At 45.9% G+C, this 68,943-nt stretch overlaps 1 protein-coding gene across 1 annotated transcript; it reads left to right on the top strand.

The window, feature by feature from the left end:
* The first annotated feature begins 14,123 nt into the window (after window positions 1-14,123).
* On the top strand, window positions 14,124-51,283 carry PAFAH2 (platelet activating factor acetylhydrolase 2). Its single transcript, XM_068539203.1, has 11 exons — window positions 14,124-14,214; window positions 19,922-20,063; window positions 21,032-21,185; window positions 21,967-22,063; window positions 32,754-32,822; window positions 33,206-33,347; window positions 34,297-34,410; window positions 37,844-37,935; window positions 39,351-39,521; window positions 42,397-42,551; window positions 49,328-51,283. Exons 2-11 carry the CDS (start codon window positions 19,974-19,976, stop codon window positions 49,420-49,422), a joined length of 1,179 nt encoding a protein of 392 aa, XP_068395304.1. The 5' UTR covers window positions 14,124-14,214; window positions 19,922-19,973; the 3' UTR covers window positions 49,423-51,283.
* The last annotated feature ends 17,660 nt before the right edge of the window (window positions 51,284-68,943 follow it).

Raw genomic sequence — 68,943 nt, 5'->3', positions numbered from 1 at the left:
CTTGCCTGGAGCTCTGTGGGAAGGGTCTGTAGGACCGGATCCTTACTCCAGTTCATATGGGGAGTTCTTTCTGAGGGTGAACTGACTCTCCATTAGTCCACACCCCACTGAGGGTTTCCCCCCGCTCAGTTCTTGGGTCTGTGCTCTACGAGGGCAGTCAGGAATGGGTGATGTCACCCACTGAGGAATCGCTGAAATGATGAGAGAGAGAGACTCTGGCGGCCAGGAGCCCCGGTCTGACGAGGGCAGCCACAGGGAGCCAGGCAGGCCTGGAATGGACTCTGCTTCTATCTCTTACTGGCTGGATGATGTTGGGCCTCTGCCCCCTCTTCTCTAGGAAGGCAATAATAATATCTGCCATGAGACAGTAGCTTGGTCAAAGCTAGGCCTACCCTGTGGGTGTCCCTCAACAAGTGGCAGCCTCCTGCCTTCTTGCCTTCCTCTGATCTCAGAGGGCCGCTGATCTGATGAGGGAGCCACCATGGGAATGTTATCCCCTCAGTGGGCAGCCAGTCTGGGGTGGGGCACAGTTCATACACCCAAGAAAGTCTTCAAAATGGCCAACAGAGGGGGAATCTGACCTCTTTGCACTACAGGGTCAGTCACTAGGTGAGGGGCTGACTTTCCTGCATGCATCGGGTTCTCTCCTGCGAAGAGGGGCCGTTGCACATGCTGCTGCTGCCTTCCACCTTCCTCTGCTTACTCCTCCTCATGCTACAGGGATCAGCCCAAGGCTCCCTTCCTGTAGGAAGTTTCCCTAACTATCCTCCGGCTGGGTTAGGGAGCTCCTCTAGGTTCTCATGCCATTTCTTCATCCTCTGTGCTTGTACTCATTCATTCATTCATCCAGCAAATACTTAATGAGTACTAAATATGGGCCAGGTTTTGTGCCAGGCACTGCAGATACAATATTGAAGAACAATAATAGCTGACATTAGCTAACATTCATATCATACTTAGTATGTGCCACGCATGGCTCTGAGTGCCAGTGCATTAGCTTATTTAATCCTCTCTTGTGAGGGCCTTGAGGGAGATACTATTATTATCCCCATTTTCCAGGTGAGGAAATGGAGGCCCAGGGAGCTTAGGTAACTTGATTCAATTCCCCCCACACCTCAGCCTGGATTTGGACCCAGGCCATCCGTTCCTTTAACTTCTGCACCATTCCACCTCCTGATCGAGAGGCACGGCCCCACCCTCCCAGGCTCACTGTCTCAGGGAAAGAGAGACCAGTAAACCAGGCAATTACAGGACGAGGGAAGGGGGACTGTGGGAGTGCCCAGAGGGGCTGCCTAACCCAGGGGGCCATAAAAGGCATCTGAGGCAATGACATCACTGCAGCTGCCTGTGTGCGGACAGACAGGAAATGGCAGAAGTGGAGGCAGGGTCAGCTTTTCCTACGGTTCACCCCACAAGTCACTCTTTCACTCATTCCACAGCTACTTAATGAGCCCCTACTGTGGGCCAGCCGGGTCCTCAGGGAGCGATCCAAGCAGACAAAATCTTGCTCTGGTGGCGCTTACTTTCCTGAGAGAGAAAATCAGCAATAAACAAGACAGACAAGTAAAGTATCTCACGTGATATTTGGCAGTGATGATCTGGAGAAGGGGAGGGCCTGCAATGTTAAATGCAATGTTAACTGTTAGAGGCAGGCCTCCCTGAAAAGCTGACCTTTGAGGTCAGGGAGTCAGCGGAGGATGTTTCTAGGGGAAGGTCATTCCGCCAGGGCACAGGTTCTGGGTGGGGAGTCTGCCTGCCGTGTGCAAAGCCTGATCTAACCTTGTTTCCACAGCACCGCTCGGACTCCAGCTGAGAGGCTGACACAGCAGCAGAGACGGAAGCAGGGAGCCCCATTGGACCAGGTGAGTCATGCAGGTGAGCCCTGATGGTGGTTTGGACCATGGGTGAAAGGGGTGAGAAGTAGTTATTTTCTGGATATATTTTGAGCCAGGGAAAAACAACAGATTTGCTGATGGATTGGATGTGAGGTTTGGCGTGAGCCACAGGCAAGATGGAGCTGCCATCAACTGAGATGAACTGAGTGGGGAGCCGATTTGGGGAGGAAGGTCAGGACTTCGGTTCTGAGGCTAGGAGCTGTGTTCCATTCATCTTTTTCTTTTAAAATTAATTAATTAATTAATTAATTAATTTTTGGCTGCATTGGGTCTGGGTTGCTGCACACGGGCTTTCTCTAGTTGCGGCGAGCAGGGGCTACTCTTTGCTGTGGTGCGCGGCTTCTCACTGCGGTGGCTTCTTGTTGCGGAGCACAGGCTCTAGGCGCGCAGGCTTCAGTAGCTGTGATACGCAGGCTTCAGTAGATGTGGCTCGCAGGCTCTAGAGCGCAGGCTCAATTGTTGTGGCGCACAGGCTTAGTTGCTCTGTGTCATGTGGGATCTTCGCGGACCAGGGCTCGAACCCGTGTCCCCTGCATTGGCAGGCGGATTCTTAACCACTGCGCCACCAGGGGAGCCCCCATTCATACTTTTCATTCCAGCATTCATATAATAAATGGCCAACAAATTCTTGTTGAATGAGTGAATAAATGGATGATGGACAAAGTTGGGAGGGTAGGAGGCCAAGGCCAGCTGGTGAGGGGCTTGCGGGGACCCTGATCCTGTTCCAGCTCTCCCACCGCCAGCCCTGAACACCCTGGCTGGCTCGTGCGCACACCCACACTTGCGTCTCTACACAAGGCCTCTCCTACTTTCATATCTGCAGGGGGCCAGCCGAGGCCTGGGCTTGTCCAAAAGCGAGCCACACAGTTGCCCTGGGCCTTGGATGGAGAAAGAGAAGGCAGGGCATCCTGGAAGGCAGGACTGCACTGGGCGCATCCTAAAAATACATCTCTGGGCGCTGCCAAGGGCTCCAGAGCCTCCATCAGGCTCTTTAGGGCTCATCAAAGCCTCCAGGATTTCCCGTCCCATACTTGGGCTCTGATCAATAGGACAGGAGCCAACACTTTGAGGAGAGGGGAGCGGGAAGGGCAGGAAGGAGAGGACAGCAGTGAATAGGAGGAGGAGGAAGAGGAGGAGGAAGAGAAGGCCTGGCGCCTGGTTCAGAGGCTTCTGGGATGAGGCAGAAGTCTTGCTTCCTGCAGGGCAAGGTTGAAGAACGCCTTTATGTGGATTTGAGGATAAGGAGGTGCTCTGGACGGCATCCCGGAGCTCTGAGCACTACAGTGTTTGTTTCATTGCCATGGTGGCGTCACGCTGCCTGGGGGCTGCCTGAGCGTGGGGTTTCTTCCTGCCTGATGTGCCAGGTGTCATGCAGGCCAAGGTGCCCAGGTAGAAAATGGGCGCTAGCATCACTGTTTGATCTGAAGTGTTCCTTCTTTGCACCCTGAGTCTGCCTCCCTCCTGGCCTTCCTCCTCTGGGTTGGGCCTGAAATCTCCAGAAGGACTATATCTAGTCTCCCAGGAGGAAGGGGCCTGGAGCCCTGTAGAGTGCTGTGGTTAAGGGCACTTAGCAAGCTTGTGTTCCTGTGCAAGCGACTTTACCTCTCTGTGCTTCTGCTTCTTCATCTGTAAATGGTGGTAATAGCTCCTTCCTCAAAGGCTCGCTGGGAAGAGGGTTACGTGAGATCGTGAATGCTTGGCATTCAAAACACCATGCCTGGGGGCTTCCCTGGTGGCGCAGTGGTTGAGAATCCGCCTGCCAATGCAGTGGACACGGGTTCGAGCCCTGGTCCGGGAAGATACCACATGCCGCGGAGCAACTAAGCCCCTGTGTCACAGCTACTGAGCCGGCGCGCCTAGAGCCCGGGAGCCACAACTACTGAAGCCCGCGTGCCTAGAGCCCGTGCTCTGCAACAAGAGAAGCCACCGCAATGAGAAGCCTGTGCACCTCAACGAAGAGTAGCCCCTGCTCGCTGCAACTAGAGAGAGCCCGTGCACAGCAACAAAGACCCAGTGCAGCCAAAAATAAATAAAATAAATTAAAAAACAAACAAACAAACAAAAAACACCATGCCTGGCCCTCAGGCATCTAACAAATGATGTCCTCTCTCCCACCTCAGGCCCCAGGGCAGTGAGATGACTTGCACAAGGGGCATCAAGCTGTCCATCTGGGTAGATTGGGACCAGGACTTGGGTTTTCCTTCCTGTGCCTGTGTTCTTCCTGCTGCATCCCCATCTCTGTTCTGGAAGAAAGAAGACACTCGGAGCTCCAGGAGGCAATCACCGTGGAAACCCATCTGCTGCGTCTTATCTGCTGCTGTTTTTTCCTCCCTCTCTGAGCCATCTGGGTGTCTCACTACGGAATTAGCAAGAGCGGGGGCTGGAGGCTGCGGGAGACTCTGGGGTTTCAGCTCTCACTTGCTGGAACCCAGATAACCCCAAACTGTGGTGAATCCCCACAGGGCCCTGCAATATCGGTCCAGCTCCAGCTAAAGTGAGTCTGCACCTCTAGGCACCACCAGAATGCAGAGCGGAGAGATGCAGGATGCAGTTGTCTGCCCACAGCGACAACTCACACCTGGACCCCACCTGGGGGAAGGCCAGAGGAGCAGCCCAGGGGACCCGGGGAGGGGAGTTGGGGAAAGCAGGTCTGGCCTCTGCTTCTCCCCCAGGCACAGCTTGTGACCTTGGATGAGTCACATCCTTTTTTCTGGGCCTTCAATTTCTCACTCTCAGCCTAACATGGTAGCAGGACTAGGCTTTCCAGAGCAAAAAGGTCTGGAATTCTTACTCAGAAGTAATCCTGATATAGGTTGCAGGTCAATCCTTCCCTTTCCCATCCTGTCAAGACTTGACTTTGTTAAGGAAAAGTATATGAACTTGGAAATGAGGCAATGCGGAGACTGCTTGACCTTCATCTGTCCATTGGGGCATCTTCTAGCAAGCCCCCGAGGGTCATGTGACTCCCTATGTATTAGGATCCAGGTATTTTATAAGCCTGAGAACTAAGATGCTAACTTGTAGAAAACAGATAAGATACAAAGGGTTTTTGTCCAATAGTGATACAAATGATTTCTGACCAGTAGAGATCACCCGGAAGATTATAGTCATGCACTATAGGGCACTTGCCAGTTGGGAATCTGACTAGCAGTCTTATTTCAGCCTTCTCTGTGCTTTGCTGACTATTATCAATGAGTCCTCTGAACCAGCTTTGTCATCCTGAGAGTTTCCTCATGAATGAGTGAAATACAACTTTGACAGGTGCTCACTACGCATTTGTAGAATAATTTTTTTTTTTTTTTTAATATTTAGAAGACTAAGAGTTGACAGCTCACTGAGCCTCATTTTCCTCTTCTGTAAAATGAGGAATTCGAGGGAGGGGGCTTACAGATTTGCTGACCACGTGCCAGACACTGCTGAGCTCTTTATTTATTTATTTTTGGCTGCATTGGGTCTTTGTTGCTGCGCGGGGGCTTTCTCTAGCTGCGGCGAGCGGGGGCTACTCTTCATTGCGGTGCACAGGCTACTCATTGCGGTAGCTTCTCTTGTTGCAGAGCGTGGGCTCTAGGTGCGCGGGCTTCAGTAGTTGTGGTGCGCGGGCTCAGTCATTGTGGTGCATGGGCTTAGTTGCTCTGTGGCATGTGGGATCTTCCCGGACTAGGGATCGAACCCGTGTCCCCTGCGTTGGCAGGTGGATTCTTAACCACTGTGCCACCAGGGAAGTCCCTGTTGAGCTCTTTATATCCATGATTTCATTTAAGCCTCACAGCAAAACTGCCAGGGCAGCTGTTCACCCCGTTTCACAGGTGAGGTTAATGAGGTTCAGAGAGGTGGAGTGATTGCTCCAAGCCTTCACAGCCAGTGAATAACAGAACCTGGATTTGAACCAGTGCATCACAGGTTGGAGAGGCATGTAATTCCTGCTTCACAGCTTTATTGTGGGGCTCCTTGAATGAGACAACACATGGGAAAGTGCTTGGCAAACTCTACAGGTGTGCACACATGTGAATAATTATAGTCAGCCCTAGGCTGTCTTCTAACCAGCCACACCTAGACGTGGCCCAGGGTCTGGGCTCCCCTCCCCTGGGAGGCAGGCCTCTGCTTCCTCAGGGTGGGTTTCTGTTATCCGGAGAAAGCCAGAGGAGACTGAGGTGAGCAGGCATCTCTGGTCCAGCCCCTCACAAACAGGACACCTGCTGGAAACCACAGGCTGAGCTCTCAGCTCTGGCTGTTCCTTTGGGGCCTGTATTCCTGGGGCAAGGGTCCAGGGTAGGGGCTAGGGGACAGCAGATTTGGACAGGCCAAGTAAAATCGATTTCTAACCCTAGTTCTGAAGTCATTCTGTGCCATCCTCCTGAATATTTCACCTGAATTAGACCCTCTCTGAAGGCTCCAGAAGCCATGCCCAGTCTCCCCTAGTTTCTGGAGCCTCCCAGAGCTGCCCATACCTGGACACATCCACCTCAGCCCTGGGTGCCAAGTGGTTAATCATTGGGGCCAGCTTGGCAAATGTTTACCTAGCAGGCAGGCTGCTTGGAACCCCAGGTAATTGACAGCCTGCTTTCCAAAGCCAAGGCAGGAAGATTTATTCGTCCTCTCCTTCCTCCCCAGGGATGATGCTTGGCAGAGTAAACAGCTTTTAGTTGGCTCTTTGAGGAGATGCTCAGCAGAGGGGTGGGAGCTGGGGGCAGGGGTCAGGCCCAGAGGTGGGCCCCGAGGAGGAGTTGAAGGGGTCTCAGTCCCATTTTTCTGGAGTCTGGGCCCCACCTCGGGAGCCTGGCTTAGACTGACATTCCATAATACGTGATAATTATTGCTGTAATTGATGGAGCCCCTGACATACATCGCCTCATTTAATTCTTACAAGCACCAGAAGAGTGAGGGACTCTTATCTCTGCTTCCAGACTAGGGAAGGGGGATGCAGAGGTGAAATCACTTGTCTAGGGCCACCCAGCTAGTGAGTGATAGAGCTGGGACCAAACTGCAGTGTGTTTGACATCAGATCTGCTGGGCTTTCTACTTTCCCTCAAGGAAGAAAAGGCTATCCATTTGTTGAGGACCTACTATGTGCCAGGCACTATGTTGGACACTTTATTTCAATCCCTAATCCAGAAGTATTTCCTAGAATCCCTTTACTATGCCATTAACATCAAAAGAGTGAGATAGTACAGTTCATAACTGGGGAAGGAAACACAGGCGTGAACCCCAGAAATAAAAGCAGGATGGGCTTCGATTGCCTCTTGTAACCCAAAGGCATCCTCATTGGATGTCTGTCAGGTCCTGCAGCCCTGCCTCCATACAGACCCTGATGTCAGCGGGCTCCCACCTCCCCTGCACCCTCCAAAGTCCAGGCCACCATCATTTTGCACCTGGGTCATTGCATTGGCCTCTGGTCTCTGCTTTCCTCTTGCCTCACTAAAACACTGTCTCCTCACAGCAGCCAGAGGATTTGTTAAAATGTAAACCCCGTCTCCCCTTGGCTGTAACTCTGTATTAGCCATGTCTTTTTAGTTTCTGTGTTTTGATGTTTGGCACCAGGGCCTTGCTGACCCTGGAGGGACTGCCCCTCCCAGGGTAACCAATTCCTATAGATAGTAAACAACTCACCCTTGAGCTTGCCTTTCAAATGCAAACTACCCAATCCAGAGCCTATACCCCATCACCTCCTCTACTGGGTTCTCACACTCAGGGCCACTACTCCCCTGACCTATGCATCCCAGGGTCAGGTACCAGGCAACTGGAGACAGCCTCATGCCCAGAGCCCACTGAAATTATTCATCCAGCCAATTCTAAGACTGCTTGTGGCCTCACCCACTCCTCCCATGGAAACCACAATCAAGACCCTTGCCTGTGTTTTCCCCTCCCTCCCTCCGCCTCCTGACCAACCCTGGTGCTTCCCCATGTGCCCCCCCGCGCCCCGCCCCAGTGGCATGGTGTGCCTCCTCCTCTTGGGTTCTGTGAGTATAATGGACTGTCTTTCCAATGGCAGTTGTCTCCTGGTCTGTTGGCCTCACTGTACCTAAATAATAATAAAACCTATATTTTGAAACAAACTCTCCCAGTGGCTTCCATCACACAAGAACAAAATCCAGGCTTCTTTCCACAGCTTAGAAGGGCCTCCATGATCTGGGCCCTGCCTGCCCTCAAGACATTGTCTCCTGCCCCACTCCCCGGCCACTGTGCTCCAGACTCAGCAAAGCCATTTCCACCTTAGGACCTTTCACCTGGCTGTCCCCTCTGCCTGGTACGTTCTCCTCTCAGAGCTCATCATGGGTGGCTCCTTATCGACATGCAGGGCTCAGTTTACATGTCACCTCCTCGGGGAGGCCTTCTCTGAGCACTCACCATCAAGGAATAGTGATAGCTAGCACTTCTTGGGTGTTTTCCATGTGCCAGGCACCATTTTATGTCCTTTTCATGTATTCACTCTTTGAATCCTCACAACCACTCTATAAGGTAGGTATTATTATTATTTCCATTTTGCAAGTGAGGAAGCTGAGGCTCAGAGAGTTCAGGGACATGACCAAAGTCTCACAGCTAACAGGCAGGAGAGCTGGGATTCAAATCCAGCAGCCCATTTCCAGAGCCTACACTCTGAACCACTGCACCTTATCTCCTGATGCAGAGTAAGTTTACAATAACTATGATTATTACTATTGTTTTGAACAGAGGCCAGGTTTTACCCACCTGTGTTCTTTAATCAAATTTGAATTCCTTTAGGCGAGCCAATCACTGTCCAGTTTGCCACAGTCCCTCCCGCTCCCTACTGTCTTACACCAATTTACCTGACTTGGACCCTGAAGGCATTCATGTTTGCAGCCTCTGCTCTGGGTGCCTCTTATTCGCTCATTCTTTGAACCAACACCCACTGTGGCAGGTGCTGTGCTAGGCCCACAGAGATGAATAAGATGGCATCCATGCCCTCAAGGAGCCATGGTCCTGTTCAGAGGAGACAGGCACACAGGTCACTTCACTGCACTGTTATGTGTGCTGTTACGGGGATGCCAGTGAGTGTTAGGGAAGCACAGGGGGATTCAGCCAGGAAGGATTTCCCAGAGAAAGTGACATCTCTGCTGGGTTTGAAAGATTGGACAGAGAGCAGACCAGAAAGACGCAGCACAAGCAAAACGGGAAAAGCACAAACAAATGCATGGAGATGGCTGAGTACATGCCTGTCTAGGGACGAGCTTGTCACTTTGGATGAGAAGGAGGAGTGAATCTGCCAGGCTGAAGGAAGTTGATCCAGACCTTGAAGGTCTTCTGCGCTTCTGGAAGGACTGCAGCTTTCATTGTGGAGCCTGACAGCAGTCCGAGGAGGATTTTAAGCAGGGACTGACATGGCATTGTTGATAAGGGTTCCACCCCACCCCACCCCCATTTTCCCCAGCCTGCCTTGAGAACTTGGTACCCACCTAGCCAGCTCGTGTTCTGCAGGCTGGTGGGCCTTTACCAGGCATTTGATGGGCTTGTTGATAACAAGACTGAGGGCCTGGAAGAGAAGATTGAGAGTGGGAATTCAGGCCTCCCTTGGCCTCTTGGTGTCCCTGAACTGGCCTAGCCTCCGAGAATCATTTTTGATGAGAGATTCTGAGAAGCAGGCCATTGCCAAGGCCAAGTAAACTCCCAAAGCCATGGAAGGAGCCAGAAAGTAGAAAGAGTAATGCCTTTACCAGTTTTCCCCTCCCAGGGGCGGGTGGGCAGGATGTCCAGCCTCTTTGTTTGTAGGAAGCCCCCTCAACCTGGCCTCCTTCCTCTGGGCTCCATAGTCTCTGCTCCTCCCAGCTGAGGCTCTGGTGACTACCTCGGGGTCGGGGGGGCATCCCTCAGCTGTGCATTTAGGCCCCTCTCCGAGAGGGGAAATGCTGGAACAACTCTAGAGACCCCGATTCCTATCCTTTCTCTCCAGCCAAGGGTTAAGGCAGTAGAATAGGTAGATCTGCATTTTGGTCCTAGATTTTAAATGTTTATTTATTTATTTTTCGGCCGTGCTGTGTGGCTTGCGGGATCCTAGCTCCCCAGCCAGGGATCGAACCTGTGCCCCCTGCAGTGGAAGCGTGGAGTCCTAACCACTGGACTGCCAGGAAATTCCCTTTGTCCTGGCTTTGCCAGTTTTTAACTATAAAACTTGGCTAAGTCTCCTGGCCTCTGTGAATCTGTTTCCTGACCTGCAAATCAGGAATGGTACTACTGATGTCTCAGAATCTCTGCGTCAACTGAACAAGATAGGGTTTGCCAAGCACTTGGCACAAACATGATTCTTACCAGTGCTGGACACTAGCAGCTGGAGTTCATCAGGTGGAGGGTGGCAGGGATGGAGTGTCTTGGACATTGGATGGACCACAATGGATTCAACACACGTTTCGGCAGAGGAGACAGCACTTGCAAAGGCATAGAGGGTGACAGGGTGTGGCACGATTCGAGAATGTTATGTCCCCAAGCACTTTTCTGTGCTTGGAGCAAGGGGGTGGCTTGAGTTCCCCCAAAAGCAGACCCTGAGACTTGGGTGCTCGTAGTCTATTTGGGAGGTGATTTCAAGAAGCAGAAGTCAGAGCATGGAGAAAGTGACGCAGGGAGGGGAGAAACAATATGGGGAGTATTAATGTGCAGCTTGCTGCTGTGAGCAGCTGGGTTCAGCTCCCCATGGAAACTCAAGAGACAGTGTGAAATGCACCTCAGAATCATCCTATCTAAGGAGGGAGAGTCATCAACTTCCATGATGGCCGAAGGTTGCCCTTGGGGTGGGTAGCACGTGCCTCTCCCTTCCTGGTTCATAGATGCCTAAGACAGCCCTCAGGCAAGGAAGCAGGCACAAGTGGGACTTTGAGTGCAGGGGCTCTCAGCTGCTGGAAACCACCACACCGGGGGCTCAGAGAACGGTTGAGGGGCTATGAGGCTGGTATCCACATTGTCTGCTACTACCTCTTTGAGCCTCTGTTTTCTTGTCTGAAAAACAGAAAGAATATGACATACTTCCCAGGAGGACTAAATGAGGTAAAGGATTTGAAAGTTCCTAATGACATGTCTGATACACAGTAGATAATCAAGAAATGGTAGGTATGGTTGGGCTCAGCTCAGACGCCAACTCCTCAGAGAATGCTTCCCTGACCATCCTACTGAGAGCAGCTCACTCCTTTTATTCTCCATCAAAGCGTCTTATTTCCTTTAGAGCACTTAATGGTATGCAATTATCTTGGTTATATGCTTGCTTATTATCTGTCTCCCCTCAATAGAATGAAAGCACCATGTGAGTAGGGAATTAATCTCTCTATTCACTGCTTGATTTCTAGTGCTTATTATTGTTATTATAGTAACAATAATAGAGTAGGACAGTTACTGTTCTTGATCTTTATTAAGCATATACACTCTACCTGCTAAATGTTAAAAGAGGATTCACCCAGACTCCAACTGGGTCCCAATGAGATGACAGGAAACAAAAAACAGTGGCTCCCTCTGGGGGGTGAGTGATTGAAAACAGAGAAGAGACATGAGACAAACTTTTGGGAGCACTGGAAATGTTCTACACTTCAAACTAGGTGATGGCTATATCAAATGTTTTTTTTTTTAAAAAAGGTTGAGCTGGACAGTTAGTATTAGTGCACTTCACACACTTTGTTGTATGCATATTATAGTTTGATTTTTAAAAGTGTCGTCCACTAACTTCAGCATGTAGTGGGGAGAAGAGGAAATCCAAAGCTGGTCACTCATATGCCAACTTAAAGTAACTTAGCAACAAGGTAAAGGCTGGAGTGGGATGGTAGCCAACCAGAAGAGATCCTTGAACTGTTGGAGGATGGGATCTATAATGAAAGCCTGGAAAATCAACCACTTGCTGAAAACTTAAAGCGTTTGGGTTGTTTATCCCCAAAAAGACTAGATTGGAATGAAATGCAATTGAACTCAAGTATTTTATTTTGCAACAGGAGTCTGGGCCCAAGGTAGATCTTCCTAACAGTGACAAAGGAGGTAAAGGAGGCTGTGACATCCCTGTCCCTGGGAAGTTTAAAACTTAGCTGGCCAGCAAACGTCCCCAGTATGGCCTAGTCTGGGAGTAGGAGACAGAGAAACAAACTCCAGCTGTCCCTCTCAGGACCAGGGACTCTAGTTAGTCCTGGGTATTCTGGGCCAGCTGCAGAGCACTGATTAATTAGCCAGAGAGAACCATCTCTGATCTGCACTAAGCTTTTATTGTTCTGCCATCACCACCACCAACCACAGCTTTAAGTAAATCCGGGGCTTGATTACCACACGCGGTGCTGCCATCACTCTCTCCTGACGACTTTATCTTGGTTCCTGGAAGGATGGTGGTGGTGACAGTGTGTCAAGAGGAGAGGAGACTCTAAAGAAGCCTGAAGCATGGAATCTGGACACTGGTGATTTGAGGGTATGTGAGTTGGTGGGTGGAGCGATCAGCTGTAGGACTCAGCATCTGACCTCAAAGAACTCACAATTTATTGCAGAGTTAAGACCTCTCACTTAGGAGATGGGACAGAGTGGTGTGACATAAGCCCCCAAACGAAAGGTGCACACAAACATCCCAGCAACTGAGAGGGGGCAGAGGTCCTTTGGGACTGGAGGGAAAGCAGGGAAGCTTCATGGAGAGGGAGGATCTAGAGGAATTTTAAAGGAAGAGCAGGATTAGATAGGCCATCAGGCAGGGAAGAGTGGAGAGAAGAGCATGAATAAAAGTGTGGAGGTAGCAATGAGAACCTGCTACATCTTGAGACTGGCGAGGAGGTGACCATAGCTGGGGGCGGGGCAGGGCCGAAGAAAGGCGATTCCTGTCAGAGGACACCAGGAGCAACACTTCAGAGTACTTGGTGGTGATGGGTGGGGGGGGTGCAGTTTGGGGAGGACCTTGAATGCCAAGCTGAGAAGTTGGGACCTCATTCAGCAGGTAGTAGGAAGCCTCTGTAAGTTTCTGAGATGCCTGGATGATCCAATTTTCTCATGGAAGTTTACAAGACTCCTGAGGATGTGGTCCTGCCTCCCTCCTCAGGTGTGCCTCTCTATCCCATCCCTCACACTCTGTGCTCCAGCCAGAGTGTAGAACATTCTTCATACTCCCCGTACTCCTGGCTAAGTCCTATTCCCTCAGTTCTCAAATTTTTTTTTCTTTTTTAATTATTTATTTATGTATTTATTTATGGCTGTGCTGGGTCTTTGTTTCTGTGCGAGTGCTTTCTCTAGTTGTGGCAAGCGGGGGGCCACTCTTCATCGCGGTGTGCGGGCCTCTCACTATCGCGGCCTCTCTTGTTGTGGAGCACAGGCTCCGGACGCGCAGGCTCAGTAGTTGTGGCTCACGGGCCCAGTTACTCCGCGGCATGTGGGATCTTCCCGGTCCAGGGCTTGAACCCGTGTCCCCTGCATTGGCAGGCAGATTCTCAACCACTGCGCCACCAGGGAAACCCCCAGTTCTCAATTTTAACATTTCTCTAAGATCTCCAAGAAGCCTTGAAGACACCGTCCCATTTCTCCCAAGCCTGGGCAGGTGCTGCCTTTCAAGAAGGCTCCTATAACCCCTTGCGTCTTCCCCATTAGAGCTCGTATCACCGTGTAATTCTTCATTTGTCGGAATCCTCCGCTGGATTGTGAATTCTTTCGAGGCTAGCGACAGTAACTTGTTCACCAGTGTGTCCCTAAAAATCAGCATAGTGTCAGCAAAGTGAGGATGGATGGAAGGGCTGGGGCCGGAGGGGCGGGGAGGAATCTCTCAGGTTCCTCTCAGTTCTTGGCCATGAGTTTCTGAAGAAGGACAATGGAATACCACAAGTGTCAACAGCTAAGCTTGGTGGGAAATGCGCCCTTAATTTGAATGATCAGTCTTATACTCTCACTGGAAGCACAAGGTGGAGAACACAAAACAAGCTCAGACCTCCTCCTCATGTCCCTGAGAATAAAGCGAAGCCCAGGCTATCTCCAGGCACGCCCAGGAATTATTTGAGGAACGGTGAGGCGGAGGGTTACCAACCGGGACTATAAGCAGTAACCCTCCGCTCGGGCTTTGTAATCGTGGTGGCGGCTCCTCGACCACCAGGGGGAGGAATCGCACCGCATTCCGGGCCTTGGGCGGTTTCACACCAAGACGAGGGGCCGTGTAGAACCCTGGGAATTGTAGTCCTGGGGGGGCGGGTCGTAATGTGCCATCTTGCGCGGTGCACCTCGGAAGTTATAGTTCCGGACAGAGAGGCGGGAAGTGCTTTTAAGCGCTAATTTCGAGTTCTGGAAACTACAACTACCAAAGGGCCATTGGCTCCTGGGCAGTTTCCCGTTTCCTTCGAGTTGACCATTTGGGTTGCTTCTGAGAGGTCAACTTGACTGGGTAAGTTTGATTGGAGAAAGCTTCTATTCTGGACTGAGGGGTCTGCAGACTTGCTCGCATTCCAGCCCGGTTTGAGGGGGCTTCTCGTCTCAATCCCAGACTAATCCACATTAGTCTTTTATCTTTTCTGTTTCCTACTGAGTGAGACACCTCCAATATCCGCCCTCACCCTTTATTCTCCCACTATCATCTTGCGCTTTCACTCCCGGCGCCCCTGGAATCCCACGGTGAGCTCTCTCGTTCGGAGCCCACAGCCCCACCCCGAGCCCACGGCGTCACCTCTCTGAAGCGTGGCCTTCTTTGTGCTCCACACTTTTTATGTGCTTCACTCTTACCCTCAGTTTCCTGGTTTTCATACTAGTGAAAGAAGGGTCGCCATTCCTTCTTCACAATCCACGGAAGTGCCCAGGACTGGAAGTCAGCAGACCTGTGTTTTATTCCAGCTCTGCAGCTCTCTCGCTCTGTGACCCTGGGCAGATCATACAGCCTCTCTGGGACTCACTCTCTTCAGCTATTGTTGAGTTGGCCAAAAAGTTCGTTCGGATTTTTACGAAAGATGGTACGGAAAACCTGAACGAACTTTTTGGCCAACTCATAATACGAAATGGAGATGACAGTTGCTCTCTCCGTCTTAGCTCTAGGCAGTGTTGTGGAGCCAATAAGCTAATACGTGTGAAAGTGCTTTATAAACTGTAAAGCCTCCACAAGCGAGAGATTATTTTTACTATAATTATTAATGCTCTGAAAAACTCTTGGCTCCTTTTATAGCTCTGTCCCCTTGTTGCTCAAACCTGCCCCTTGAGCACTTGGTGTCTCCATTCTCTGAGAGCAGGATGTTAGTTCCTCACTTCCCCAGAGACCACAGACTAATGAGCTTTAAGACTCCAGAGAGCTTTGTCTGGAAGGAAACCCCAGAGAAGTGCTTGTCTTGGACTCTGTCCTGAAATAGCCAGTGATGAAAAGTCCACACAGCTGGCAGAAGGGTGGTCCCTGAACACTGGAAACGGGGCCCCAGCAGGAGATGGACAGCTGCAGTGTAAGCCCTATCCGTTCCCTCTGGGCTCTTCTGGGCCTGTTTAGTAGACGCTGGTTTTGGGAGCGGTGTCTCAGACTCGAAAAGGCCAGGAGGAAAGAAACCATTTTGTCAAAGGGTTTAATCCAGAAAACCACAAAAATCCTGGAAAAAAAAAAAAAAGCTTACCTGGGTATGAGGAAAGAGAGCCATAGCATTGTTAATTAATTCCTAGCATTTTATGAGCACTTAAAATGTACCAGGCCCTAGGCAATATCACTTTTCTTATTAATTTTCACTTATGAAGTGTCCTCATTTTACTTATAGGGAACTTAGGCTGAGAGAGGTCATGTAGTTTGTTATGGTTTTAGTGCCTTCTATATGTCAGGTGCTTTACATACATTCATTTAATCCTCATCAGCAACTTCATGAGTGATTTATTATGTCTATCATGTGGAGAAGTTATCAGAGGCTTAGAATTGAAGGACCTTGCTCAAGGTCACACAGCCAATTAAGTGATGGAAGTGGAGTTCAGACTGTCACCAAAGCCTTTTTTCCCCCACTATACCATATAGCCTAATTTTTAGATCAAAAAGACAGAGATTAAAGGATTGAGAGGGTTTAAATCAAAGCCAAATAAAGGAAGCATTTTTGGGGTCCCTACTATGTGGAGAAAGCATGAGGATAGATGGTTTGGACTCCAAAGAAATGTAAAACACTGCCTACCTCTGTAGCATATCTGAAGAGATAAGGCATACATGTGTAAAAAATTAAATAGCATTCATTGGATAAACTGACTATTGAGACCAGTTATGTGCAGGGCACTGCATTAAGCCTAGTAACTGGCAGAAACATGCTTCTAGGTGGCCATGGGGATTAAACCAAGTGGTATCACAGTCATTATCATTTCATTAATATGAAAATGGTGGACTGGAATACCATATACACTCAGTAAATATTTGCTGCATGCACACGTCTGAATAAAAGAAAAATCCTGGGTACCATCTGGACCAGAGGTTCTTGAACCTTGGGGATCAGAAAGCTTGGGAAGCTTTATAAACTAATTGACCTCTGGCAATGGGGGCCCTAAAACCTATATTTTTGAAAAGTTTTCCAGTTGATTGTGATAAGAGATTCAGGAACTTCTGATCTAGATTCTACTTGGACCACTTATTGGAGGCAAGTTACTGATTGAAAACTGCTAGAATACGTACTAATTAAAGAGCTGTCCTGAGGCAGCCTGTGATTGGTTATCAGGTGAGGGAGGCAGACAGTACTCAGAGTTGAGAGGAGGGAAGGTTGGAAGGACTTGGAAAGCTTCACAGAGGACCAGAGATTTCACTGGGCTTTGATGGTTGGGACAGGTTTGGATGGGTAGAGAGACCTTTAGGCAGGCACCACCGCGAATTGTTTAGATAAGGTGAGCCAAAGAAGGTAGAGACACCTGGGCTGATTTCCTTGGCGAATTCCATGGCATTTATTAGAAATGACTCTGGATGCTCGGTGTGGATGTTTCTTAGGCAAAATTTGCAAGTCAGATTGGATTTTCCCATCTTCCCATTCTACTTGTGCATCAGTCAGTATGAGCCCAGGGAATGCAGATTCATTTTCATGTTAGCCTCACTCTGGTCAATTAGCTTCTTTAGTTTTTATTTATTTCCAAATTTAATTTAGTTGATGACCTTCCCAGAAACTTTCCAGGACTGCCAGAGAGTTCTGCTCCCCTTCTGTTTGGTTGTTCTCAAGTGCCCTCATCCCGATTCCTATCTCACGTAGTGTTCTCTGTTCGGGTTAAGACCAACATCTCTTCCTATAAGAGGTTACTATCATTCTGGTCACCGAGTCTTGAAACCTGACTCGTCTTTGGCTCTTCCCTCTCCCATAACTCCCCAGATCCACTTAGTTGCCAGATCCTATTGTTTCTACTTTTCACACAATCAACAAATATTTCCTGGGTACTTCCTAAGAGCCAGGTACTACACTAGGTGCTTTAAATGCATTATTTCATTTTATCTGCATAGCAACCTTATGAGGATGGGTAGCATTCCCATTGTACAGATGGGGAATCAGGCTTAGAGAGATCAGGTAACTTGCCCAAGGTAAGAAAGCTAGGCAGCGAAGGAGCTGGGCCTCAAACTTGGGTCTTTCAGACTTTATATCTCCCATGTGCACGACCTCATTTCCAGAGTAGATTCCAACGCCTTAGCCTAGCACTTGAGGGACTGCTACCCTCCAAATCTGGTCACATCCTCCTTTCTCACCTTGCATCCATCACGAACTTCTCGAGGTTTCTCAAGTGTGCTTTCTCACCTCTGTGCCTTTGCTCACACATTCTTCTACTCGAAAGTCAATCTTCCCATCTTCCCCTGCCCTCCCCTTCCAAGCTAAAGGAGCTCTCTTTCTTCTTGGAACTCCCACAGTATTTTGTCTGACCCACTTTTATGGCAGTGAGAACTTGCCGCTGCTTCATTGTCATGTGGGTGCCATGTCCTGTGCCCCCTCCCCACCCGCCGTGGGTCCTCTGTACATTTGCCCTCAAGGGGAAAAGGTCAGGGTCTGAGACTAAGCAGCACACGTTCAGCTTCCTTTTGGCTGAATAGTCCACTGACTGCATCAGGGGCTTCTTTTTAAAATGAATTAGGTTTATTTTTAAATTTGCTTCAGAGAAACAAAATGAAGAAGTCTGTAGTAGAAAGAATATCACTTATTATCTTCCAAAGTTAAATAGAATGGCATTAGTATTATTGGTTGTCTGGGGTTTTCCATTAGATCAGACAATTGGAAGTTGGCAATGAGGAGATCTATGTGTAATAATAGTTCTGGTGACCTTGAGCAGCTCACTTAACCTCTTGAGCAGCTCTCATAACCTCTTAAACTTGATTTCTTCATCAGTAAAGCTCATTTATATACTGGGCTGAGGGGGGTGGTGGTGCAGAGGATAATTGTGAGGAGAAATGATCTCTAAGTTCTCTTCTTGCCCAGGCATGCTTTGACCTGAACTTTCTGATCCATCCCAGAGCATCTTAAAGAAAGCAGAATAATGTAATGACTGAAAATGTGGCTCAGGACTCAGTGTATCTGTTTACGTGCTTTTGGTTCAAGCAATAGAATCTAAACCCAGTTGGTTTAAATAAAAAAGGGGATTTATTGGCTCTTGTAACTAGAAGGTCTAGGACTGGGTCAGGTTTCAGGTACAATCTAATCCAGAGATTCTTAAAATCTTCACAAATATGACTGTATTTCTCTATGATTCTCTCAGCTCTGCCATCCTCCACAAGTAGCTTCATCCAAAAGGTAGCAGAGTGGCTGCAACAGTTCAAGGCTTCATATCCGCACATCACTCTAGCTCAAAACAAGAAAGAACTTTTCCACCCTCAACCATCAAACCAAAGTCCTGGGCTTTACTCTGGTTGGACCAACTTATGTCATGAGCCCACTCTTCATCCGGATACTGACGGGGATACCAAGGGATGATTGGCCCAACTCTAGAAGTTAGTGAGGTATCAGCCCCACCCAAATCACAAGGCTTCTGTGTAGGAGGGCAGGATAGAGTGGATATCAAGAAGTTTGCTCACATTCTCCACTGTCACAGCCACACTGCCCATGATCAAATTCTGGCTCTGCTAGCTTTATGTTCTTGGGTAAATTACCTAACTTTATTAAGCATCAGTTTCCTTATCTGTAAGATGAGATAACAATACATATCCCAGAGGATTGTTGTAAGGATTTAATTAAATAATATATGTATGTAAAGCACTTGGTGTAGTTCCTGGCACAGAGTAAGCGTGATGTTGCTGTGATGATATGATTGAAGAGGGACGGAGAGCAGTGGCATTAACCCCAATTTACGAAGCAGCCAAGTTACAGGAATGTTTTCTAGTCAGAGCATGCACACCTGCCATGTTGAAGGCTCCTGTTTGATCTCCTGCCCACATCATACTCTTCCGTATCTCTGCCCCTTTCTGCTCTTACATTATGTCCTTTCTAGAAATGCTTTCCTTCTTCTCCCCTGCCTCTAAAATCTTCCTCATATTTCAAGGCCCGGCATAAGTGCCTTTATAGTTAATAGTTTCGGGCAGTGATTTTGTATATGTGTAACTGAGTCTCCCCATGAGCAGGATCAGTGAGGGTTAGGAGCTCAGGTCTGGATTAGACAGACCCGAGTTTGCCACCTAGAAGCAGTGTGACTTGGGAAGGTTATTCAACCTCTTCATGCCTTAGTTTCCTCATCTGTAAAACAGGGTCTCACCCTCAGACAGTTATTGAGAGAATGAAATGACGCAACGTATGTAAAAAGCTTAGTTCAGTGCTGACACAGAGTAAATAATTGATGGCAGTAGTTATTGTTATTCTTAGCTTCATGAGGTCTGTGTTATAGTCTTGCAGCAGTTACTGCTGTGCTGGGCACATAATCGGTGCTGAATAAACACTTGTTAGTGGGTTTTGAGGAGTATGGAGGCTCTCTTTCCTTTTCATGACCATCTCCTTACCTCTCCACCACCAACAACAGAAAAAGCAGCCCCTAAACCTTAGTAAAGGCAGTGTAGCCAAGTGGATGATGTGGAAGATTGACTGAGTCACCGGCGGGAAGGAGGGGTGATAAGGAGGGGTGGATAGGGGTGGCAGATGACACGAATAAGCAACAGGAAGCTGAGAGGAAACCAGCAAGAGGCTGTTCTTTGTTCCACCCTCTAGCCGTCAAGTTCAGCCACGGCCCAAGTCGTTGTTCAGTTCAACTGGTGATGAAATGGGGGTCAACCAGTCCGTGGGCTTTCCGCCTGTCACGGGATCCCACCTCGTAGGCTGTGGGGATGTGATGGAGGGTCAGAGTCTCCAGGTAAGTGTCTCCAGCATGCCTCTGCTGCTTCTGTCTGCACAGGACTTATCGATAGTGAGTCTGATGCTGCAATTCCAGGTGGGAGGAAACTGAGTTAGAGCTGGTCTGGATTTGGTTGTAGAGCCCCTAGGTCTCTTTTCCCTGACCTTTTTCTTCCTCTTTCCAATTAGAAGCATCTCAATAGACAAGAGATTATGGGTTCTTTTTCTGGCTCAGAGGAAATGGGGCCTCTAGCTTCAAAGGTAGCTCTCAGATGTCTTGAGAGCAGATGCCTGATCCTGGAAAGGTTTTGGATCTCATCTTAATCTGAGTGTATGAGAGGAAGAGCAGTGGACCGTGTGCCATTGACCTTTGACTCCCTGACCCGGGTAGGAAGACAGTCTCCTTTTTTTCCTCTCCTGCCTTCGTCTATTTCCCTCTCGTACTTTGGTTGGGGACTTGCCCTCCATCAGTTCCTAGGTTATTCTCTGCTGGCCCTTGAACTCCCCCCTCCCTTGTGAGAGGCACATACTTCCTGGTAACCTCTCACCTACTCCCATGTAAAATGAGTGTGCTGCTGTTGCTTCCCAGGGGCCAGCCTGGAGGATTGTCCTGGGTGACCCACCAGTGCCGCCTCATTCAGCGTGAGGGCTAATGCCTCGCTCCTGGGACTCCTCCAGGCCTGGGCTCAGGGCCAGATTTAAATCTTTTGATATCTCAAGCATTGGGAATATTGTAGTACCCCTCAGATGTAATTCAAAATACAGTTGGCTGTTTGAAATGACATAAGCCTTGCATGTATGCTAAACATAAAATTGCTTCTTTCTGGATTTTCTGAATACAAAATTCAGGTATATGAATTGAAGGTAGAGTTTCCCTGTTTTGGTGCTTTGCTGGTGCCCCAAACACCTGCTGAATGTGTCTGTTGGGAAATCTAGCCATGCTTGGGCTTCTTGCTCTGAGCAGCTGCTCTCTTTTCTTCCTTACAGGGGAGCTTCTTTCGACTCTTCTACCCCTGCCAAGAGGCAGAGGAGACCACAGAGCAGCCCCTGTGGATTCCCCGCTATGAGTACTTCACTGGCCTGGCTGATTACCTGAAGTTTAATAAGCGCTGGGGGGCTTTGCTGTTCAACCTGGCTGTGGGTAAGATTCTCTCCCAGCTGCTTGATTATGTTCCTAGGAGATCCCAAGGCAGACACAGTACATTACAGTTTGCATTGCCCAGCCCTTTTGTAGTGGGGCATCCATTAGCCAGTGTGGTATGGAGAGTTGGAGAGAATTATGTACATAAGAGCTTTGGTTATAGAGTTAGACTGTCTTGGATTCGAATCCAGACTTTATCATTTACTAACTGTGGGGCTTGGGCAAGTTACTTAAAATGTGTCTGAATATCTGATACTTTTGCTGGGTTATAGTGTGGGACATATGTAAGACATGTACTCTAGTGCAGTGCTTGGGATATAGAATGTGTTCCATGGATGGTGGTTATTACTCATTTACCCAGCACGTATTAATTCCACTCTGTGCCAACTATAGTGTAGATCAAAGAAACGTTCTTAACTGCCAAGGAGCATACTGTCTCCTGCAGTTGCCTCTCTAGCTCCTCCCTCTTCTGGGTCAGATGACATTGAATCATCCCCTTTCCCCAAAGGCCCCACTGTTAGGAACTCTACCCGCTGCCTTGGCATCTCAGGGACTTACCCTGTAAGTTGTTCAGTACTTCCCCTTTGGGTTTATCTGCCCATTTTCTGTTGTGTTTATGCTCCCTAGGGGAGAAAAGGGGAAAGAATAGGTGATTGATTGTCCTGGGCTGCTCGGGCAAAAGGTGGTTCTTCTGCGAGGAGGGCCACATGTCCTCATCACCCCTGTGCCCAGGCTGCCCTTCGCATTCAGCCGGAGATTCTATAGCCCTTGTCTCTGCTAGGATCTTGTCGCCTGCCTGTTAGCTGGAATGGCCCCTTTAAGACAAAGGACTCTGGATACCCCTTGATCATCTTCTCCCATGGCCTGGGAGCCTTCAGGTAAGAGCTGCTCTGCCCCAGACCTTGTCATATTCCTTGCCTGGTTGCAGCTGCTGAGTCTTAGCTTATTCTCAAAGGTCAGGGAAACACATATTTCCATTTGCCAGTTTTCTTATCTACCATGTGCTTCATCCCAAGGCACTGGGTCCACCTTCTCTAGAAGGCCTTCCCCCAGGCCCCTTTCACCCGGTGGAGCCTTTTATATCCTTGGCTTCTCATGTTCCAGCATTTATATAAATACTTGCTTTTAGCTTTCTTCCTCTATAACAGCCCAGAAGTACTAGAAGGAGATTGAGCTTTATGGTCAGAGAGTCATTTATTCAACCTACATTGAGGGCACCTTGGCCTGGGGCACTGGCGTAGTGATGAAGACAGACTCGCTCCTGCTCCCGTGGAGCCTGCAGCCTCAGCTGTAAATCTCAGCCATACCACTGCACTCTGTGGGCTCGGGACTGTGGTACAACTCTCTGAGCCTAAATTTCCTCATCTGTCAAATGGAATGCCGCTCCCACAGTGTGGGTTATGAGGAATCAGACAGGCACCTAATAGGTGCACACGCCTGCCAGTTTTCCTCTCTGTCTCTCTACGTGGAGGATCGTGGGGTGATGAGCTGTAAGATCTCTTTCACCAGATTTCAGGAAACACTGGTCCAAGTTTTTTTTGTTTTTTTTTTTTCACACACACACACTGTATTTTATTTTTACAAGAGATAAATAGACTGACACCAAGCATTGTACATGGATGACCACAACAAAAGCAACAATGATTGCAATTACCAAACATGAAACACACTCATACTATGTCATAATATTGACATTCAGTCCAGTAATCCTCCACTGTAACAGCTCCTTTACTTTGCAGTGAAAATTGATTTGTATATTCTTTGCCTCTGAGTCCTTGTTGGATTTTTTTTTTTTAATTCAGACAGAAAGTCACAAAAATTATACTCATCCTCATCAGTTCACTCAGTCCCATGTAATTAATTTTTTTTTTTCATCTTGATCTTTTGTTAGCACTTTTATGAGTTCATCAGTTTTTCATTAGAGTTCTGAAAATGCTTATTCATTCAGTTCAGCAGTACAGTCAGTTACCAGAATCCTGTACTTGTCAGAGTCTTTTCCATGAATTTCTTAAAGATGAAACCCTTTTATAGGAACATATTTGCAAAAGCATCAGAGTACACACAGAACTGTCTGTAAATGACAAAAGACTTAAAAATGACCACAGTTAAAGATCTGATGAAAGTTCATAACAATGCAGTTGACAAGAAAATTAGTTATTTCTGAGATATACATTTTAAGGTAATAACTAGGATTATGACTTATAACATTATACCAGAACATATAAGATTTTTAGAAATTTCATGTAATGTCTGAAACATTTATATTAACATATTTCCATACAAATAACCCAACGAAAGTTTAGTATTAGTTGTTTTGTTTGTTTGTTTTTTTATACTGCAGGTTCTTATTAGGCATCAATTTTATACACATCAGTGTATACATGTCAATCCCAATCGCCCAATTCAGCACAACACCATCCCCACCCCACCGCAGTTTTCCCCCCTTGGTGTCCATATGTCCGTTCTCTACATCTGTGTCTCAACCTCTGCCCTGCAAACTGGCTCATCTGTACCATTTTTCTAGGTTCCACATACATGCGTTAATATACGATATTTGGTTTTCTCTTTCTGACTTACTTCACTCTGTATGACAGTCTCTAGATCCATCCACGTCTCAACAAATGACTCAATTTCGTTCCTTTTTATGGCTGAGTAATATTCCATTGTATATATGTACCACATCTTCTTTATCCATTCGTCTGTTGATGGGCATTTAGGTTTCTTCCATGACCTGGCTATTGTAAACAGTGCTGCAATGAACATTCGGGTGCATGTGTCTTTTTGAATTACGGTTTTCTCTGGGTGTATGCCCAGTAGTGGGATTGCTGGGTCATATGGCAATTCTATTTTTAGTTTTTTAAGGAACCTCCATATTGTTCTCCATAGTGGCTGTATCAATTTACATTCCCACCAACAGTGCAAGAGGGTTCCCTTTTCTCCACACCCTCTCCAGCATTTGTTGTTTGTAGATTTTCTGATGATGCCCATTCTAACTGGTGTGAGGTGATACCTCATTGTAGTTTTGATTTGCATTTCTCTAATAATTAGTGATGTTGAGCATCTTTTCATGTGCTTCGTGGCCGTCTGTATGTCTTCTTTGGAGAAATGTCTATTTAGGTCTTCTGCCCATTTTTGGATTGGGGTGTTTGTTTCTTTAATATTGAGCTGAATGAGCTGTTTATATATTTTGGAGAGTAATCCTTTGTCCGTTGATTCGTTTGCAAATATTTTCTCCCATTCTGAGGGTTGTCTTTTCGTCTTGTTTATGGTTTCCTTTGCTGTGCAAAAGCTTTGAAGTTTCATTAGGTCCCATTTGTTTATTTTTGTTTTTATTTCCATTACTCTAGGAGGTGGATCAAAAAGGATCTTGCTGTGATTTATGTCAAAGAGTGTTCTTCCTGTGTTTTCCTCTAAGAGTTTTATAGTGTCCAGTCTTACATTTAGGTCTCGAATCCATTTTGAGTTTATTTTTGTGTATGGTGTTAGGCAGTATTCTAATTTCATTCTTTTACATGTAGCTGTCCAGTTTTCCCAGCACCACTTATTGAAGAGACTGTCTTTTCTCCATTGTATATCTTTGCCTCCTTTGTCATAGATTAGTTGACCATAGGTGCGTGGGTTTATCTCTGGGCTTTCTATCTTGTTCCATTGATCTATGTTTCTGTTTTTGTGCCAGTACCATATTGTGTTGATTACTGTAGCTTTGTAGTAGAGTCTGAAGTCAGGGAGTCTGATTCCTCCAGCTCCGTTTTTTTCCCTCAAGACTGCTTTGGCTATTCGGGGTCTTTTGTGTCTCCATACAAATTTTAAGATGATTTGTTCTAGTTCCGTAAAAAATGCCATTGGTAATTTGATAGGGATCGCATTGAATCTGTAGATTGCTTTGGGTAGTATAGTCATTTTCACAATGTTGATTCTTCCAATCCAAGAACATGGTATATCTCTCCATCTGTTGGTATCATCTTTAATTTCTTTCATCAGTGTCTTATAGTTTTCTGCATACAGGTCTTTTGTCTCCCTAGGTAGGTTTATTCCTAGGTATTTTATTCTTTTTGTTGCAATGGTAAATGGGAGTGTTCCCATAATTTCTCTTTCAGATTTTTCATCATTAGTGTATAGGAATGCAAGAGATTTCTGTGCATTGATTTTGTATCCTGCAACTTTACCATATTCATTAATTAGCTCTAGCAGTTTTCTGGTGGCAGTTTTAGGATTCTCTATGTATAATATCATGTCATCCGCAAACAGTGACAGTTTTACTTCTTCTTTTCCAATTTGTATTCCTTTTATTTCTTTTTCTTCTCTGATTGCCGTGGCTAAGACTTCCAGAACTATGTTGAATAATAGTGGTGAGAGTGGACATCCTTGTCTCGTTCCTGATCCTAGAGGAAATGCTTTCAGTTTTTCACCATTGAGAATGATGTTTGCTGTGGGTTTGTCATATATGGCCTTTATTATGTTGAGGTAGGTTCCCTCTATGCCCACTTTCTGGAGAGTTTTTCTCATAAATGCGTATTGAATTTTGTCAAAAGCTTTTTCTGCATCTATTGACATGATCATATGGTTTTTCTTCTTCAATTTGTTAATATGGTGTATCACATTGATTGATTTGCGTATATTGAAGAATCCTTGCATCCCTGGGATAAATCCCACTTGATCGTGGTGTATGATCCTTTTAATGTGTTGTTGGGTTCTGTTTGCTAGTATTTTATTGAGGATTTTTGCATCTATATTCATCAGTGATATCGGTCTGTAATTTTCTTTGTTTGTAGTGTCTTTGTCTGGTTTTGGTATCAGGGTGATGGTGGCCTCATAGAATGAGTTTGGGAGTGTTCCTTCCTCTGTAATTTTTTGGAAGAGTTTGAGAAGGATAGGTGTTAGCTCTTCTCTAAATGTTTGATAGAATTCACCTGTGAAGCCATCTGGTCCTGGACTTTTGTTTGTTGGAAGATTTTTAATCACAGTTTCAATTTCATTGCTTGTGATTGGCCTGTTCATATTTTCTGTTTCTTCCTCGTTCAGTCTCGGAAGGTTATACCTTTCTAAGAATTTGTCCATTTCTTCCAGGTTGTCCATTTTATTGGCATAGAGTTGCTTGTAGTAGTCTCTTAGGATGCTTTGTATTTCTGCAGTGTGCGTTGTAACTTCTCCTTTTTCATTTCTGATTTTATTGATTTGAGTCCTCTCCCTCTTTTTCTTGTTGAGTCTGGCTAATGGCTTATCAATTTTGTTTATCTTCTCAAAGAACCAGCTTTTAGTTTTATTGATCTTTGCTATTGTTTTCTTTGTTTCTATTTCATTTATTTCTGCTCTGATCTTTATGATTTCTTTCCTTCTGCTAACTTTGGGTTTTGTTTGTTCTTCTTTCTCTAGTTTCTTTAGGTGTAAGGTTAGATTGTTTACTTGAGATTTTTCTTGTTTCTTTAGGTAGGCTTGTATAGCTATAAACTTCCCTCTTAGAACTGCTTTTGCTGCATCCCATAGGTTTTGGGTTGTCGTGTTTTCATTGTCATTTGTCTCTAGGTATTTTTTGATTTCTTCTTTGATTTCTTCAGTGATCTCTTGGTTATTTAGTAACGTATTGTTTAGCCTCCATGTGTTTGTCTTTTTTACGTTTTTTTCCCTATAATTCATTTCTAATCTCATAGCATTGTGGTCAGAAAAGATGCTTGATATGATTTCAATTTTCTTAAATTTACTGAGGCTTGATTTGTGACCCAAGATGTGATCTATCCTGGAGAATGTTCCGTGCGCACTTGAGAAGAACGTGTAATCTGCTGTTTTTGGATGGAATGTCCTATATATATCAATTAAATCTATCTGGTCTATTGTGTCATTTAAAGCTTCTGTTTCCTTATTTATTTTCATTTTGGGTGATCTGTCCATTGGTGTAAGTGAGGTGTTAAAGTCCCCCACTATTATTGTGTTACTGTCGATTTCCTCTTTTATAGCTGTTAGCAGTTGCCTTATGTATTGAGGTGCTCCTATGTTGGGTGCATATATATTTATAATTGTTATATCTTCTTCTTGGTTTGATCCCTTGATCATTATGTAGTGTCCTTCTTTGTCTCTTGTAACATTCTTTGCTTTAAAGTCTACTTTATCTGATATGAGTATAGCTACTCCAGCTTTCTTCTGATTTCCATTTGCATGGAATATCTTTTTCCATCCCCTCACTTTCAGTCTGTATGTGTCCCTAGGTCTAAAGTGGGTCTCTTGTAGACAGCATATATATGGGTCTTGTTTTTGTATCCATTCAGCAAGCCTGTGTCTTTTGGTTGGAGCATTTAATCCATTCACGTTTAAGGTAATTATCGATATGTATGTTCCTATGACCATTTTCTTAATTGTTTTGGGTTTGTTTTTGTAGGTCCTTTTCTTCTCTTGTGTTTCCCACTTAGAGAAGTTCCTTTAGCATTTGTTGTAGAGCTGGTTTGGTGGTGCTGAATTCTCTTAGCTTTTGCTTGTCTGTAAAGCTTTTGATTTCTCCATCATATCTAAATGAAATCCTTGCCGGGTAGAGTAATCTTGGTTGTAGGTTCTTCCCTTTCATCACTTTAAGTATATCATGCCACTCCCTTCTGGCTTGTAGAGTTTCTGCTGAGAAATCAGCTGTTAACCTTATGGGAGTTCCCTTGTATGTTATTTGTCGTTTTTCCCTTGCTGTTTTCAATAATTTTTCTTTGTCTTTAATTTTTGCCATTTTGATTACTATGTGTCTCGGCGTGTTTCTCCTTGGGTTTATCCTGTATGGGACTCTCTGCGCTTCCTGGACTTGGGTGGCTATTTCCTTTCCCATGTTAGGGAAGTTTTCGACTATAATCTCTTCAAATATTTTCTCTGGCCCTTTCTCTCTCTCTTCTCCTTCTGGGACCCCTATAATGCGAATGTTGTTGCGTTTAATGTTGTCCCAGAGGTCTCTTAGGCTGTCTTCATTTCTTTTCATTCTTTTTTCTTTAGTCTGTTCGGCAGCAGTGAATTCCACCATTCTGTCTTCCAGGTCACTTATCCGTTCTTCTGCCTCAGTTATTCTGCTATTGATTCCTTCTAGTGTAGTTTTCATTTCAGTTATTGTATTGGTCATCTCTGTTTGTTTGTTCTTTAATTCTTCTAGGTCTTTGTTAATCATTTCTTGCATCTTCTCAATCTTTGCCTCCATTCTTATTCCGAGGTCCTGGATCATCTTCACTATCATTATTCTGAATTCTTTTTCTGGAAGGTTGCCTATCTCCACTTCATTTAGTTGTTTTTCTGGGGTTTTTTCTTGTTCCTTCATCTGATATATAGCCCTCTGCCTTTTCATCTTGTCTATCTGTAACTGTGGGTTTTGGTCCACAGGCTGCAGGATTGTAGTTTTTCTTGCTTCTGCTGTCTGCCCTCTGGTGGTTGAGGCTATCTAAGAGGCTTGATGGGAGGCTCTGGTGGTGGGTAGAGCTGACTGTTGCTGTGGCGGACAGAGCTCCGTAACACTTTAATCCACTTGACTGTTGATGGGTGGGGCTGGGTTCCCTCCCTGTCGGTTGTTTTGCCTGAGGCAACCCAACACTGGAGCCTACCTGGGCTCTTTGATGGGGTTAATGGCAGACTCTAGGAGGGCTCACGCCAAGGAGCACTTCCCAGAACCTCCGCAGCCAGTGTCTTGTCCCCACGGTGAAACAGAGCCACCTCCCACCTCTGCAGGAGACCCCCCAACACCAGCAGGTAGGTCTGGTTCAGTCTCCCCCAGGGTCACTGCTCCTTCCCCTGGGTCCCAATGCGCACACTACTTTGTGTGTGCCCTCCAAGAGTGGGGTCTCTGTTTCCCCCAGTCCTGTCAAAGTCCTGCAATCAATTCCCACTAGGCTTCAAAGTCTGATTCTCTAGGAATTCCTCCTCCCGTTGCCGGACCCCCAGTTTGGGAAGCCTGACGTGGGGCTCAGAAGCTTCACTCCAGTGGGTGGACTTCTGTGGTATAAGTGTTCGCCAGTCTGTGAGTCACCCACCCAGCAGTTATGGGATTTGATTTTACTCTGATTGCGCCCCTCCTACCGTCTCACTGTGGCTTCTCCTCTGTCCTTGGACGTGGGGTATCCTCCTTGGTGAGTTCCAGTGTCTTCCTGTCGATGATTGTCCAGCAGCCAGTTGTGATTCTGGTGCTCTCGCAAGAGGGAGTGAGAGCACGTCCTTCTACTCCGCCATCTTGGTTAATCCTCACTGGTCCAAGTTTTACAAGTCAGTATCCATTCAGAATTCTCCCCATGAATTCTGATTTTTACACCTTGGTGTGTTATATACATAGCTTAATAACTGTAGTACATGCGTTCTTATTTAAGCTTGTGAATATTCTCTCTGTATGTTCATTCATCAACGTATAAGTCTAGTTTATGTCCCAAAGTGTTACACAAAGGCATCTATTTTTGCCTTTTCACACCTCCCACCTCCACCCAAACCATTGTCTACACTGTAGCCAGGCAGATCTATTTTAAAACCAAATATGATCTTGTCATTCCAGCACCTAGAACAGTGCCTGGCATATTGTAGATGTGCAATAAATATTTGTTGAATGAATGAATGAATGTAACTTCCCTATCTAGATCTTTTTAATAGCACTTTGAACTTAATTCAGCTCTTGTCATTGGCTTACCTGAATGCAGGTCCAGGACAAAGTTTCCAGCCTTGTTGCTTGCTACTTGCCCTACTCCAGCTCTCCAGACAAACAACCCTAAAGGCACTATGTTAGTTTCTGCCTCAGGGATTTCATTTGTGCTGTGCTTTGTGGCTGTTCCCTTTACCTGGAATACTTGCTGTTCTCCTTTCTCTCTTCCTCTTCCTCCTTTTCGTCTTTTGCCTGGCTAATTCCAAATTACCTTCAGGGTCTTAGTTTGGGTGTCACTTTCTTAGGGACACCCATCCTGACCCCTATATTATATTAGGTTAAGTTTTCCAGTGGTGTGCTTTCATAAGACAATCTGTACCTCTCAGTACTTAACATAATTGTAATGAATTAATTACTTATGTGATTATTCTTTAATGTCTGTCTTTTTAACTAGATTGTAAGCTCCACAAAGGCAGAGACCATGTCTGTCTTCTGTCTTTCCCAGTGCCTAGGGCATTACCTGGAAAATAGTAGTTTCCCAATGAATATTTATGTTTTGCTAGGTTCCATACGTTCAGCAGATATCTGTTGAGCACCTGCTCTGTGCCAGCTCCTTGGCATGAAAAGAAGGTGGGACATATAGAGATAAACAAATCAAGGAATTTGCATCCAGTAGAGGAGACTGAATATGGATTCACATAACTGTAGCGCATGGCAGGAAGTGGAGAGCAGATGTGGAGATGAGGCTAGAAAGGCAGCAAGATGGTTTTCTTTTTTTTTTTTAATTAATTTATTTTTATTTTTGGCTGCGTTGGGTCTTCATGGCTGCACGCGGGCTTTCTCTAGTTGCGGCGAGCAGGCTTCTCATTGCGGTGGCTTCTCTTGTTGCGGAGCACGGGCTGTAGGTGCACGGGCTTCAGTAGTTGTGGCACATGGGCTCAGCAGTTGTGGCTTGCAGGCTCTAGAGCACAGGCTCAGTAGTTGTGGCTCACGGGCTTAGTTGCTACGCGTCATGTGGGATCTTCCCAGACCAGGGCTCGAACCCGTACCCCCTGCATTGGCAGGTGGATTCTTAACCACTGCACCACCAGGGAAGTCCAATATGGTTTTCAATGTTGATTTCTTATTCAGTAAATTTAGTACCTGCCATGTGCTGTGCTGGGGTTGGGTATGCAGTAGTGAATAAAATAGAGACCCTGCTTTCAGATTGTAGTCTAGTGGGGAAGAGAAGCTAAGAAATATTATTTCCTAAGCTGACAGGTATTTTATAGAGAGAGCAGGTGAACACATGACTTTAGAGTGGTCTTTTTGGACTAAGAGTCTGTATTGAGGCTTCAGATCTCAATAGACTGGGGTGAATCAGTTATAAATACTCTTCATTAACCATAGTGAAATTCCAAGAAAAGGGGCAGGGAGGTAAAGGGACATGGTTTCCTCTTGTTTCATCTGTGGTTAATTCAGGACCTGAAATCCTTCCCATGAGTCACAGACCTCTGGCTTCCCATCCCAGGGAGGAGTATATATATTTAAACATTACCTAGCCATTTGTAATGTGCCTCTGTCTCCTCTGGTTCCCACACAGTCCTGTGACGTACGTGGGGAGGGGGATGCATATTTTACAGATGAGCAAACAGGCTCTGAAAGGCAGACTTGTCCAAAGTTACAGTTTAAACTGGGAAGGGATCAGAAATCTCTGGCTCTCAAGTCCAGTTCTTTGCCTCCCTGAGAGAAGTGAGAGAAGGTGAAAAGATACTTAAGGCACTGACTTTCCGCATCAATTAGGATCTGAGTAAGTTGTATTTCACAGAAAAACCCCAAACAATAGTGACCTAAATAACATAAAATGTATTTTTTGCTCAGATAAAAAGAAAGCTAGAGGTAGACAGAGCTGATATGATAGTTCTACAAAGCTGTCAGAAAACTAGACATGTAGCTTCTATTTCTAAGGGTATCTCATGACCCAGGCTGCTTTAGGTCTAACCATTACATCCGCAGTCTATGCAATAGGAAGGGAGAACTCTCCTGAAAGTTCTATATAACACAACTGCTTACATCCCATTGACTAGAGCTGCTCTGTCCATTATTGGTAGCTTCTAACCACATGTGCATATTGAACATTTGAAATATGGCTGGTCCAAACTGAGATGTGCTATAAGTATAAAACACACATTGGATTTCAAAGACTTCATATGAAAAGAAAAAGAGAATATAATAAAATATTTCATTAATTTAAAAATTTTGATTATATGTTCAAACGATGTTTTGGCTATATTGAGTTAAATAAAATATATTATTAAAATTAATTCTACCTGTTTCTTTTTACTTTTTAAGATATATCTACAAGAAAGTTTTAAATTACTTAGGAGGATAGCATTATATTTCTATTGCTGGGCTAGAACTTAATCACACAGACAAACCTGGCTGCAGAGAGGCTGGGAAATGTCATATTTTTTTGCATGACAGTGTCTTCAGCTGAAAATTAGATTCTGTTATTAAGGAGGAAGGGAAAAATAGGTGTTTGGAGTAGGCAATTAGCAGTGTCTGCCATATTTTTTCTGGAAAGTTGGAGGACAGACCAAAAAAACCCACATGCTAAATCACAGGTGCATATTTGCATATTAAAGAAATAGCCAGAGTCCCTGTCCTCAAGGAGCTTACCAACTAATTTGGGAGACATACAATATATAGACAATAAGAATGCAATTGTTTGAAGTAGCCAAACTCTTGGGGTTGGAGGTGGAGGAGATGCATCAGTGTATGGGGTTGAAAAACACGGTGGATTGACTTGCACATGCTCCCTGGAGGAGGACACTGGAGCCTTGGTGAGAGCAGGGGTATGCTGGCTGGAAAAAGCTCCTGGGGAAGGGCTGCTGCAAATGAAACTTCCTCCATTCCATCTTTTGAGATGGCTACTAGCAGAGCATGGTTGGACTAGGGGCTAAGGGTAGGCCATTCTTTTGATCACTTCTCTCGGTTCCTTCCTGGATCTTTAGGACACTGTATTCAGCCTTCTGCATGGAGCTGGCCTCCCATGGCTTTGTGGTTGCTGTACCAGAGCACAGGTGAGGGATGACATTCACAATGAACCATCATGGGTTGGGTGCCTGCAGTGGGCTAGGGTATAGGCTAGTTCCCTATAGATATATTATTTCTAGTTCTCACAACACTATGCAAGGTAGGGGTTATATTCATTTTAAAGGTGAGGAAACCAAGGTTCAAAGATGTTGAATAACTTGCTGAAAGTGACATAGCTGAATTGGGGTTCAAACCCAGGTCAGTCTCCAAAATCCACATTTTTTTCTACTCTCCTATGTGTGCCCCCGATCTTTTTCCCTATTAGCTAAAGGATAATCTAGAATGTCTTGGCTGAAAAGGAGGATTTGGTAAAGGGGAGAAATAAGTCCAAGTGTCTTCTGGTTTCTCTCTGATGGCACATGTATTGCAGGGATGGGTCAGCTGCGGCAACCTGTTTCTGCAAGAAGGCCCCAGAGGAGAACCAGCCCAACAGCAAGTCACTGGAGGAGGAATGGATCCCCCACCGTCAAATTGAGGAAGGGGAGAAGGAATTCCACGTTCGGAATTGCCAGGTAGGCTTATGCCAGTGGGGAGGGAGAGTTACTAAGCCTGTCCTCCCTATAAAACACTCACTAAGAAGACTTTGAACTAACCTCTCTTGATATCTTGGTCATAGTGGTTCTGAGCTTGTCACATCAGAGAAATGAGGTATTAATCAAGACTCTTACAGTTGCAAGTGCCAGAAACCCAACTTAAGCTTGTTAGGCAAAAAGGAGAATTGGTTGGCTTATATAAGCAGACAAGGGAAGGGCAAGACTGCTAGAACCAGACTCAAATGCCACTGGGACTTGTTTTTCACTTTTATCTCTGTCTCTCTGCTGGTTGGGCTCATCTGCTAACTGGCTTACCTTATGAGGTTGCATATGTTTGCCCTCACCCTCTGAGAGAATAGGGCTGTTTTGGGGTTGTCCCCCACTTCTACCCCAAGTTGCAAGATGAAAAATCCTGGATAGAGGCTCCGAGGCTGGGGAGAAGTACCAAAATACGAAGTTCCCATCCGAAATACATTACTAAATTTTTGGGGGGAGGGGCAATCCTCAAAAGTCAGGGTTAACAGGAGAAGTGGGGGCAGGTGAGTGCTATGCAGACCAAAACAATAGACATGTGCTATAAGTGGGCAAGTGGAATCCAGTACTGGGTTGATGATAGGAGCACTTTTGTGTCCTTTTGTTGTCAAAGTGCTTTCATATGGCACACTGTGTACCCATATTATACCCCTGTGTACCATGGGTAGGAAGGTAGAGTCTGAACAGCAGAGCTGACTTCGTTGTGCTCTTAGGTGGAGCTTACGTGAGTGGCTCTGAGGGAGCTAAGCCTTTCTCAGGGTGTGGGGACCGCAGTGCTGGCTGAGATGTGCATGGGCACATCATCTCTGCGTTCTTCCTCGGCTCTGTAGGGGAGCGAGATCCCCGCTGGATGGTTGTGCGGTATTCCAGCTCCCACTGGGACTGTCTGTTGCAGGTGCATCAGAGGGTAAGCGAGTGCCTGAGGGTGTTAACTGTCCTGCAAGAGGCCGCTGCTGGGCAGACTGTCCTCAACACCATGCCTGGCGGGTTGGATCTGATGACCTTGAAGGTATGGCAACAGTTGGTATGACCTGGAGCACATTTTATTCATCAAGACTTTCTTGGTTGCAAATAACAGAAGCCTAACTCACTAGCTTAAACCAAAAGAGAATTTATTGGCCCAACTAAGTAGGAAGACCAAAAGCAGATTGGCTAGATCCAGGGTCTCAAACATTGTCATCAAAGCTCTGGCACTCTCTCCCTTCTCCCGGCTCAGCTCCACTCTGTGTATATGGGCTTCATTCTCACCAGACTCTCTCCATTAGGCAAAAAAGGTGGTTGCTGGCATATTCCAAGCCTGCATCTCAACTCAGCTTCAGACCTAAAAGGAAAAGAAACTCTGGTAGCTTTCAGCAATCTGGAAAGGCCATGGGCTGCTTGGGTCACATGCCCGTTCCGGGCCAGTCACTGTGCCAGAGGGATAGGGTATTCTGGTTGGCCTGCCTACATTATACACCCATTTCCGGGTCAGGGGAACCTGAGCACCAGGACTGACAGCCCCACGGGGCCGCATGGGTGAGGGAGTGATGGTTTGTTCCGCAAAGGAAGGGCTATGGAGCCGCATACAACGTGTGTTGTCTACTGCAGGCTCGTTCCTGCCTTTAAAGGAATCCCAAGAACCCCCCAGGAGGAGAGAAACTGTCCCCCCCATGGAATTTGGTGCCTACGAAGGCACATTTTCCTCCCCTATCCAGTCCTTTCCTCCGTAATTTCAAAAGTAGCTCAGGCTTTATTTAGAGGACCAAGAAATCACACAAAAGCATGAAGGAAAAAGAAACGGAGTTTTTTGGACACTTTGATGTTTGTCCTTCCAGCTCTTTTAAGATACATTTTTTTAAAAACAATAATGTTACTATTTAATACAAGCTGTTTTGTGGCCTTTTTCTTCATTTTGCAAAACAGTATGAATGTCTTCTTATTCCAGTTAATATTTTTCTATGGCATGATTTTTAATAGCCATGTAATATTCCATTGTATGAGTGAGAATGGTATATACATATATATATATATAAATATATAATAATTACTCCTTTATGAGGACTTCCTATGATAAGAGCTCTTTTCACAAACATATGCATTGTTATCTCTTTACATAGAAAGAAACCAAGGATCTAAGAGGCTAAGTATCTGCCCAAGGTTACACAGCTAAGCAAGTGGTAGAGTCAAACTTTAAACTGGGGCTTTTTGCCTATGCGGTGTGCCCCAAAGCCTCTTTAGAAAATATCTTTTAAAGGCTCTGGAAAAGTCTTCCAGGAAGAAACATCAGCCTGAATGGCCAATAGGTAAGGCAGGACCTGAAATCTAGAGAGCTTTGCCCGCTATATGGTGTATGTCATCAGTCCCCACCGGATAAGCAGGGCCAGGCACTGCAGTTCAGGCCTGTGGGCCTGTGGGCCTGAGACAGGCAGCGGGGGATGGCGGGCTATGTGTAGTTGGATTAGTTAAGAGGCAGCCTTTTGGAGAAATACAGAATGAAAAAAGCTAAGTGAATTTTCCTCTATCAGATTGAGCAAGATCCAAAAATTGATTACTCACCCTGTCGGCAAAGCTGTGGGGAAGTAGGCTCTGCTCCATTGCCAGAGTGAGTGCAGATTGCCCCATGCAGGGCAGTTTGGCAATAGTTCTCAACAGCACGAATACACATAGTGTTTGACCCAGCAATTTCCAATTCTGGGAATTTATTTTATACATCCCTGCACACATGTAACATGATGTATGTACAAGGTTATTCATCCCAGTGTTGTTTGTAATAACAAAAGATTGATAGTATCCTAAATGTTCACCCATAAGTGACTACAGCTGGTTTAATAGATTATGGAACAATGGATGTATTATTTTGGATAATACTAATTGCTATAACATGTAAGCCCCAAATCTCAGTGGCTTAACAAAGAGAAATTTATTTCTCTCCCACCTGAAGTCCAAAATGGGTGCTTCTATGCAAGGGCTGACTCAGGGATCCAGGCTCCCTTCTTCTAATCGCTCTACCCTCTTCCACCTGTGAAACCCAACTTCACCATGTACGTTAAGCCAGGAATGGGAAAGAGCATGGAGGTTTGTATGGAAGAGTTTTTATAGACCATGCCTGTAAATGGAGATAGTCACTTTCATATTCTATCACAAGACCACTATCACTCACATCAAGTCACAAGGCCACATCTAACTGCTGGGAAATAGAGTCTAGCTGTGTGTCTAGGAAGAAGAACAGTTTGGGTGATCACTAGCTGTCTGTACCATGGTGAAATCAAATGTAGCTGTAAAAAAGAATAAGGAAGCTCTTTACGTACTAATATTATTATGTAAAAAAAGTAAGATACAATATCACTTGTGTAAAAGGGGGGAAAGTATATATTCATGTTTACCTGTGTAGGCATAAGTAAGCTCTGCAAAGACGCAAGCAACTTACCTGTCTGGGTAGGGAGTGGGCAACTGTGTGGAAAGGGAATAGGGTAGGTGGGAGACTTCTCTATATACTCCTGATTTTAGAGTTATGTAAATATATTAACTTATTAAAAAAGCTGAAGAGGCCTTGACCAATCCAAAGGTACTGAGCAAAGAGGGGAGAATTTAGATACAAAAACTTGGGATAGAAGTTGGGAAGAGCAAAGGAAAGCATGGGTTCAGGGCGGAGGCTGGGCAGCAAATCCTGGAGCGATTTTTTGAGCCCCTTAGCAGGCGGCTGCAGTGGTTTTTTATATAGCCATGTCCTGAAGGCTTCTAGGGACAACCAGAAATAGATGCTTGCAGAGCACGTTAGAGCGAGCAGGCTCACTTTGCTAGATAAAAGGCAGGACAGATGTCGGAGGAGGTAGAACCTGAGTTGGTTTTGGTACAAGCAGTCCTTGCTTCAGAGCAAAGTGGAGGGGCATTAGGAGTGCCCCCATTCTGTCCTTGACCTGGTGCATGTGTCATCCATCCCTCTGGTTGGATTGGTTATAAGGCAAGGATCTAAATGAAGTGAGTTCTTACTCTTTTTCTTTTTTTTGGCCGCGCCATGCGGCTTGCGGGATTTTAGTTTCCTGACCAGGAATCAAACCCGGGCCACCACAGTGAAAGCGCTGAGTCCTGATCACTGAACTGCCAGGGAAGTCCTGAGTGTTCTTATTCTTAACGTGCTCTTGTACTGATAGGTCATATAATTTCTGTTTATTCATTTATTCATAGATATTTGAATATCTACCTCGCCCAGATATTATAGGTGGCAAGATTATTAAAATAAAGACGAAAAATGTGGTTTTCAGAACTCCTGCCTACAGAAGGCTGTTCAGTCCAGGGATGGCCTGACCCGTTGCTCTCCAGTGGGCAAGAGGCGCTTAATACCGTGGTTTTGGAGGTCTCGCCCACTGTATTGTGTTTCTGCATCATTGTCTCACTGTTTCTTCCTCTTGCCCCTGAAGAGTTCCTAAAAATGCACCCCTATGTTTCTGACCTGGCTTTTTCAGGGCAGCATTGACATGAGCCGCGTGGCTGTAATGGGACATTCATTTGGAGGGGCCACAGCTATTCTGGCTTTGGCCAAGGAGACCCGATTTCGGTGAGTTTCCCAGTGATGCTGCTGTTAGCTCCACACACCATACATTCATTCAGCATGTATTTTGTGCTAGGTACTGTTTTGGGAGGTGGGGATTCAGTGGTGAAGAAGAAAGCAAGGTCTCTGATTTCATGGAATTATGTTGCTGTGGGAGGAGACTAGTAAACAAGTAATCAAATCCCTGGCACCCAAGTGCAATGAAGAAAGTAAAATAGGCTAATAAGCTGGAGTATGTGGACGCTTCCTGGAGAAAGTGACATAAGATAGACTCAAAGGCAAAGAAGCCATCCACATAAAGGTCTAGGAGAAGATCATTCTAGGCAGAGGGAACAGCTAAAGGCCCTGAGGTGGAAAGAAGCTTGCTGTTTCAGTGTGGGAGGACCATAGTGAGCGAGGGGGAAGTGATTCAAGGTGTGATCAGGGAGATAAACAGGGGCCCGGTCATGGGGCCTTTTGGCCAGCGTAAGGAAGTTAGATTTTATTCTAAGTATGACAGGAAACCATTTAAAGATTTTAAGTATAGAAAAATCTTATTTACATTTAAAAACCACTATGTGAAGAGTGGGTTGTAGCAGGATAAGACTGGAAACAAGGAGGCTATTTCAGAGTCAAGGTGAGAAATGAGGGATTTGCTTTAGGATGGAGGTAGTGGGATGGAGAGAAGTGAAGGGAGTCAGGATAGGTTTTAGAATTTTCAGGACTTAGTGATGTTTGAGGTGAAAGAAAGAGAGGAATCAAGGTTTTTCATCTGTGTATCCATCATTTGAGTGGAAGATGATTGTCCTTTATTGAGATGGAGGAGACTGGAGGAGCATTGGGGGTGGGGGAGAGTAGGATGCTAATCTTAGGGCCTTAGTTTTGCCCTTGGTGACAGAGATTACTGCTGGACAAACTGGCCATGACTTTGAGTTGTGGCACCAAGGAGGCTTTCCCTGACGTTCCTGCCACGTATGCTCTGGGCTTACTTAGCAGCTTGTGCAATCAGGGCACTAAACTGTATTTTGCTACCTTGTGTGTTCTATCTCCACTGCTATTCTGGGAGCTCCAGGAGAGCAACAACTGTGTCATTTATCTCTAGATCCACAGCACAAGGCTAAGCACATAGTAGGTACTTGATGAGGTGAATGAATGAATGAGTAAATGAATGAAGTGCCATTCTGTGTGACTCAAGTCAGCTGCCTGAGAGTAGATCCAAGAGAAGGAGGAGGTCTGATCCTTGTTTTCAGAGAGTTTAAAAATCTAGAAGGATTTTTGGTGACAGGTAAAAGTGATCTCTAACCAAGATCCTAACTGAAGGGTATGGGCCCTGGTTCCCCTTCCTTGCTTTCTGAGCTTTTACCCCACTGAAGGGAGAACTACCCTAATTGTTCTTGCTTGAGTTTCTACATGGCAGTTCCACGTGTCTGGTCCTGTTCCAGGTGTGCTGTGGCTCTGGATGCTTGGATGTTTCCTCTGGAACGTGACTTTTACCCCACGGCCCGAGGCCCTATATTTTTCATCAATGCTGAGAAATTTCAGACAATGGAGAGCGTCAACTTGATGAAGAAGATTTGTGCCCAGCATGACCAATCCAGGATCATAACTGTCCTGTGAGTAAACTCCAAGATCACGATCCACAGTGTCCTCTCCATTTTCTACTCAGCTGTGGCTCCCGTAATTTCCTCTAAATTATCCAGAAGTTCTACCCATTGATAGAATACATGAATACCTCCTGAATTTCAAAATCTTAATTCCTTTGGAATTTCATATCTGTACTTCTTCTCCACTTAGCTCCACCTACAGTGATTTCTTCACTAGTTTATATGACTTTATGACAGGGTGTTATGGGATTATGTGTTAGAGAGGAAGAGGTGTGGGTCTGGGTGGACTCCAGGAATCTCTAATCTCATTTGGGAATTTTATTGAGTCTTTTGAAGAGTGTGGATATAGTAGACCTTTGACACTCACAAGATGGATTTTTAGAGACCTTCCTGAATACCTAACTTCAGGTATCTTCCATGAACCATCTATTCTCTGCCTGAGAGAAACCACATTCTCTTCACTTCCGTCATCAACACTGTCAGATGGTTTGATTTTAGGAGACATTTTTCACAGAGAGAAGATTTTGAGTGGCTTTAAGGAATGAACTTTAGGGCTCCCCTGGTGGCGCAGTGGTTAAGAATCCGCCTGCCAATGCAGGGGACACAGGTTCAAGCCCTGGTCCAGGAAGATCCCACATGCCGTGGAGCGACTAAGCCCGTGCACTGCACCTAGAGCCTGTGGGCCACAACTACTGAGCCCGTGTGCCACAACTACTGAAGCCCACATGCCTAGAGCCCGTGCTCCACAACAAAAGAAGCCACCACAATGAGAAGCCTGCGCACTGCAACAAAGAGTAGCCCCTGCTCGCCACAACCAGAGAAAAGCCCACGTGCAGCAACGAAGACCCAACGCAGCCAAAAATAAATAAAATAAAATAAAATAAATAAATTTATTTAAAAAAAAAAAGAAATGAACTTTACATAGGAAGTGGCTTAGAGCTACAGGTGCAGGGCTAAAGTCTCACTGACAAGTCTCTGACTTGGTCCTGCCCTGTACTTGAGCCAAATAGCCCACATGATTCAAGGATCGCAGGTCCTATTTCAGCAAAATGACAAGTAACTACATGTCATGGACCTATGGACTCATTCAGGTGGTTGAAATGCCAGATCCAAAGCCCGGACTGCTAGGGGTCTGCTCAGTAGGCCATGGCTTCTTCCCTTGCCCATCTTGGCCCAGGCTGTTTTCCTTGGGGCCAGCCCCTCTCCTTTCATTTTGATTTCATGGCAGCAGAGGACTGCTTGACAGTTTCCCTAAGCCATTCAGATCCAGGATAACCGTGACCTCTGGAGGGGAGGGAGAGCATTTGGGAAGGGGTACACAAAAACTGCGGATTTAGTTTTTTTTTTTTTAAATAAATTTATTTTATTTATTTATTTTTGGCTGCGTTGGGTCTTTGTTGCTGCACGCAGACTTTCTCTAGTTGTGGAGAGTGGGGACTATTCTTCATTGCAGTGCACGTGCCTCACATTGCAGTGGCTTCTCTTGTTGTGGAGCACAGGCTCTAGGCATGCGGACTTCAGTAGTTGTGGCACGTGAGCTCAGTAGTTATGGCTCACAGGCTCTGGAGTGCAGGGTCAGTAGTTGTGGCTCATGGGCTTAGTTGTTCCGCGGCATGTGGGATCTTCCCAGACCAGGGATCGAACCCATGTCCCCTGCATTGGCAGGTGGATTCTTAACCACTGCGCCACCAGGGAAGTCCCTGGATTTAACTCATGACAATATATTATTTCTTAAACTGAGTGCTGGATACTCAAGTATCCATTATATTTTTCTTTATACTTTCATATGTGCCTTAGATAATCCATTTTAAAGTCAGTTTTTCTGCATGATATCAAATAGAGTTTAACATTTAGATCTTCCTTCCCTCATTGAATTGACTAGTAAATTTAGTTATGAGTAATTTAGCTAGAAATGAACCTAGTGAGAATTTCACCTTCAAATTAAGTGCATTTGATGTCAAAGGACTTAAATTCTTTTTTTTTTTTTTAGGTTGTTTTTGTTTTTTTTTTTAATTTTATTAATTTATTTATTTTTATTTATTTATGGCTGTGTTGGGTCTTCGTTTCTGTGCGAGGGAGGGTCTTCTCTAATTGCGGCAAGCGGGGGTCACTCCTCATCGCGGTGCGCGGGCCTCTCACTGCGGCCTCTCTTGTTGCGGAGCACAGGCTCCAGACGCGCAGGCTCAGTAATTGTGGCTCACGGGCCCAGCTGCTCCGTGGCATGTGGGATCTTCCCAGACCAGGGCTCGAACCCGTGTCCCCTGCATTGGCAGGCAGATTCTCAACCACTGCGCCACCAGAGAAGCCCAAAGGACTTAAATTCTGATCCAGAAACACTCTTTTACAAGCACTTGCCCTAACTTTTCTGATTACTTAATGGCAAGTTATTTCTTTTTCCTGTTTACTTTGTGTACAGTTCTGAGCTAAAGATGGAGCTGATAAGTTTTGTGAATGTTCAGAAATCACTGGGTAAAAACCATGGGGTGATAGTTTATAATAACATGGGAATGGCAAGTCTGTGATAGTTTATAATAACGTGGGAATGGCAGGTGCTGCAGACCTCGCCTCAATGCCCCATCCGCTCTCCAGCTGACTCCACCTTTTCCCTGCATAGTCCGGCCTTATGGTCTAGGAGTTGAAGCAGCTTTGAAGGCAGGTATACCTCCTTTCAAATCCTAGCTCCATCCCTTACTAGCTGTGTGAACTTGGGCAGATCATTTCTCTCCTCTGGTCTGTCAAAGAGGAAAATACTTCCCTTACAAGATAGTTGTGAAAATTAAGTGAGATAATGCATGTAAAGCCCCTTGCACATTGTAGGTGCTTAAATATTTATGTGCCCTAGCCTCCAGAGCCCTACCAGATACTTGTTTTTCTTTTCTTTTAGTGGTTCTGTTCATCGGAGTCAAACTGACTTTGCTTTTGTGGCTGGTAACTGGATTGGTAAATTCTTCTCCACTCAAACCCATGGGAGCTTGGACCCCTATAAAGGTCAGGAGACTGTGGTGCGGGCCATGCTGGCCTTCCTGCAGAAGCACCTCGGTAAGAAGAGAACTGGGGCTCGTGGGGCAGCTGGGGGGGTCTCTTAGATTTCCCTGCACAGTGATCTATACTGACATGTCTCGGATCAGGGAGATTTATGCCAAAACGTGAGTGAAGCAGAGAGTTACATAGAATTCTAGAAAGAACACTTAGCTGAAAGTTTGGAGATCCTGATTCTGTCTCTTACCACCTGAATGATCTTGGCCTAGTCATTTAACTTTTCTGAGCCTTGGTTTCCTCACTGTAAATGGAACATTCACCTCTCTCTACTCCACTACCTCTGTTTTAACTCATTAGCACTCACCTTATCTGTGCTGTGGAGGAGGTTATGACGATAGATGGGCTAAATTGTGGAAGTGCTATTTAAAAAAAGAAAAAGCATAGAAGAATGATGATTCATGTCATAAATCACAGGCCAGCAAATGGCAAGACCTGTAGAGGTCTTTGGTCCAGCCTCCCACCCAGAGAAGACATCCTCTCATTATCTTCCCTGCTGTGTGGTCACGCAGCATGGAGAGTGCGCTGCTCTGAGGGTCAGCGCTCTCCGTCACTGGAAACTTCAATAGTTTTAAGAATTGATATTCTAGTTAGGCTTTTTTTGGTTACAAGGACTAGAGATCCACTAATTTACCTCGAGAAGAAAGGAGAGTTTGTTTATGAGAGTACACCTGGCCAGGGAGGGAAGGGAAAAGTTACGGGAACCGAGGTAGCTTGTAGGACTGACTTCTCTCTGTCTCTCTCTTGGGCTCAGTCTCTCTGTCTCTTCCTCTCATGACATCTCTGTTTCTCTTTGCTCTGGTCTGCATTTTTCCTCTTTCCGTCTGTGCTTTTACTCTTGCTGAGAGCATCTGCGTATCCACTGTTTCTGCTTCCTCATCACTTCGGTTGGCTTGAACCGCTTGCGGCTTGTTCTCTCTCCCCGTGGCATCCTTTCATCTTCAGCTCCCTCTGCTCAGTGCCATACTTCTGGGATTTCTTAGACCAGATTGCCAAGAGAAACAACTTGGTTGTACCAGCTCATCTTTACCTGCCGAAACACATTGTAGGCCACTGCCCAACCCGGGCCCGGAGCTCTCTTGATCAGATGTCCCTTTCTGATCCAGTCAGAACGGAGTAGGCTACCATTATCTGTGCAGGGCTGATCCCTCAGCAGGTGCTGGGTGTAAGGCAGCTTCCTTCAGAAGGGAAGTTAGGTTTGACCTAACTCTAACCTAAGACCAAGATCTGATTCTTTGTAACTCCTCCCCACTTGCCCTGGGTATCCCCTCAAGAGCTACCCCGAGAAGCCTCAGACCGCTGTACATGGCAGCTCTTTAGATATTTGAAGTCACCTATGGTGTCCTCTCTGAGTTTTCTGTTCATTAAGCTAAATGTGCCTGGTACCTCCACCTGTTCCCTGTGCAGTTTCCCTTGGGGCCATTTATTTCCCCCTTTGGATGTGCTGTTTGTTGGTGTGCCTTTTAACATGTGCTGCCCTGACTTGAACACGACATGCCTGATGGGGTCTGGCCAGTGTCTGGTACAGCAGGACTGTCACCTCTGAGCTCTGGACACTAGACTTCTAGTTGGATGGCCTGAGTGTATTAACCTTTCCACCAAGTGCCAAACAAATCTGATTTGGATTGAGTTTGCTTTTAAAATGTATCTGTCCTATTTTGAATGTATTGACTTTTTGAACCTAAATTTACATTTTAATATTTATGCCTGTTCACTTCATCTTGCTCGTCATGAGCCATTGTGCCAGCATGGGTTTAGAGCCTTTAGGGTTAATAGAGACCTTAGAGCATCATTCTTATCACTTGGTAGGAGAGGAATGGATCCATGTCTCAAGACTTTAATGGGGCCTGATTACACGGTCCTCAGCCCACTTTCCCTGTTTCCTCTTAGGCATCATATCATTAGGGAAGAGCTAAAGATGACAGGGGAGCCCACCATGGCATGATTGCTCTCCCTTGAGTAGCAATGTCCGTTGAGCTAAGATACTCACTATTGGAGACCAGCAGAAGATTAGGAGAGTCTTAGATTGTAGGAAGATTGTTGAGGACGTGCTTTATGCCAGGCCTTCTGCTAAGTACTTTAGTTACATTAGCATGTATAATCCTGCAGATGGCCCTTTCCAATGGGTGCTTTTATTATTAACTCCATTTTACAGACGAGGATACTAAAGCTTAGAAAATTTGAGTAATTCATCCAAGGTTATCTGGTTAGTAAGTGGCAAAACCAGAATGCCCCCTCGGCTGTCTGATTCGAAAGCGCAGGTGCTTCATTGCTGCACTGTTCTGGCAGTGGCTCTGCTGACCCAGGGATGCACTGAGTCTTCGGGAGACACAGAGGACAGGCCCTAACTCTGATGGAACGGAAAGGACAGCTAAGAAAGGAGGCTCCCTAGACAAAATGATGCTTGTCCTTAATGTTAGAGATGAGTAACGCTCACTAGGCAGGGAGGGGCCAAGGGTCTTCTAGACAGAGGCACAAAGACTGGTGTGGGCTTGGTCAGTTTTGAGAAGCTGTGTTTAGTGTATTTGGAGTTCAGGATAGTGAATTGTTGGAAGATAAAGTAGAGAAGTGGGCAGAAAGCAGATCTAGAAGCCCATGTATTTGCTGAAATAAGTTTGAATTTTTTTTAAAATTTATTTAATTTATTTGTTATTTATTTTTGGCTGTGTTGGGTCTTCGTTGCTGTGTGCGGGCTTCCTCTAGTTGTGGCGAGCGGGAGCTACTCTTTGTTGCGGTGCATGTGCTTCTCATTACGGTGGCTTTTCTTGTTGTGGAGCACGGGATCTAGGTGCACGGGCTTCAGCAGTTGTGGCTCGTGAGCTCTAGAGTGCAGGCTCAGTAGCTGTGGTGCACAGGCTTAGTTGCTCCGCGGCATGTGGGATCTTCCCGGACCAGGGATCGAATCCATGTCCCCTACATTGGCAGGCGGATTCTTAACCACTGCACCACCAGGGAAGTCCCATAAGTTTGAATTGGGCTGTGAGTGTCCTTGGTGGCTTCTAAGCAAGGGATTGTCATGATTAGACTTGTGTTTGTAGTCTGGCTGCATCATGGAGGATGGGTGAAATGGGGCAGTTTGAGAGCCTTCCCAGCAAAGAGCCCAGCTAGGAGGCTCTTGCAGTATCCAAGTGATTAAGAGATAAGACAGTGAAAAAAGGCAAAGTCTCTCAGCTTGGGGTAATTAGTTTTGCAAAGAGAAAAGCTTTCTGGTGGCCATTTCCCACAGTACATTGTCACGTGGGAAACTACAATAGGTTGTAGGTGGCTCAGGTGAACTTCTCACCACTCCTAAAAAATACCTGTGATCCTAAAAAATACCTCTGAGAGCACATGTTCCGCTGACACAGGGATTGTGTTACCTTCTGTTAAGAAGATTGGTGTTTCTTTCATATGAACTACGTGCAGCTCCTGTCTCCAGCTACTCATCCTCCCTCCCACTCTCCTGGAAGACCATTTCACACCTTCTTCTTTCTCTTCAAAGCTCTAACACCTTCCCCCCCATCCTGTCTCTCAGCTGCTTAACTTTGTCTCCCACTTCACTAAGAAAATGGAAGCAGTCAGTACCTCCTCAAAATCCCAACACTGCATCTACCTACCTTCTTGCACATACTCAGCTTTCCGTCTGGTTCCTAGAGGTTCCTACTCAAGTTGTCTAACTGGGCCAACCCCTCCACCTGCACGGTGGATGTCACCCTCTTTGGTCTGCTCAGGATGATTGCGCCAGCAATTTTTTCCTCTTTACCTTAGATCATCAATTTTTCCCCCTCTGCTGGTTTATTTCATGCTGAAATTTCTCTTGAAAAGAATCTGTCTTGACCCACACTTTGGCCCCCAATTACCACCCTGTTTCCCTGTTCCTCATGATAGCGAACTCCTCACAAGAATGTCTTCACTTTCTCTGATTCTTCTCTTCCCATTCTCTCTTGAACCTACTCCAGTCAGCCTTTTGCATCCCAGTCCTCCATGAAAACTGCCCTTGTCAAGGTCACCGGTGACCTTCACGGGACTAAATCCGGCGGTCACTTCTCATTCCTCATCTCACTGGGACTCTCAGCAGCTGCTGACAGAGCTGGTGACGCCCTCCTCTGTGAAGCCCTGTCTTTACTTCCAAGACGTCCCCCTGCGGATCTCCTCCCCTCTCAGTGTCTGCTCCTCCTCCATCTGCTTTGCTGCTTCCAGGACTCAGTGCTTGGACCGCTTCTCTACCTGTATCCCCTCATGTCTTCTAGTCTCATGGCTTTAAATGCCATGTCTGTGCTGACAACTCTCCAGTTTATGTCTCCAGTTTGATCTCGCCCATGAACATCAGATTTATATAACCCACTACTCAACATCTCTACTTGGACGTCTTAGGGACATCACACACAAGAACGGCTTTCAACTGCAGTCTTTCCCTCATCAGTTAATAGTAACTCCATCCTTCTAGTTACTCAAACCAAAGTCCCCATTCCTTTCTCTTACACCTCCCATCTAATCCCTCAGAGAATCCTATTGGCTCTACCTTCAAAATACAAATGGAAAGTAATCACTTGGGGCTTCCCTGGTGGCGCAGTGGTTAAGAATCCGCCTGCCAATGCAGGGGACATGGGTTTGAGCCCTGGTCTGGGAAGATCCCACATGCCGCGGAGCAACTAAGCCCATGCGCCACAACTACTGAGCCCACGTGCCACAACTACTGAAGCCTGCATGCCTAGAGCCCGTGCTCCACAACAAGAGAAGCCACCACAATGCGAAGCCCGCACACCGCAACGAAGAGTAGCCCCCGCTCGCCGCAACTAGAGAAAGCCCACGCACAGCAACAAAGACCCAACGCAGCCAAAAATAAATAAATGAGTAAATAAATGTATTAAAAAAAAAAGAAAGTAATCACTGGTCACCACCCCCACAACTACCATCCTGTCCAGCTCTTCTCTCACTTAAATTACTCTAAGAGTTTCCTAACTGATCTCCCTACCGCCACCCTACACAGTCCTTTCTCAATCAAGCAGCCAGAGTGATCGTTTCAGAAAGGAAGCCAGATCTTGTCACTCCACTGTTCAGGATCCTCCAGTGGCTCCCATTTCTCTGAGAGGCAAAGCCAACACCCAGAGTCCCTGCTGCGGCTGCTCCCCGGGCCTACTTCACTGTCGCTGCACAAGCCTCCACACCCCAGGCACACTCCTGCTTCACACCTTTGCACTGTTGTTCCTGCTGCCTCAAGTGTTCTTCCCGTGTAGTCTCATGGCTCACTCCCACCTCCACATTTTTGCTCAAATCTCACCTTCCTAGTGAGACTCATGTTGACAACCACCTTTAAAATATTGTACTGGGACTTCCCTGGTGGCGCAGTGGTTAAGAATCCGCCTGCCAATGCAGGGGGCACGGGTTCGAGCCCTGGTCCGGGAAGATCCCACATGCCGCGGAGCAACTAAGCCCGTGCGCCACAACTACTGAGCCTCTGCTCTAGAGCCCGCGAGCCACAACTACTGAGCCCGCGTGCCGCAACTACTGAAGCCCACACACCTAGAGCCCATGCTCTGCAACAAGAGAAGCCACTGCAATGAGAAGCCCACGCACCGCAACGAAGAGTAGTCCCCGCTCGCCGCAACTAGAGGAAGCCCGTGCACAGCAACAAAGACCCAACGCAGCCAAAAATAAATAAATAAATAAACAAATTTATTAAAAAAAACAAAAAACAAACCAAAAAACCATTGTACTGTCCCTTCCTCCTGTCACCCCCATCGCCCGGCCACCAGCACTGCTTCTGTCTGGCTCTCATTTTTGCCACAGCGCAGCTCACCTTTTCATATCCTATGTAGTTTGTTTTGTTTGTTGTTATCTCTGCCTCCTAGATTGTGAGCTCTGGGAGGATGAGGGTTTCTATTTGTCTGTGGCTGTATTTTTGGCATCAAGAACAAACTGTGGCACATAGTGGTGTGCTCAGTAAATTTTGAATTAATGAATATGTCGCTGTTTGTCGAGGACCTGTTCCATGCCAGGTTCTTGGCAGGGCCCTGGGGATCTGAAGATGAAGGAGAGTGGTCACTGCCTTCTGTCCCAGCTTTTTTGTTTGTTTTGAACAAAAACACCATTTGCCTGCTCAGCTGTGTCCTACTCCCTCAGCCTGCGGCCTTGGACCCTTTCTGACTCTTCTCGCCAAGTCATTAGATCCATCTGCCCGTGGTCCCAGGGCCCTCTCTTGAATTGTACCTGGTATTATGCTGCTTCATGATGTTGCTGTCCTATGCCTTCTGCCCTTCACTGACGTGGCCCTGCTTCCACATTCACTGGTTGGCGTGTGAAGGATCTGTTCTTGCTCAGCAATATCCATGGGCTTGGAAGTGGGCTTTCCACTTTCTCACCCTTTCTGACTGGGGTTTGAATTCTGTCTCTACCACTCACCAGCTGTAATGGCTTTGGACAAATCAGGTAGCTTCACTGAGGCTCAGTTTCCTCAACTGTGAAATAGGGCCAATATGGTACTTAACACATAGGGATATGATGAAAATTAAATGAAACAATGCATGTTTAGCAAAGTTCCTGGAATGAGTTATCCTTCAATAAATGCTACCTTCTGTTATTATTATCGTTACTGAGTTGTTATGGGTTAAGCAAGGCATTTATGAAGCACATGTATGAATAGTAGTTATCATTATTTCTTCCACCATCACAATCACCGTAACCAGTCCTTTTAGTATCCCAGGTGCTCCTCTCTCTAGTATGACCCACTAAATCCATGGTAGCTACTCTTTGATGTAACCTTACAACCGTTTACCTAACCTGGTTTTTTTCTCATTCAGACCTGAAAGAGGACTATGACCAATGGAACAACCTCACTGAAGGCATTGGACCATCACTAACCCCAGGGGCCCCACACCATCTGTCCAGCCTGTAGGCACAGCGGGTCATTTGTGAAAGGTCACTGAGCTGAGTTCCCATTTGGGGCCTGCCCAGGGACACCCACGTCCTCCTATCGGGAAGTGGTCATCATGACCCTTCTGCACAGACTGAGAGGATGTAATCACACTGCTGATTGGATAACCGGGTACTTGGATCTTGGACTTGTTGATCATAAACTCACGTTGGGACTTGGGTCACTCACTGATTGGCAAACTGACTTTCTGGGGACTGAGCCCTGATGGTGTGGGGAACAAGCAGTGGGATGGGGCGAGGGAGGACCCAAGCCCCAAGCTGAGCACTGTGAACGCTATTAACCCAGCCAGCTGACTCCCTCATCTTGGGCCAGTGTGGCTTCTGCAGTGGGAGAAATGGAGCCAAAGGATGGAGGGAAAATTCCCACTGTCCGGACCTCTAGCCCAACCTGGTGCTATCTCTTCTTCCCCCTCCACCTTCTCCCTCCCCAGGGCTGCTTGGGGAGTTCTAAACACTTTAGGTAGCTTTCTAGGATATGGACCACCATCAGATTTTCTGTTTATTTTCAAGCCTTCTCACTACATGAAACATAGTCCCAGGCATTTAGTCAGGATGAAGTTATACTTGTGAGCCCGTGGGAGGGGCAGAGAGCATTGTCCTGATAGCATAAGGAGAGAGGCTGAGGGACAGCGGGTACCTCAGAAGCTCTGGATGTCTTAGAGTTTTGCTGAAAATGTAGCTTGACAGGAAACAACACAAGTAGGTTGGGGTGGAGAAGGGAGAATAACAGTGTTAAGTAGCCATTTGATCAGGCCCTCACCACAAAAGGGAGGGAGTTTGATCGGTTCGAATTCAGGAAGCCACCCCTAGAGAGAAGTCTTAGGGACACTTTGGTCTTGCCTCTTACCTCAGATATCGTGAGCCTCCAACTTGCTCAGAATCAGGGTGCTGTAGTTGTCTTCTGGCTCTGAGGCCCTAGTCTCAAATTTAAGTCAAGATATAGGTTGAATTTCCATTCTGTTCCATTTATAATATGAATGATATTAATACTCATGTTTGCCTAATGATATGTTTGCCTAGAATATTTTCTGTATTTAAACTGCATTACAGCAAGATGGGGAGCCATCTGGAAGTAACTTTTCCTTCTGTCTTTCTTTGATTGCTTACCACTTGTACCCATGTGGAAAAAAACTTTAAAAGGAAAGGAAGTCTTCCTAGTGATCTAGTTCAAAGCTGTCTGGGAACGTCAACCTGAAACACCCCTCTCCACTACTCTAGACCTCTCACCTCGGTCCAAGTAGGGGACCCCAGAGGAAGCAAGAGCAAGAGGGAAATGCGTCTCTACGCAACAGGGCCAAGGTCAGTGTCACCAAAGCAAGCTGGGACTGTCTCCCATCTCTCAACATCTATTCTTTCTCAGAGGTGAAACACCAGATCCACTGAGGCTGTGGACCTACCTGGGGAGGATCTGTGGATTCCAGTGAGACATAGCATAAGGAGAATATCGTTAAAGCCCTGGCTCTCGAGTTCTATAGCGTGGTTTTGAGTCCAGGCTCCACCACCGCTAGCTGGGTAAATTTGAGCAAATTATGTTCTCTTTTTAGTCTCAGTTCTTGCATTTCTAAAATGAGGATCTGCATTGTGAATAGTTAGGAGGATTAAGTGAAAAGATGTATAACCCATGGATTATTTAAAAGTATGTTTCCTACTTTCCAAACATGTGAGATTTTTCTAGTTACCCCATGGCTGTTGTTTTCTAGCTTAATTGCTTTTGGTCAGAGAAAATGACCCACGTGGTTTTCATTCTGAGACTTGCTTGTTGCCTCAGTGTGAGGTCAATTTTGTAAATGTTCCATGTATACTTAATAAGACTACATTCTGAAGTTGTTGGCTCGCTGTTTTTACTCAAGCACACATTATGGATTTCCTTCTATGAGAGCACATACAGATATATTGTAGGGCCTTTTAACCCCTAGACAGGGACCAGAGCCCCTCAGCACTCACAGAACCAGTAGAAGCCATCCCTTGTGCCTGGGGCTGGTTCTGCAGATGCTGAGAAGTCAGTTCTGACAGCATTAGAGCGTGAGACCCAACTTCTGCCTTAGACCCGTAAATAATGCAGGTATAGTTTGTAAAGACCTGGACCCTTCCTAGAGAAAGAAGTTGTTCGGAAACTGGATCCATCTCCTCTATTCAGTTCATGTTCTGGTAATGACTCATTTATCTGATGTCATTGGAGTAGGTGAATTTTCCTCACTGAAAATTATCCTTTAAGTCACACAATATTATATTGACTATAATATTGAAGGGTAATTTACCAAAAAGATAATGCACACACTTCTTAATGTGATCTGACCTCATTTAACTTCTTAGAATGTTTCAATCAGGATAGATTCAATTATACAGTAGTGACAGACAATCCCAAAAAGCAATAAAAGTTTATTTCTTGCCTATGCTTCTTGTCCTCTGTGGGTCAGCTCGAGACTCTCCTCTGCATCATTTTTATCCTCACTTGGGGAACCAGGCTGGCAGAGCTGCCATTATCTGGAAATGTTGCCGTTGGCCATGGTGGAGCAGGAAGAGAACATGGTGAAGCACCCACTTAGCCCTTAAAACTCCTGCTCAGAAGTGACCCTCATCCTTTCCATTCACATTTCATTGACCAAAGCTAGTCATCTGGCCGTACCTAACATTCCATACCATCCCCAGAGAACAAAAACACCTGTGACCAGGTCTAATGCCAGCGCAGTGGCGCCCTCTGGTCTGTGAAGATGTGGCGAGCTGTTTGCACCTACACTGCATGGCTCCCAGCTGCTGGCCTCTTAGTTCTTTTCATTGCTTTTCGTAGTTTGTGTTGTCTCCCTTGTGGTCAGCCTGCCAGCCATTACTCTTCACTGCCTTGACTGTGCCACCCCCCAGCAGCTCTCCCTGTTCACTTCAAATTTATAACTTCTGATCAGCCATGTTATTTACATCTGTCTCAAGTAAAACTAAATAGTCACTGAGAGAGGGCTTTAGGGACGTTCCTGCAACTAGAATGCACTACCTTTAGTGCTTAGACTAATCCTTCCTTTGACTGCTCAGAATGGGTATCACAGGCCTTTGATCTTTTGTCCTGGTTTTTTGTTAGCTTCTGGGGAATCAACTGGCACCAGTTAAATGGCCTTTTAAATAAACAAGGTAATCCTGCATATTAATTGACATGTGCTGATAAATTGCATTCTAGTGAATCCTTTCCAAAAGCAAAGAAGATGTCTTGGGTTTCTTTTGCATCTTCTTATTCCCCATCCCGCTATAGGACCGTACCTGTGGAGGCATCCTAGTGGTACAGGTATATTGTGAAGTTTCTGTGCACAGAACGGTGTGTCCGTTAGGAAGGATGGTAAGTAAATACAGGATGGAATGAAATTCCTCATCCCTCCCACTTCCTGGACGTGTCAGGCTAAGACTGATTGGGTTCTTGTTATGCTCTCAGCAGTCCCCAAGCCCCTTGCCAGCATGTGTCCTGATACAGCTCCCCTGCTTGCCCTTCTTCAAGAAGACTACTGGGCTCTTGAAATGTCAATTGATGGATTCCAACTCTATGTCTTGGCCTTGTGGGGACCTTCGTCTGCCCCCTTTTTCTTCTGGGGCACCTTACCTCTGGGCCTGCAAAGTGACAGAGGGACAGGAGAGGCCCATACTCTGTACTTGGGACCTAGGAAGTCAGTAGGAAGCTCACTTCTGTCTCATCACAGCCAGGTGCGGAGGCGAAATGTCCCTGGCCATAGCTGCATGGAAAACGGTATTATCCTCATCGTAATAGCCAACATTTATTGGGCCCTTACTGTGTGTCCCAGACCGTGCTCAGAGCTTTACATGCATCATCTCATTTGCTGTTCACAGTAAGCCCATGAGGTCAGGTGGTATTAGCCTCATTTTATGTATGAGGAAACAGAGCCATAGAGAAGTGATTTGATCAAGCTCTCACCAGAAAGAATTTGGCAAAACTGGAATTTAGGCATCAAAATCCAAGCTCTTAATCACTGGGCCATACGGCCTAATAGATACACTTGGTTTTGCACCTTCTCCATCTCTTTAAACTGTCAGGTTCTGGACTTCCATGGTGGCGCAGTGGTTAAGAATCTGCCTGCCAATGCAAGGGAGCCGGGTTTGAGCCCTGGTCCGGGAAGATCCTGCATGCCGCGGAGCAACTAAGCCCGTGCGCCACAATTACCGAGCCTGCGCTCTAGAGCCGGCAAGCCACAGCTACCGAGGCTGCGTGCCACAACTACTGAAGCCCGCGCGCCTAGAGCCCGTGCTCCGCAACAAGAGAAGCCACCGCGTTGAGAAGCCCACGCACCGCAACGAAGAGTAGCCCCCACTCGCCGCAACTAGAGAAAGCCCGTGTGCAGCAACGAAGACCCAACGCAGCCAAAAATAAATATAAATAAATAAATTTACAGAAAAAATAAACTGTCAAGTTCTGAGGAATGTAATTTCATGAGATTGAATCAAGAAGGTCAAACTCTCCAGCAATTTCTATATGACTTGTATTGAGATTCAGCAATATCCTTAGTGCTACTGAGAGGTGGGTTTGGGGGAGAGAACTGAGCTTTGCCGAGGACTGTGGGCCAGGTGCTCTGCTGATTTGCCAGATGAGGAAAACAGTTCAGGGACGAAGAACATGGTCAGAAATCAGACAACTCCAACGCTATTAGCCCTGTGACTCTATGCTAATTTGTTAACTTTTATGAGCTTCAACTTCCTCATTTGTAAAATGGGAATTCTGATAGTATTTACCTCTTAGGGTTGTTGTAATAATTGAATGAAATAATGCATGTTAAGCGCTTAGCACAGTGTCTGTATTACGGGCTTAATAAACATTAGCCATCACTAGTATTGTTTTATTTGGTCCTCCTTACATACCCATAAGGTTAGGTATAATCTGCCCTTGTGCTGAATGGCCCCAAATGGTCTTGGTCTAATTCTTATTCCAGCTTCTCCAGTTTCAGTGAGCTTCCTCACATCATGGCTGCTAACTGCCCCTCAGCTACTACTGTCGTGGGAAGGTGGAGCTAGATGGAGAGAGACAGTTTTTCCATTCTTTTCACTCTGATCTCCCTGCTCCTCACATCAAAAATCAAAATCCACACCACAGTTCTAGCTGTGCAAGTTCTCTTCACCACCAGGGCGAGGCTACACTCCTAGGTTCTGGTTTGGGTTTTAATTTCACACCCAGTCATCCAAACACACACATCTAAGCACCAGATGTAAACTGAAGGTCCTGAAATGTTGAGTGGGAGACTCAGAGAAGGTCTGTGTAGAAGTTGGCCAAAGGGACGAGGACCTGGGGATAGGGAGTTTGTTGTAGAGGCTAGGTTATGAATTTTTGTCTGCTGCCTTTGAGTCTGAGGTCAGGGGGTTAAAGTGCCCCGTGACCTCCTCAGGAGAAACTCCCAGGCCTGAGAATGGCCTGTGAATGACCTCTGCACAGCTCTCTCCCTCGCTGCCATATCCGATTCCTGTGAAGTCCTCTTGTTTCTTCCCTCGCCATGGTGCTCACGCCCAGCCCATCCTTTCCATTTCACTTGAGTTTAGTCCCTCCATCAACTCACCCTGGAATAATTTTTACAGCCTCCTGTACTCGAACCTCTCTTTTCCCTTGCATTCTGCCACCAGATCTGCCTGACACACCACTTTTATAACAAAATACCAGCCTAGAAGTGTGGTCTAACAGAAAGATGACCAAACTAATTGTCTGGAGCCCCAGGTTCTTGTCTTGACTCTCTCACTGTCCCTCACTCTGTGACCTGTGTGTATGCTTTCCTCTCATGGTTTCAGCTTCCCTATCTGCCAGCTGGGATGTGGGGTGGTGGTCGAGTCTCTGTCACCGAGTTGTCAAGAATCTACAAGATTCCCTTTCCTCTGTAGAATTGCATCTGTGCCCCTCGCTGTCTGTTCTTGCCTTACATCTCCTGTCCTCTGCTTCTTTACCGCGCATTCTTCTTTTTCCCCTTAATATGCCCACCCATCCCCCAAACAAACATGCATGCCCTTTCTCGTGATGTTTTTGTGCTTGCAGGGCCTCCCAACCTCCTTTCTGTACATCCAAACACCACGATTTGTTTAGGCCCATTTCGAGTTCCACCTTGTCTACGAGAGCCTTCTTGATTAGATTCAGCTAACATTTGATCTCTTGGCCTCCTGCTCCCCAAGAGACATAGATTCTGTGCCATATTTAGTATTTCACTTTATTACATTATTCCAGGAGCAGGACCCATCTGTTGGATGGGAAAAGCATCCTCTTGTTGACTGACATGGGGAGCAGAGATGGCTGTCCCCTCCCCACATGCCCCCATCAGCAGGCTTCTTGTTCCCCAGCCAGACTTGGGAGCAGCTGGTGTTCGTCCAGCCCTCAGATGTCTCCAGCTGCTCCTGCTTCCTTTTTTTTTTTGGTTTTCCCAGATCCCAGCTGTGGGGCCCAGGGCAGAGCCAGTGACAGAGCGGCCAAGGGCAGGTGGAATAAACTGAGATCCATGGACATGTAGCATTTGAGAGTTAAAAAGCAGGCAAAACTGAGCACAAATCCCACCAGTGTTGAACGAGGGAAAGTAGTTTGCCAGCTTATTTTTCCCATCTTGCTTTCGTCTAAAAAAAGAAGCTGCTCAGAAATACAGTCCTCAGCCTGCTAAACCAGATGGTCCCTAGATGCTCAGCCTGCCAAGTGTGCATGTATAATTATTCATTTTCATGGAATCACACCCAGGTCTGAATTCAGACACTGACACTTTCTTTTGCCATTTGATCTAGAGCCAGTGAACCCTTCTGAGCCTTTCTTTCTTCTTCTGTAAAATGGGGTCACTAGGGTCTGCCTTGCCCACCTCGGGATTTTTTGGGGGGAGAGGGTTTCAATATAAAATGTAAGAGCACTTTGTAATTTACAAAGAACTAGACAAGTATATGTTGCCGTTAATAATAAAAGGGCCATATTTTGTTTTTGCCATAGCGTGCTACTACTTAATGAGCACTTGTTCTGTGCCAGATACTGTGCTAAGTGTTTTACCTACCTTGTGGCATTTAACCCTAACATCATTCCTGGAAGGAAGTGCATGTTGCCCATACAACAGATCAGGAGAGTGAGGTTCACAAAGATTTGCTAGTCCAGCCATAGTCACCGGGCATGTATGTAAGTGCTGGAGCCAGGAACCGAAACTTTTGGGTTCCAAAGGCAGTGCTCTTAATTCCTGTTCATTCCTATCTAACAAAAAGAAAGCAGTTCTTTACCCTGTGGAAGCTAAAATACCCCACAGTTTGATCTCCAGTAAATGTCCTAAGCAGTTGGGTCATGCAAAGAGTCATTCCTGTTGAAGACCTGACTGAGTCCTAACAGTATACCTTGAGTTGCTTTTCTAGCAGTAGAGGTAGCCTGGTTCCATCCATCCATCCATCCATCCATCTACTCATATAAAGTTAACAGTTCAGGGAACATATCTATTAGTACTGTACTCTATAAACAATGGAGCCAACCAGCTGGCAGAAAAACATTTTTAAGTCTCTAACCCACATATTGTAGATTCATGATTTTCAGCCCTAGATGCACATCAGAATCACTTTGGAACTATATAAAAATACAGATGCCCTGGCCATGTCTCCAGAGACTCAGAGAAGCTCATTCAGAAAGAATAATGTGGGGACCAGCGGTGTGTGTGTGTGTGTGTGTGAGATAAACTCCAGGGGTATTCCTGATACGCAAGGGTTTTGAAAACCCTTGCTATGCTTTAACACTATTAGCCTATTTTACCTTCCTTTATGGATCAGGAGTAATTGCTAGCTGGAAATATAGAATCATTAAATTTTAGAATTGGAAGAGCCCTTACATCTTTTGGTCCAAGAGGAAACCAAATCTCAGAAAAATTCATCAGGTAGTTGCCAGACTTTAAAATCCAGATCTTTTGACTTCCAGTCTAGTGCTTTAGATACATCCATGGGTAACAGGGTTTTGTCGAATTATTAAGAAAATCCTCAGGACCCATTCACCATGACATCCATGATTTCCAGCCACCATGCCTTGGAGTTTTTGTAGGGAAGGAGCCTGGACTAGATTCAAATGGCCGTTCTCAAATGTGTTCATTCATTCTATAAGTGTTTACTGAAGCCTGCGTTATGGCTGGCCCTATCCTCCTGGAACTGAATCTAGAGGGCAAGAAAGGCAAGTCACAGGAGGGCCCCATGTGATGAGTGCTATAATAGGGAGTGTATCAAGCTCAGAAGTGGCACACGGTGTTCAATTCAAATTCAGCAGAGGAGAGGCTAAAAAGTCTTCACAGAGTATCATATACTTGAACTTGTCATTTGTATTAGTTATCTATTGCTGTATAATAAATTACCCCCAAATTTAGCAGCTTAGAACAGCAAACATTATCTCACACTTTATGGCTCAGGAATTCTGGAATGGCTTAGCTGAGTGCTTCTGGCTTAAGATCTCTCATGAGGTTGCAGTCAAGATGTCAGCCGGGATTTCTGTCATCTGAAGGCTTGACTAGGATTGGAGGATCCACTTCCAAGCTGTCTCACTCACATGGCTGTTGGCAGGAGGCCTCAGTTCCTTACCACGTGGAGCTCTCCATAGGGCCGCCGAAGACATGGCAGCTGGCTTCTCCCAAAGCAAGTGATCCAAGAGAGGGTAAGGTGGAAGCTGCAATGTCTTTTATGACCTATCTTTGGAAGTCATACGCCATCATATCCACACAGGTCAGGCCTATTCAGTGTGGGAGGGGACCACACAAGGGCATGAATACAATGAGGTGGGGATTATTGGGGGCCATCTTGGAGGCTGGCTGCCTTGTTGTTGAAGACGAATGGAGTTTTCCAGATAGATGAAGGAGAAAAAAGGCCTTCCAGGCAGAGGAAATAACATGTAAAGGCACATAAATGTAAACATTAGAGCAGAGCATGGTCAGGACATTGTAATTGGCTTGGAGAAAACAGGTGAGAAATAGGGATATAGGGGCTATTACTGAAGAAATCAGAGAAGGCCTTCTATGCCAAGTGAAGGATTTAGGCCTTTATCAGGTAGACCAGTGGTTTTCAAATGTTTCTGCATATTGGAATCACGTGAGGAGATTTTAAAACTTCCAATGCCAAAGCTGCACCCGTATCAAGTAAATAAGAATCTCTGGGAGTGGACCTGGACACCAGCAGTTTTCAAAGTTTCTCACTTGATTCCAATATGCAGCCAAGGTTGAGAAGCAGTGCAACCTCTGCTCACCTAGGAAAAGAAATATTAGAACTAGAAAGGCCCTATCATCTGTACTCACCCCCTCACTCAGGTATTTATACGTTTCATCATCTCTACCAACAAGTAAGCAGAAATATCTAAACTTTAGCAGCCCCGAGTAAGTTCTCAGCATCCTAAATTGCCTGTTATTTATAAATTTCCAAACCTAATGTTGATGCCAATGTTCTTAGATAAACATAAGCACTCTAGAGGGTTTTTTTTTCTCCCCACTTAACACTGTGTCATATATGCATTTCTGCGTGGTCCTCACATCCAACAGTCTGAGGCAGTAGAGTGTAAAGGTTAAGGGCACGGCCCTCCGAGTCAGATGGACCTCTGGATTTGAGTCCTGAGGACATCACTTATCAACTTGTTGGGTGATTTAACCTCTCCAGGCTTCAGTTAACGCATCTGAAAGATGGTGATAACGCCTACGTCAAAAGGTACTTGAGGATGTTAAATGAGATCATGTGTGTCAAGACCTCTGCCTAGTGCCTGGTATGTAGTTAGTGTTTAATAAATGTTTGCTATTATTCAGCATTCCAAATGGCATTTTAACATTCTGTTGCATCGACTCTTCCCCGCCTCCCCTCCCCCTCGCCGAGTCTGCTTAGCAGTCCTCTCCGTTGCCAGGGTATTTGAGCCACTTCTAGTTGTTTTTAGCGATGATATTGTACATGTCTTTGTAGAAATTGGTGGGGTGTTTTTTTAAAAGTTATTTCCCTAACTTATTAGGTGTGGAATCTGAAGACTGGAGAGGTAAAGTAACTTGTCAAACAAAGGTCACACTGCTTGTTAGTGGCAGAGCTAGGACTAGGGACCAGGTCCCAGACGCCCTGAGCCTTAACCGTTTGTTCTTTCTACCCTGCCACCCAGCCCCCATTGAAGACTGGCCCTTCTTGCCTTCTCTTCTGCAGGCTGAATGAGTCAGATCTCCCATTGTATCCTCTGACACCTCCTCTCCTACCCTTTCATCATCCTAGAGGTCCCTCATCATCCCAGTATAATTGGAGAAGCATCTCTGCTTGTCCCCTGGGGAGTGGGAGCAGACGACGACCAATGCTTTGGAGACCCGGACCCATCTCTCGGCGCCTCTGGACCTCTGTCGGTTGATGTTGTGCCGTCAGACAGGGATGGGGATCCTGTCTGATTCAGACATACCCCTCCTTCCTACCTGGACTGCTGTCTGACTTCATCAAACCCACCTTCTCAGAACAGTAGAGTTTAAAGGGACCAGAGAGACCATTCTCTATCCCAGCCCCTGTTATTTTAAAAAGTGAAGAAACTGAGGCTCAGTGATACAGGTTGATCAGCAGCAGATCTGGGACTGGGACCCGAGCCTCCTGACTTCCAGTGTGGTGTTGGGGAGAGGGCACTGGAGCCAGGCAGGCCGGGGTGTGAGTCCCAACCGTGTGAACTTGGGCAAGTGAGTTAAATGATGCTCAAGTTCCTTTTCTGTAAAATGGCGATACCCAGCTTGAGGATGCTACAAGGGTTAAATGAGGTAAGGAATGTAGAGAATGGGGCACTGTGCTCAGCAAATGGTAGGTATTAGGTACAGCACAGTAGTTATTAGGTATTAGGACTTAGAGCTTGGGCTTTGGAATCAGAGAAACTATTCAAATCCTAGACACCCACTTACCAGCTATGTGGTCTTGGACGACTTGGTTTAACGAGATCTTGCTTTAACAAGAGCTAGTACTTACTGAATTTCCTTGTTCCAGGCATTATGCCAAGTGCCTTAGAGATATTATCTCAGGTAACTTTCCCAACAATTTTTTGAGATAGGTAACATCAATATTCTGATTTTATGAATGAAGATACTGAGGCATGAATCAATTTATTTTCTGATTAATCTCTAGTTTTGAATTATTTTCTGCCAAACACACCCCTCTTCTCTCCCTCAGTGCCTAAGAATTTTCTCCTGCCTTTGAGCTTTGGAATAGGCTATAGTCTCTCTCTCTCTCTCTCTCTTTTTTTTTTTTTTTTAAATTTTATTTACTTTAGGCTGCGTTGGGTCTTCGTTGCTCTAGTTGCAGCAAGCGGGGGCTACTCTTCGTTGCGGTGTGTGGGCTTCTCATTGTTGCGGAGCAAGGCTCTAGGCACGTGGGCTTCCGTAGTTGCAGCACGCAGGCTCGGTAGTTGCGGCACGAGGGCTCTAGGGCGCACGGGCTTCAGTAGTTGTGGCACACGGGCTTAGTTGCTCCCTGGCATGTGGGATCTTCCCAGACCAGGGATCAAACCCGTGTCGCCTGCTTAGCAGGCGGATTCGTAACCACTGTGCCACCAGGGAAGTCCCCAGGCTATAGTCTCTTAAATGCCCCCTCACCCCCGTCTCTTCACTGAGTTCTTTTCCTCTACTCTTTCCAGCATTGCTGCTAACTCTCCTCCTCTAAGAATCCTACCCTGTAAGCCTCATACCAGCTGCCCCAGCATCTTCTCTCTCCTGTCTGCTGCCAGCTGTGGATCTATTCCTCAGGTTTGTTAGTTTTACTTTTCTTGGTATGTATCTCCTATCCAGGTCCTCGTGGTGCACCCTGGTTCCCCCTTAACACAAAGCACTTCCCAAGGGACAAATGTCCCTGGCCAATGCAATGCAACCAACATCATACCTGCTTGTGTCACTGCTGGACCAGGTGCTGGGTGCTGTCCTGACCCTTTAAGCCAGGCTGACAAATCACATACCGCTTACCCCTGCTCCACAAAAGCGAGACTCAGATTTCACACCCAAAATGTGCAAGTCTGAAAACATGAGTGCTGGCAAAAATGTAGAGCATTGGACCACTCATACCCTTCTGGTGGGACAGCCACCTTGGAAATATAGAGTTGAAGATGCTCATATTCTCCAATCAGCAAGTGGCATATGTCTAAAGAAATCCTTGCTCACACATACCCGTGTACAAGGAAACACATACAAAAATGGTTCTTGCAGCATATAAATGTTACTTCATAACAAGTTATTGTTTCCCAGAAAGCTCCAGCTAGAGTTTTTAAAAATAATGAAAATACTGAATTTTTAAAAATCACGCTTCATTAAACGTTTTATTGTGGTAAAATATATATAAAATTTACCATTTTAACCATTTTCAAGTGTACAGTTTTGTGATATTAAGTACATTCAGGTTGTTGTGCAACCCCAAAATCACGTTTTTTAGTGTGCATATGTTTAAATATCTAGATGGTAGAACCTAGTAAATTAGGAAATACCTACATTATTAACAAAACATTAAATAGCCAATATTTTCATTCATCTTAGCATTTAACTGCCTCTTTTTTACTGTTGACATAATAGATATGTGTTATTTTTTTTCTTTCTAATCCTTGTGCTTCTATTTTTTCCAACTTTAAATTATGAAAAAATTCAAACAGAGAAAAGCTAAAATAAAAATACAAGGAACACCTTTAAATGCACCACCTGGATTTAATAATATGGAGGCTCTTATTCTTCTTCAGTTTATGAAATGCCACCTTCATAAGTCTCTAAGGTTAGTTTCTCTCTTTCCTGTCTCCCATTCAGGTCCATTTCGTGCTGGGATTCCTTTTCCATTTTGCTAGAGTATGCATACTTTTTTGAAATGAAGCATGAGAGGGAAAATTGTAGGACCTCAATCTTGTGTATGCTAATTTGGCTGTGGAAAGAATTCTAGGTTCAAATTCATTGTTTCCCTCAGAACTTTGAAGACCACACTTTTTTGTCTTCCAGCATACACTACTGTGGGTAAGAAATCTGATGCCAATCTAAGTCTTGGTCCTTTATTTCCGGAAACTTTGGGGGCTGACCTTTATCCTCAAAGGTCAGAAACTTCACCAATATGTGCCTAGTTATGCATCTCTTTTCGATCGAAAGACGTTTATGAATAAAGGACTTGGTTGATTGGTATAAACAGATAGCTGGTTTAGGTTTCCTCTGAAGCATGTAAGTTTTCCTTTCACAGAGGATCTCTTTCCTGAGTGGGAGGTGTGACCGTGGGCTCTGACAAGTGGGCAGGGCCTGTCAATAAACAGGCTTCTCTTTAGGCAGTCTTGGGATCTCCATAAGTGCCAAAATAAAGAGTGGAATAATGTGTTAGGGGTCTGTTCGTTGCAACTGACAGAAAACAGACTTGATCCAGTTTAAGCAAAAAGAATTTATCGGCTTAGGAAGTTTGAAGTGGGGTTGCTGAGTGCATGGTGGCAACATGGCTGCCAGCAGCCCCAGATTCCCTTCATCCTTACAGTCCATGATCCTGGAGGAAGATCCTGAAGCTGTTCTCTCCAGGGATCATATTGTTAGACCCCATGGAAGGAGGCTGACTCTGCTTGGATTCTGTACCCTCCTCTTGGACCAGTCACTGTAGACTGGAGTTAGGTACTGAAATTGGCCAGGCCTGAGCCGTGGTCCACCTCCGATGCCTGGGGCAGGCGTGGCACTGTGACTGACTGTTCACAGAACCATGGGATGGCAAAAGGGCAGGCAGCCTCCCAAAGGGCAGAATTCCAGGCAGACGGACCACCCATATCCTCATAGGGATTCTAGGGTATTTCATTCCCAGATGGAGTTGTTTCTTTCTCTTCTGGGACCTCTGGCTTTTTCACTTGGGAATCCTCCCTAAGATCTCTCACTTTGTTTAGAAAGTACTTCCAGGACTTCCCTGGTGGCGCAGTGGTTAAGAATCCGCCTGCCAATGCAGGGGACACGGGTTCAAGCCCTGGTCCGGGAAGATCCCACATGCCGCGGAGCAACTAAGCCCGTGTGCCACAACTACTGAGTCCACGTGCCACAACTACTGAAGCCCGCGTGCCTAGAGCCCGTGCTCCACAACAAGAGAAGCCACTGCAATGAGCAGCCTGCGCACCACAACGAAGAGTAGCCCCCGCTCGCAACAACTAGAGAAAGCCGGCACACAGCAACGAAGACCCAACGCAGCCAAAAATGAAAATGAGATAAAATAATTTAAAAAAAAAGAAAGTACTTCCAATACCTTTAGCAGATTTTAAAGCAGCCATTCAACCATGGATGCATTGAAGTAGCACTATTCATCTGAGGAAATTTACCGTACAAACCAAATCATTAAATTTGTATATATTTTTTACTATCAAGTGGCACATGCTAAGCAGACATCCTCAATTCCACTCTGAGCCCCAGGCAATGCCAGCTCTCACCTCTGGAAATCAAGGATGGAGAGGGGCTCAGAGACATGGTAGAAGTCAGGAATGGAGTCAAGGTTAATGATGGAATGAAAGTCAGGGGTAGGGTGAGCATCAGAGGGAAAGTAAGGGTTGGATATGTCTTTTATAAGCAACTTGATAGTATTTAAATGGTAATTTTATATTTTGACTCAATTCTATCAAAATGTCTCCCATGTCAAAATGTCCCCCATATCAAATTGGCTTAGCCACACTGCCCTGCTTTGAAGCACAGTTGGACTGAAACTCAGATGGCTGACTCTCAGGCCAATACTCTTATCAGATAGGGCACGGTCTCCTGGCAGATTGGGCTTAGGCCGGGGCAGGACAGATTCCAGGCCCAGACTCTGCCCTCATTTGCCTCCCATAGGTCACTGCCTGAGCAGTTGGCCTGAGCAGATGCTCCACCCATCCTTTGTCTCACTCCCCACACCCCCTTCCTCTCCCTCCTGGGTTGCAGATCTGGAAGGTGAGTGTGGAACAGGCAAGGGTGAGCTAGCTGGCTGCTTGCACTCCCAGCCCCCGTCCCCAGCCCCTGCCACTCAGTCTCTCTAGCCTCCTTGTCTTTGATAAATAAAGCTGAGGCCCAGAGGATGCCCTCACTTTCCTGCTGCACCCAGTTTAAGCTTGGGAGCTTCAGAGCCTGTAAGACTTCCTCTAAACTGCTTTGGGTGGCTGGGAAAAAAGGCCACAGACCCTGGATCCCGGAGCTGGAGCCCAGGTGTAAACAGAACAATTGCCTGCCCAGAGAGCAGTCCCTCTTCACTTTAGGGTTTCAGCCTTGAATCGCTATTTTTATTTAGTTATGTTTTTTGTTTTGATTTCCCTTTGTTTTTTCCCCCCATGTATTTTCCCACACCTCCCCCTGCCCAGCACCCCCATTCTTGATTAAAAGATGCTGTCTTAGTCAGTTCAGGCTGCCATAACAAAGTACTATAGAGTGAGAGGCTTAAACAACAGACATTTATTTCTCACAGTTGTGGAGGCTGGAAGTCCAAGATGAAGGTGCCAGCTGATTTGGTTCTGGGTGAGGGCCCCTTCCTGGCTTGCAGACAGCTGCCTTCTCTCTGTGTCCTCACATGGCAGAGAGAGAGAGCGATCTCTCTCTCTCTCTTCCTCTTCCTATAAAATCATTAATTCTGGGCTTCCCTGGTGGCGCAGTGGTTGGGAGTCTGCCTGCCACTGCAGGGGACACGGGTTCGAGCCCTGGTCTGGGAAGATCCCACATGCCGCGGAGCGACTAGGCCCGTGAGCCACAACTACTGAGCCTGTGCGTCTGGAGCCTGTGCTCCGCAACAAGAGAGGCCGCGATAGTGAGAGGCCCGCGCACCGCGATGAAGAGTGGACCCCGCTTGCCGCAACTGGAGAAAGCCCTCGCACAGAAACGAAGACCCAACACAGCCATAAATAAATAAATAAATAAAATTTAAAAAAAAAATCATTAATTCTATCGTGAGGACTCCACACTCATGATCCCATCTATACCTGATTATCCTCCCAAAGGCACCACTTCCAAATACTATCACATTGGGAGTTAGGGCTTCAACATTTGGGGGGAAGATACAAACACTCAGTCCATAATAGATGCTTATTATAGAAAATTTTGAAAAATACACAAAAATAAAACAGAGGAAAAGCACAACATACTCTACCGTCAAAAGATAGTGTTAGAAACTTCTAGCATATTTCCTTCAAGTATTCCTCAACATTTACATTATTTTTTATTTTTTATTTTTTTTAAATGATGCTCTCTTTTTTTTTTTTTTTTTTAAAAGGATATTTGTTTATTTATTTGGGGGCACCAGGATCTTTTTAGTTGCAGCATGCGGGATCTAGTTCCCTGACCAGGGATCGAACCCGGGTCCCCTGCACTGGGAGCATGGAGTCCCAACCACTGGACCACCAGGGAAGTCCCGATGCTCTCTTTTTTAAAAAAGATACATTTATTTATTTTTATATTTATTTTTGGCTGTGTTGGGTCTTCGTTTCTGTGCGAGGGCTTTCTCTAGTTGCGGCGAGCGGGGGCCACTCTTCATCGTGGTGCGCGGGCCTCTCACTGTAGCAACCTCTCTTGTTGCGGAGCACAGGCTCCAGACGCACAGGCTCAGTAGTTGTGGCTCACGGGCCTAGTCGCTCCGTGGCATGTGGGATCTTCCCAGACCAGGGCTTGAACCCGTGTCCCCTGCATTGGCAGGCAGACTCTCAACCACTGCGCCACCAGGGAAGCCCCGACAAATACTGTTTGATTCCACTTTCTTTTTCTTTTTCTTTTTAAAAACTATTTATTGGCTTCCCTGGTGGCACAGTGGTTAAGAATCTGCCTGCCAATGCAGGGGACACGGGTTCGAGCCCTGGTCCGGGAAGATCCCACATGCCGCGGAGCGACTAAGCCCGTGTGCCACAACTACTGAGCCTGAGCTCTAGAGCCCGCAAGCCACAACTACTGAGCCCGCATGCCACAACTACTGAAGCCCGTGCGCCTAGAGCCTGTGCTCCACAACAAGAGGAGCCACTGCAATGAGAAGCACACACACCGCAACGAAGAGTAGCCCCTGCTCGCTGCAACTAGAGAACGCCCGCGTGCAGCAATGAATACCCAACGCAACCAAAACTAAATATATAAAATAAAAAATAAATTTATATTTAAAAAATATTTATTTAATTTATTTTATGTATTTATTTTGGCTGCACTGGGTCTTAGTTGTGGCATTCTGGATCTTCAGTTGAGGCACGCAAGATCTTTTAGTTGTGGCATGTGGACTTCTTAGCTGTGGCATGTGGACTTCTTAATTGTGGCACGCATGTGGGATCTAGTTCCCTGACCAGGGATCGAAACTGGGCCCCCTGCATTGGGAGCGCAGACTCTTACTCACTAGACCAGCAGTCCCCAACCTTTTTGGCACCAGGGACCAGTTCTGTGGAAGACAATTTTTCCATGGACGGGTGGTGGGGTGGGGTGGTTCAGGCAGCAATGCGAGCTATGGGGAGTGATGGGGAGTGATGGGGAGCAGTGGGGAGCGGCAGATGAAGCTTCGCTAGCTCGACTGCCACTCACCTCCTGCTGTGCGGCGCAGTTCCTAACAGGCTTCGGACCTGTACCAGTCTGAGGCCTGGGGGTTGTGGACCCCTGCACTAGACCACCAGGGAAGTCCCAACACTTACTTTAAAATATATATATTATACATAAAACTTTGTGTCTTATAAGCATTTTCCCATATTAAACAATCTTTACCTTTTATAATATTTATGTATTCACCATTTTAAATGACTGAATAATATTTTACTCTATAACTGTACTATAATTTATGTAAGCAATCTCCTAACGCTGGGTGCTGAAGTTGTTTTTACTTTTTTACTGTAAAAATTAACGTTATTTCTCGTGATGGAACTATTCTATGTCTTGACTATGGTGGTGATGCCACAAATCTACATGTGATAAAATTGCATAGAACTAAATAAACACAAATGAATGCACACAAAATAGTGAAATCTGTCGATTGTTTGAATGGTAATTCCTTGATTATGATTATACAAGATATTATTGCCATAGACTGAATGTTTTTGTCTCCTCAGAATTCATATGTTGAACCTAATCCCCATTGTGATGGTGTTTGGAGGTGGGGCCTTTTGGAGATGATTAGGAGGATATTCAGGAGGGTAGAGCCCTCATGAATGGGATTAGTGCCCTTATAAAAAGGACACCAGAGAGTTCCTCCTCCCCTTCTACTATGTGAGGACACAGTGAGAAGACAGCCATCTATGAACCAGGAAAGGGGCTCTCATTAGACATGTAATCTGCTGGTGCCTTGATCTTGGACTTCCCAGTCTCCAGAACTCTGAGAAATAAGGGTTTGTTTTTTAAACCACCAAGTCTATGGTATTTTTGTTCTAGCAGCCCAAACAGACTAAGACAGTTACCACTGGGTTAAACTGGGGAAGGGTATATGGAATCTCTCAATATTATTTCGTAAAACTGCATGTTAATCTAAAAATTAACTCAAAATAAAAAGTTTTTGAAAATCCACTATGGTCGACATCTTTTGTATGTACATGTGTACATCTCAACTCCTAATTATTTCCTTAGGGTAGATTCCTAAGAGAGAAATTACTCAAAAGAAAATTGAGTAGAAATAAGAGCTCTCAATCACAGCACACTGAGGTTTATTGACTAATCACCCAAGAAGCTTCATGGGCACGGAAAACTGATCTGTATGTCAGCAGAGGAGGAGGGATTAGCCATACTCACAGACTGTTCTACAAACCCTGAATGCCAGTGCACTAATTTACAATGAGAAATGTAAGTGGAGGGGACTAGACTCTCCTTTCTCTCCCCGTAGACCCCCCACTGGCAGAGCCATGTTATAACCAGAAGATTGATTGGTGATATGGGTGCAGTCAGAGCCAGGGGAATTAGGTGACATGATCCAGATGTTCAAGATATCAGGCCAAGGCCTGCTACACACGTCTCCATAGTAGGGCTAAACCACTGCCACCAGAGACACACAAATGGGTTGCTGGGCCAGGGCACCCTTCACTTTGTATGTAGTGCTCGAGTGGGGACATCATATGTTTGCCTCTGTAACTCTCCACTTCTGTGCTCCCAAGGTTTACTAAGCCCTGTTCTATACACTACATTGTCTCTTTAGTTGTGTGAATATATTCTAGTGAGTTATAGTCAAATCTTGTTGGCCTGGGAAACCATCTGTTTCTTTAAGGCACTTGTCCTTAACCCCTGGCTCAGTGGCCCTCTGGAAGGCTCCCTTCCCCTCTGAAATTGTATGCAAAATTTTGAGTGTATGGTCAAACGTGCATTTTTCTAGAGAGAGAGTATGTTGTGTTTATCGGATTTTCAGAAAAGGATATTAATTTAATAGTGAATGTCATGTGGTCCCCAGGTTCCAGGCCTGGTACTGAGGGTTTTACATACATTATCTCATTTAATACCCCCTGAGGTTAAGAAACTTCCCCAAGTTATCAGTTTGGGCAAGTTAAAGAACTACTGCTTTAAAGCGACTTCGTGGGAATTCCCTGACAGTCCGGTGGTTAGGACTCGGCGCTTTCACCGCTGGGGCCTGGGTTGGATTCCTGGTTGGGGAACTAAGATCCTGCAAGCCTCGT

Source organism: Eschrichtius robustus, chromosome 3, assembly GCF_028021215.1.
Source record: "Eschrichtius robustus isolate mEscRob2 chromosome 3, mEscRob2.pri, whole genome shotgun sequence".
NCBI classification, from domain to species: Eukaryota; Metazoa; Chordata; class Mammalia; order Artiodactyla; family Eschrichtiidae; genus Eschrichtius; species Eschrichtius robustus.
Note: the sequence above shows the minus strand (reverse complement) of the source record. Positions and strands in the feature narration are given on the sequence as shown.

What these genes read in the sequence shown, in the direction of transcription:
- PAFAH2 (XM_068539203.1), top strand. Translation starts at nt 19,974, where the DNA reads ATGGGGGTCAACCAGTCCGTGGGCTTTCCGCCTGTCACGGGATCCCAC. An exon ending in TGGAGGGTCAGAGTCTCCAG is followed by an intron (nt 20,064 to 21,031) that starts GTAAGTGTCTCC and finishes TCTTCCTTACAG; the next exon opens with GGGAGCTTCTTTCGACTCTT. An exon ending in TCCAGGATCATAACTGTCCT is followed by an intron (nt 39,522 to 42,396) that starts GTGAGTAAACTC and finishes CTTTTCTTTTAG; the next exon opens with TGGTTCTGTTCATCGGAGTC.